This window comes from Telopea speciosissima, unplaced genomic scaffold (genome assembly GCF_018873765.1).
Source record: "Telopea speciosissima isolate NSW1024214 ecotype Mountain lineage unplaced genomic scaffold, Tspe_v1 Tspe_v1.0093, whole genome shotgun sequence".
Taxonomy (NCBI): Eukaryota; Viridiplantae; Streptophyta; class Magnoliopsida; order Proteales; family Proteaceae; genus Telopea; species Telopea speciosissima.
Genome location: NW_025317429.1, coordinates 3587 through 75675, shown reverse-complemented (window position 1 = coordinate 75675; position 72089 = coordinate 3587). Strand labels below are relative to the sequence as shown.

General features: G+C 40.0%; 2 protein-coding genes across 4 annotated transcripts; both read right to left on the bottom strand.

Moving 5' to 3' along the window:
* Positions 1-25511: 25511 nt before the first annotated feature.
* Positions 25512-25994, bottom strand: LOC122647617 (zinc finger A20 and AN1 domain-containing stress-associated protein 7-like). The gene has a single exon (XM_043840971.1). The coding sequence runs from the start codon at positions 25992-25994 to the stop codon at positions 25512-25514; it is 483 nt and encodes a 160-aa protein (XP_043696906.1).
* A 24636-nt stretch (positions 25995-50630) lies between these two features.
* Positions 50631-70763, bottom strand: LOC122647616 (protein phosphatase inhibitor 2-like). 3 transcript variants are annotated; one of them, XM_043840970.1, is made up of 6 exons: positions 61461-61479; positions 58640-58705; positions 51970-52082; positions 51694-51867; positions 50885-51120; positions 50631-50849 (listed from the first exon to the last, which is right to left on the bottom strand). In XM_043840970.1, the coding sequence occupies exons 2-5, from the start codon at positions 58642-58644 to the stop codon at positions 50888-50890; spliced, it is 525 nt and encodes a 174-aa protein (XP_043696905.1). In that variant the 5' UTR covers positions 58645-58705; positions 61461-61479; the 3' UTR covers positions 50631-50849; positions 50885-50887. The 3 variants fall into 3 exon arrangements, with proteins under 3 accessions (XP_043696905.1, XP_043696904.1, XP_043696903.1); XM_043840969.1 differs by lacking the exons at positions 50631-50849; positions 61461-61479 and adding an exon at positions 70749-70763 and having other exon boundaries at positions 50865-51120; positions 58640-58709; XM_043840968.1 differs by lacking the exon at positions 50631-50849 and having other exon boundaries at positions 50865-51120.
* Between the last annotated feature and the right edge of the window lie 1326 nt (positions 70764-72089).

Here is a 72089-nt window from a genome sequence, read left to right as displayed (position 1 = left end):
CAGGTTACCCGATGGGAAACCAACCCCATGCCTTGTCTGGGTGTCCGACTTACCTCTTCCTTAGCTCCCGAGGTAGGCCATTCGTTCTGGCCGAGTAGATGCTTGCCTGACTACACTAAAGTTTCCTTCCGATGTCCCTTAATTGGTCTACTGCACCTGGGATAAACATCCTGATGGAGCCTCGGTGCTTCGCTCGGCCTGGGTGTGGTGATCCCCCGTTCTTCCCATTCCCTTAGTTCTTCTAGGGGTTGAACTCATAGCGAGTGTTCACAATAGGTAGCTTGCCACGCCTTCTCCCTTTCAAAGTTGCGATCCTCTCTTCGGCCCGGGTAGGTGTGTTACTGGAGCAGCCCTTAACTGGTGCACTTGGCCGTTCAGGTGGGGTCATGAACCCTTGCGTCGTCCTGCCTATTATCATTTCTGGATCATTCGCCGCACGACCGCCATTGGCCTGACTCTAGAATGGAACGACCCACGGGTCCAACTAAGATCCCTGTGGTCTCCCCGAAGCATTCGGCCTGGATGATTCATTCCCCTGTCTGAAGTTCCAGGCTGGTGCCGCACTTCCCCTTGGTCCAGCCAGCTTCAAAAAGTCAGCACTAACCATGTTTACTGGAAAGGGATCTTCATCGACCATCATAACGCCCTTTTCCTTCCCTGGGAACTGGAGGCACCCACCTGTAATTGCTTTCTGCAAGGCATTCCACAAAACCACACAGTTAGTAGTAGTATGGGTATGAGTATTGTGCCATTTACAATACTTCTGACCTTTCAATTTGTGGCTAGGTGGTATTTAGTGCCCTGGTGGCAACTTAATCTGCTTGTCCTTGAGCAACTGATCAAAAATTAACTCGGCCTTCAAAATATCAAAGGAGTATGTCACTTTCAAGTTAAAAGTCGTCTAAGGCGCCGTTTTAGATTGATCGGCCTGTTTGGCCTGGTCATTTGGTCTGATGAAGGCCTTACATACGTAGGGCTTTCCTTTCATTATTTCGGCCGCGTCAATCTCGAACTCTATGTAATCAACCTATTTTTAGCCGCTACCCCCTAATAACGGGAAAGCGTGACTGGCAGTGTCCTTGTAATATGACCCAATTGAGGCCACTTTCTGCTGGCCTTCCTCCTTTAAGAGTTGTTCATAGGGTGCGGCCTATAGTACTAACTGCCCCAGGTCAGCAAAGTACTGGCCAGTGAACCTCTTCCGAAGTTCAAAGCCTAGTCCCCCTAAGGCCATTTTTGCGTACTCGGCCTTAGGAAAGGTGGTTGGGCATTTATACTTGGCCATTTTGAATCAGGTGATGAACCCTTCGACAGTTTCTCCCGATCCTCAGCTCATTTTGGCCAAGTCCCATATGGTAACCTCTGATTCAGTGCGATAGAATTGTGTGTGAAAAAGTTCCTCCATCTCCTGCCAGCTCTGTACTGAGTTGGCAGGCAAGTTGAAGTACTAGGTGAAGGCCGATCCCGTTAGGGAATTGGGGAATAGCTTGAGCTTGGCCACCTCTACCCCACCTAGGTTGCCACACTGCATGGTGAAATGGGCTATGTGCTCGATGGTAGACACCCTGTCCTCACCTGAGAACTTAGTGAATTCTAGGATTTTGTGGTTTCTTCCCAGGTCCACCGTATCAAAGTACTCTGGGTAGGGCTTCTTGTAAGTAGGACATGGGGTCGTCCTGTAAAAGGGATTCATGCTCTCCTGGATGATCCTAGTCACCTCTCCCCGATCGATTACCACTGGTGCCCCTTGCGCCGCAGGGTACCGGGCCTTGTCGGGTGGCCACGGGCTACCATGATAGGTTAGGCCGGGTTGAACGTTCGGGAACGCCTCCGGTGTTACACCCGCACCCAGATTTATTATTTAATAATGTTTTCTCTCTCGTGTGACGTGTAGTTTCTACTGTCGTGTATGTTGGCAGACTATTTTCACTCTTGGTTAAACCTAGTCACAAGATCGTTGACCATATCACGGGCCTGCCTGTAGAAGAGAGGTTCCTTAACCGGTAGTGGGGAAGACTTGTCGATGGTGATTTCGTCGATCATCCTCCCGGCACGAGTCTACAAAGTGAGGAGTACCAAAAGGCATTCCTCGTGTCCCCACACTTAGATACCTCCTTTGGTGATGAACTTAGTATCGCGATCGGGAAGTTATTTGGGATCATGAAGGACACGTCGTGACGGCCGAGGGGTATGACTTTAACCTTGAAAATGATATTATATCTTACTCTAGTTGACCTTGGGATGTGGGCTAAAGCCCGATCGAATTCCTTGTGCTTCTGCTTTTACAACAGCAGTGGACTCACCAAGACTGAATCCACCCGTTAGTCCGCCCATGCTGTCTTTAGTCCTTGTGTGTTTTCCTTGTATGGGACCCACACCCCATACCTTGGGCACTCTAGTTTAGTCTTTTGGACGAGGTTGGCCTCATCCTTGTCTTTCCTTGGTTTGTAGGTTGCCATTGGGTGGACCCATTGGCTAAATAAGCCTTTTAATGAGTTTTGACTCATTAAGCCTCAGACCAAACAGGCCTTAAGAGGGAAATTAGTCTTAAAACCCAGACTTAGCTCTCAAGCCTCATTACTTCTCTACCTACCCAATACGTTGGAGGCTTGGAGCATTGAAGGCATTTGTGGAGAGAAACTTGAAGGGGTTTTGAGAGGCTGTGGAGGTGGAGGTCACCGATTGATCCATCTTTGAGGTAGGCATCTTCACCTTCCTCTCTCTCTTCTCTTTTTAAAACCTTAGGAATCCCTTGGGATCGATTTCAATGTTGGTGTTTCCCTTGGAAGCTCAACAATACCTAGTCAATGCTCCTTTAGACTTAAATCCCTTTCACCTTAATGCATTCATGACTTTGATTGACCCCTATGCTGTTCAATCATTGGAAACCTAGTTGAGGTTGGGAAGAACATTGGGAATGGACCTAAATCCCCCAAATCCCCTTATCTTGTGTAGGACTTCATGTATTGGGCCTCCAACGAAGGTCTAAGCTCACTTCCCTAACCCCAAGACCCTAATGGATCTATGAATGAAGGGCTGGAGGTGATGCTCTTCGCAGCTGTTTAAAGGAAGGGCAGCGGACGAACGACCAGACTCACTGTTGTGTATCTGTTCGTTAGTCCGTTCAGCCTAATATGGCTTTCCTCTTGGGCGGAGTTACGAGCAGACCCACCCAAGTGAATCCGCCTGAAACTCAGAATCCTTAAGTTGCTCTCGGGCGTGTCTTAGGGTTGGAACGGATCTACAACAGACTCAAGTTCTACATCCGCCCGTGAGTCTGTTCCATATATTTTCAGGGCATGACCTGGGCGGATCCACGATCGGATTAACCTGTCTGGCTCCGTTCCTTCATCCATTCCTGCTGTCTTGGCCCAAATCGCATTTATTTGTTGGGACCTTTTGTGGGACCCACCTATATGCTCCTAACGCTACTTTCACGCATTCTCAGACCTTGGAATCCATATTGGAGTACGTGCACTTAACCAAACTTCACCAAACAACAATAAGCAAGCGGTGAGTGGGCTCTGGGTGATGTTTGGGGTTGATACATATAATTATAGAAATGCATTATCTAGATTAATATATTGATTCTATGCTTGCATTTATTCTTGCTATGTTGTATTAAACATGTGGATGTAAATTGATGAGATGTGAGTATGATGTTTTATATTGTGATATTGAGTTACGGTGTCGGATATGCTGGTGTCGGAACCCCGTGACTATTATAATTATGATATCTACTTGCTTGCCATCCTAGTTTTTATGTGCCGTGCTGTGCTGGTACCCGGGTACTAGATGGGATGGGACGTTGATGCACCCAGAATACCTCTCGAGACAATAAAACTTGCATATAGTATATCTGCGGCTAGGATGCTTGTCCCCTATGCTACGACCCTTGCCAACAGGGGTTTAGGTGTTGGATAGTCTGAGCACCTGTGGTCTGTGGAAGTGGGAGAGGCCAGGATAGGGGTAGTAATGGCTATCGGGGTCTGCCACTGGGTGGTCATGATGGCTTCTACCGGCACAGGTCCCATGTGATAATTGAGGTTTCACTGGGGTGATAGGATAAGTGACCCTTAGTGTCTCCTGAGTTATCACAACAGCATATACCATGACTTAGATTGCATGTTAGGTGGAAAATATGGATTTAACATTTCATGCATCATGGACTATGTGTGATTGTATGTATGTGCACTCCCCTTTCCCCTCACTGGCTCAATGGAGCTAACCCCCTGTCTACACAACTTTTTTGACTTTGATGCAGGTGATGGTTACATGACCGGTTTGGATGTACAATCGGCGGATTATGATGGTATTGGAACAGAGGAACCTGAGTACGTGTCGGAGGAACACGGCGATGGTTGCCCCTGTGATGATTGTGCTTATGGGCACTGACACTTTCAGGGATACTTCCCTAACTTTTGATTTCTTTAGGGTAGTGTGCCCGTTATAGACTCTTTCTGTAATAACTTATTATAGTTTTGAGTAGTTATGTCATGGTCAGCTGACGTCAGTACTACTATTATATTATCACTTAGATGGCTGAGCATACTGTAATTGCTTATGTAATTAATGCTTCCGCTCATTATGACTAACAGCTAATGGAATTGTATTCCTTTTTACTCAATGTATTTATTGGGTGGGCCCTTGGGTGATGACCATGCACTAGGACACTATGTCATTGATCCTGGTAGGTATTGGGGTGACGTGTGCATCCTAATCACCCTCTTGACAAAGGGCGTGACATCCGACCTTTGTTCGAATCTGGGAATGTTTTCCCTGATGCTTACCCCTGCGGCTCTATACCTTGGGATGCCGGCGCCTGTACTTCTTCACCCTGGAGGGGGGTATCCTCCTAAAGGGATAGCGTTTGCCCCTATGGCGACCGTGTTATTGGAACCTGGGCCAGGTCTGGTGCCCCTGGCTATGCAGTACTTGTGGCAGTTGGCCACTGCATTCTTACAAGGATAGCTGCTGCGGGGACGCCACCTGCCCCAAAGGCGGTCGCATGACTGGTACCGCCAGGGACGCTTGTGGGAAGGCTGTTGACCACATAACTCCCTATGGGGTTAACGGCGCCAGGTGAGGCAACCTGATATAGGGGGTTGACGAAGGTCATTGATGGTAGACTCATCCTAGGCCAGTCCCCGACAATAGGGTTCTGGCTCGAGCTACCGCCATATGTGGCCTGCGTGGGCAAGCTCATTCGGCCAAACTCGGGTCCTCTACCTTCGGCCACCGCAGCAGTTCCATCAGGTGGTGCAACCATTGTGTTCGGCCTTGCCCCTGATGTGGCCTACTGCCTTAGGGCAACGATGGTTTCACGAAACTCCTCAAACTGATTCTGCTGGTTGGCGACAGACTTATCGACCGCAGCCATCATGTGTCGTAAGTCATCTGAAATGGGTCTGAAGATGTCCACTAGCTGTTGTATACTACCCACGAGGGGGTCTACAGCATCATGCACCATAACTGCCAGCTGATGCGCGGAGTCGTGACTGGCATTGCTGCCATGTGAACTGCATGGTTCGTCCTCAACTTGGTCTGCAAATTTGATGGCCGTGGGGTTTTCCATTTCTTCATCCACCATGGTTTCCTTCTGAATATGAGGACGTCCAGGCCCCTTCTTTTGTTTGACCATAGCAGTCGTTGGCTTATGAGGGTCCCACCGGGCGTGCCAAAATGTGTTGGTGACAAAAATCCCAAACACTCACACACGGGGATATGCACGTGGTGCGAATAGCGCGGGCGTGCTAAAACCTTTACGCAGGTTCAAACGAGGCCGAAAATAGCCTGATTTGACTCCTAACCAGGCAAGTTGGTCTCCTTCTTGCCTGAGTAGCTCTAAGGTCTTTTGGGTTAAGCCAACAACCATGAGTCACAGTCCAAAACATTATCGATCTATGAAGAAAAGAGAGATTTGGACACAAACAATAATGAAACTGAAACAATGAATATACTAATCAGTCATACCAGATATGGACGTGAGCCTTGTGCATACACCCTCGTCACTCCAAGAATGTGACCTTACATTCCTTCAGTCCAAATAACGACAAAAACAACAAAGAACGAAGTAAAAGACAAAAACAGTAATGTAAAGAAGATAAAAATGAATGCTGGTCTTGTCAGGTATGTTTGTGTGTCCTTCTCCAGATCCATTGCCTTCCTTATATAGGATAAGAACCCCTGCTATCAGTTTGTACGGTTAATCCCATCAGAGCCACCCTTTTTGGTCCATGTCTCTCAGCCCCAATCAAGTACTGCCACGCACCCCATCAGGCCTATCCTGCCTCCAACTGCCAAGGCAGTGGTGGGGTCCACCTCTGCTACACTCCTTTACGTTCCTCGAGCGACACAGTTCCTCGTTCAACGCTTCCTGCGCCTTTGACACGTGGCCCAGCCCCTAACCGATGGATTACAGCCACGTTCTATGCACCCTCTCCCGTTCACGGCCCACAGCCTGGCCGTCCAACCTTGGCCCTTCTGGCCCGGCCTAATTTGAACCGATGGATTCTGGCTACAAACAACAATAGTTGAAGATCAAGAATGATATCGCATGTGATAACACATGCCTTAGAGAGACTGATTTTAATAAGGAATGGGAGACCTAATGGATAGCACATGCCTTAATGGGAGATCTAATGGAAATACCGAATAAGAGATTTCCATTGTGAGGAAATCTCTATATCGGTCAATACAACCCCTCAAGATGAAGGGCCTGCGGAGCGGACCTTTAGCTTGTCGCACATAAATTGGAACTGTGCCATTGGTAGGACCTTGGTCAATGTACCAGCCAGCTGATCGACAGTGCTAATAAATTGAACTGTAAGTTGTCGATTCGCGACCCATTCATGAACAAAATGGAAGTCAATTTCAATGTGCTTTGTGCGGGCGTGAAACACAGGGTTAGCAGATAAATATGTGGCCTCAATATTATCACACCAGAGTATAGGAGGACCATTGAGAGGAAATCCCAATTCACTGAAGAGAGATTCGAGCCAAATAAGTTTGGCTAAAGCATCTGCAAAGCCTTATATTTAGATTCGATGGACGATCTTGCAACAATCTTCTGATTGCGAGATTGCCATGAAAGGAGATTTGGCCCAAGAAATATGGCATAACTACCCATCGAACGACGGTTAGAATTGTTACCTGCTTAATCAGCATAAAAAAAGGCTTGCAAAGTGGCACTAGGTGAACGTTCAATGAACAGCCCATGAGTTCGTGTATGCTTGTGATAACGTAAAATACGTTTCACCAAAGAACAGTGATCATTTGTAGGAGAATGCATAAACTGACAAACTTGATTCACTTCAAAAGCCACATCCGCTCGGGTCAAGGTGACATATTGTAGAGCACTAACAATAAACCTATTTTGTTTGGGATCATCCATGAGAGAACCCCTTGAGTCAGTTGTGGAGGAAGTGGTGGACATTGGTGTCATGATGGGCATACAGTCAAGCATACCGGAGTGTTGTAGCAAATCATATATATAATGGGACTGGGAGAGCAATAACCCATTGTGCTGAGGAAGAGCTTCAATCCCAAGAAAAAAATGCAAAGGACCAAGATCTTTGATGGAGAACTCAGTGGCCGATTGCTATAGTAGGGAAGTCACCTGAGCTGGAGAGTTGCTTGTAACGATGATGTCATCAACATACACCAGTATATAAGCAATGGTGGAACCCGATCCGTAGAGAAAAAGAGACGGATCGATTCTAGAAGCAGTAAATCCCAGTTGTAGTAAATATTGGGACAGCCTATGAAACCAAGCACGAGGTGCCTATTTAAGGCCATATAAAGATCGGTGAAGCTTGCACACATGTTTGGGCTTAGTGAGATCCGCAAAGCCTTGAGCTTGTGCCATATAAACTGTTTCATTGAGAATGTTGTGAAGAAAGGCATTATATTATATGCACATCAAGTTGACGCATATGCCACCCTTGGGAAAACTGCAATAGTCAAAATAGTGCGAACAGTGGTGGGCTTCACAACCAGGCTAAATGTTTTAGAGTAGTCCAGCCCTTCCTGTGGACTTGGTTCCTGTCCAGCACTCTGCTCGGGCTACACATGCAGCGCCGGACAGAGTGAGGCATGAAAAGACAGCCTCACCCCTGCCCAAGCGCCTTGCCCGAGCAAGGGTGAGGCGGTCTTTTTATGCCTCACTCTGTCCGGCGCTGCACATGCAGCCCGGTCAGGGTGCTGGATAGGATCTTTTTGTCCTTCCTGTTGATGAAACCCCTTGGCGACCAACCTTGCTTAATAACGTTCCAATGTCCCATTAGCTTTCTTTTTAATTCTGTAAACCCACTTGCAGCCAACCAGATTCATGTCAGGAGAAGGGGGAACCAAGGACCAAGTGCCATTTTTAAGAAGAGCATTGAACTCATCGGACATAGCTTTGTGTCATTCAGGGTATTTTTGACGGGCTTGAGAGTAGTAGGTTCGCTCATCAAGTGGGGGTTCAATAGTGGATAGAGCATGGGGATGTGATCTTAGATGCATGGGATGTGATCTTGTAGGAGATGGGTTGGTTAAGGGTTGGACTATGGAAGACTGGACTGATGAGGACAGTATAGGTGGGGAAGGTATAGGAGGGTTAATAGGAGGAAGGGTATTGTACAGGTCAGATATGGGCTTGGTGTGACAAGTAGGAGAGATAGAAATAGGGGACGCTGGGTTAGGATTTTGGGGAGCTGGCATCGGTGAGGGTGGGGTGTGTAGTGGTGGGATAGCAGCAGTTGGGACTGGTAAGGGTGTCACACGAGTGGGGATGGAACCCCATGGGGTTGGGGATGGTTGCACCGAAGGAGGGGAAGCACCAAGATTTTTATTAGCAAAAGGGAAAGCGCTCTCATCGAACCGAATATGTCGTGCTATATATATTCGATTGGTGGAAAGATCCAGACAACGATAATCAACATGAGTAGGGCTATAACTCAAGAAAACATATGGAGTTGATAAAAAATCCATTTTGTGACGATTATAGGGTCGAAGATAAGGATAGCAAAGACACCTAAAATTACGTAAGAAGGAATAGTCAGGGTCCTACGAGTAAGAAGTTGAAAGGGGGTCACTCTATTTGAAACTTTGGAAGGCATTCTGTTAATTAAATAGACAGCACTGTCAAAGGCATATTTCCAATAATACATAGGGACAGAGGCATGAGAGAGGAGTGAAAGACCGGTTTCAACGATATGGCGGTGTCTCCTTTCCACAAAACCCTGTTGTTCATGAGTATGTGGACAAGAGACACGATGAGAAATACCAAGTCGATGAAAAAATTGAGTTAAGGACCGGTATTCCCCTCCCCAATCTATTTGAAGAGCTTTAATTTTTTGTGAGAATTTGCGTTCAACCAAAGATTGAAAAGTGAGAAAGGTAGAAAAAAATCAGACTTATTTAAGAGAGGATCAAACTATAGAAAATTGGTATTGTACGTCATCAACAAAAATTACAAAATATTTATGTCCTTGAACAGAAGTAACATGAGACAGACCCCAAACATCACTATGGACCAAATCCAAACTTCTTAAAATTATAACCAGGCCCTTCCATCATTTCTTGATATTTATTCCAACATCCTTATGACTTTTAAACATTTCTTTTAGGGTCTTTCGACTTTTGAAAATTACATTAAAGGGATTTTTACATGAAAAATGGTTCAAAGCATTCTATAACCGAAAACCTTAGAAAATTGACTAAGGCATGGAAATGCCTTGTGAGCCAGCCAACAACCCGACATGGCTAGTTGTGCTCGCGGGGGCCTCTTCGGGCATACCACCACATGCGCATGGGGGCCATGCCCCTTACTACTGCTATGATAGTTATGGCCCTTGGTGGCCTTATTGATGCTCGACCATGTGTGCCTTGTGACGCCCATGCGCGTGGCCTTGTGCCGCCAAAGCACGAGCCTTTGCTGCCCAAGCGGCCTTGCCACTACTTCAAAGGCCATGTGGCCTAAATATTTGGCCACATCATCCAAACCAATGCTACCGTCTAAGCCACCACATTAACCTAAATGCCCTTGGGCATCAAAACACATCAAAATCATACAAGAAACATGTGCAACCATTCCAAACACATTTTCAACATTTCAAGCACTTTCCAAACACTAACACTACTGTGCTGTTGCCAAGAATGACAACATATATCCTTCAAACATTGCCAAAACTCAACAATCTCCCCCTTTGGCATTGTTGGCAACACCAAGTGCTCTCTCCCCCTTTGGCAACAATACAAAAGGCTGACACACTCCCCCTAGCAGGGAGCTTCCCTATTGGAGCGCCCACCGCATATTTCCTAATCTCTCTCTCTCTCTCTCTCATTAACCAATAAATAACCCTAATCTCTCTATCTCTCTCTCTTTCTTTTTTTTTTTTTTGTGGTAAATATCAGCAACGTATATATTAGAATTGTAATGAAAATGTTACATAAAGAAGGAGTACAAAATTAGAATATTTGGCCCTTAACTTCCCACAATGGAAGAAGAATCAGGGCTGAAAACACCTTCCACTGCAGGCTAGAATCTATAGTAGGGCCTGCCTAACGCTTCCCATTCGACTGCCTGGGCTATGAATGAGGGGGCAGTAGTTTAGGAGAAGGACTCTTGAAGCGTTGCTGCTTTCTTGGCTAGTGCATCCGCTACTGTATTTACCTCACGGTAACAATGAGTTATGCGCCATTGAATAGAGCCAAGGTAGTGTGAGACTGACCACCAATTCTGCAGGTAGTACCATGGGAATGTCTTTGAGAGAACAGTCGAGACCACTAAAGTAGAGTCGCATTCTACCCACAAGTTGCCGATTTGTAATTCTTTCGCTACCTTGATACCTTCAAAAAAGGCCGACAATTTTGCTTTATAGTTTGTTCCCACGCCTTGGAAAGTGGCAAAGCATCTGAGGGGTGAACCAAGGTGACTTCAAAAAATACCCCCTGCACCTGCAGAACCCGGATTTCCCAGTGAAGAGCCATCTATATTCAGCTTTGTCCAGCCTGGGGGTGGATGCCGCCATTTCACCTCTAATACTGAATTTAGTTTCGGTCTAGTAATAGCTACTTGGAACTTTCTGGCCATTACTAGATCTGCAACCGATTTCACATGAATTCCACCAAGGCGTGAGCAATCAGAGACCTCTTTTAGGCACCGCCTCACCACTTGCATCGGGGTTCCTCTAAGATTGTTAAATCTTCTTTTGTTGTGCTCTAACCATATTTGTTGATAGCCAATGATCAGAAGGACCCCCCAAACTCTTCCTAAAGGGACAATCTTCGCTTTCCTTCGCCACCAGGAGAAGAGAAGCTCCATCGATGGAAACCCATTCCAACCCTCATTAAAGTAATATAGAATTTCTGTCCATACCTGGCGCATAAAATGGCAGTCTAAGAAGATGTGGGAGCACGTTTCACATTTAGCTTGGCAGAGTTCGCAGCGAGAGAAAATAGGAACTGCTCGATGCCTCACTTTCTCATCTGTTGGCAGTGCTCCATGCATCAGACGCCACCCAAACAAAGAACTATGAGGATGGAGCTCTCACTGCCATACAGCCCAGAGCCACTCCGGGGGTGTTACCTTTAATCTCAGACGTTCCCATGCTGTCTTCACTGAAAAGGCGCCTGTGGTTGAGAGGGCCCAAACCCGAACATCTACCTTGGCAGTTGCTGAGATGCCAAGACTCTGAATTGCTGACTACAGCCTGAAGCGCTGGGGATGAAATCTGAGGGAAATCCCAAAGCTCACCCTCCAAAAAATCTAAAACGGTGGCAGACAGGTTAAGTGGGATTTGACTTGGCTTCAGTAGATCTTCAACACTCTGCTCACCTACCCATCTGTCATACCAGAATCGAATTGAGGTTCCATCTCCAATGACCCATCGTTCTGCTGACTGAACAAAGTCCCATACTCTTCGAATACCTGGGAGGACAGAAGAGGTTCCAACAGATCTCTTTGGGGTACCATCTTTTTTCAAAAACCTCCCTCGCAAAAAATCAGCAAAGGTTGATTTCCTCATTTTAATTGACCACGCTAACTTAGCAATCAACGCCAAGTTTAGATCCCGCAGTTGTCGTATCCCTAGGCCCCCTTCCTTCTTGGGTTTGCAGAGATTGTCCCAACGGACCGTTATGGCCTTGGAATAATTTGCTTCTCTCATCCAAATGAAATAGTGAATCCATCGTTCCATGAGATCTAAAGAAGATGTTGGCCACAGATAAATAGAAAAATTATGAATAGGGATATTGCACATCACTGATCTGACCAGCTCCACTCAACCTGCCATGGATAGAAGACGCCCTTTCCAAGCCGACAATTTTTTCTTGAATTTATCTATCAAAGGCAGAAACACATCTCTTTTCACCCTCCCTTTCACCAGTTCCACTCCAAAATAACGGGTAGGCAGCTTGCAGACTAGAATTTGAAGGGCTGCAATCAGGCGTTGCTTTCGGGCTGCTGTAATTTTACCCAAAAACACTTTGCTTTTTGTGAGGTTGATCACCTGGCCTGAATAGGCCCCATAGTCATCTAGGAACTGTTTAACCTGCTTTACACTTTTCAAACCTGCCTTCATAAAAATAAAGAGATCATTCGCATAAAGTAGATGAGTAGGGGTATCTACCTGATGTGGGCCTGGAAGGGCTGCAATCCCTCCCCCTCTACACAGCAATGTAAGTCCTCTACAAAGAACCTATTCAGCTAGAATGAACAAGAGGGGTGAAAGTGGATCTCCTTGCCTCAATCCCCTTTCCACCCCAAAAAAACCCACAGGTCCTCCATTGATTAAGACTGAGATCTTAGTTGTGCACAAGATCTGTTGCACCCATGAAGTCCACAACTGAGAGAAGCCAAAAGCCCCTAGCACATCGAATAAGAAACCCCAATCAAGGGAATCAAAGGCCTTTTGGATATCCAGCTTCATACTCAAACCTCCACCCCTACATTTTATCGACATGACATTGGCTAACTCTGACGCCACCCTAATGCTTTCAAAGATGACTTTCCCCTTTTGGAATGCCCCTTGCTCAGGGGAGATCAATTTATGCAGAATCGTAGCCAAATGAGTTGCCATAATTTTTGGGATTAATTTAAAGAAGAAATTCCCCAAACAGATTGGGCGAAATTGCCCAACTTTATTAGCACACTCCACCTTCGGAACCAGACTTAGAAAATTGCTGTTGAAGCCCTTCGTGACTACTCCTTCCCTAAAAAAATTTTGGATTTCCCTACAAACATCCGAACCTACTATATCCCAGCATACCCTGAAGAAAGTACCTGGGTAGCCATCTGGCCCTGGAGCACTCGAGGGGTCTAAATCAAAAACTGCAGCTTTAATCTCTTCATGAGAGGGGATCCTTGCAAGCATCTCATTATCATCATCAGTCACCAACGTTGGTACTGCAGACAGCAAACTCGCATGCTTGGTAGAAATCCTACGCTTGAAAAAAGATTCAAAGTACGAAGCCATACAGTCTCCAATAGCACCTGCATCTGAAAGTACCTCTCCATCATCCCTTTTTTAGTTCCCGAATAGTATTTTTGGCCCTTCTGATCTTGGTGGACATGTGGAAATATTTGGAACATCTGTCACCCTGCTTAACCCACTTATCTCTGGCCTTTTCACCCCATAACTTCTCTTGCAGAAGAACAGCTTGGTCATAATCTCTTCTAGCCTGCAATTCATTATCAAATAATTCTTCTATGAAACCTTTAGAGTCCAATAGACTTTGAACAAACATCAGATTCGCCCTTGTGCGAGAAACTTCCCGATCTATATGTGGGAACACCTTACGTGCCCAACTTCGAAGCAGGCATTTTAGGCATTTGAGCTTGGCAGCAACCACAAACATAGGGGTACCCCAAATAGGCTCAGCCCATGAATCAAGCACAATACTTCTAAAGTTCTCATGTTTAGACCAAAAGGGTTGCATTCGGAAAGGAGCATTAGTAGGGCGTACCTCCTTCGCACATGAAATCACTAATGGGGAGTGATCTGATGACCCCTTAACGAGCACCCACTACACACAGCCATCATACCGATACCACCACTCATCATTGCAGAAGCTGCGGTCAAGCACAGCCCGCACATTACCCACTCTTCTGTTATTTGACCAAGTAAACTTGAAGCCAGTGGAGGGAATCGACAGAAGAGAAGCCGAATCTACCAATGCTATAAAATCCTCTGCCGAGCCCAAATTAAAACGACCCGGACCCCGTTTCTCAGAAGCATAAAAGTACGCATTAAAGCCGCCAATAACCAGCCAAGGACAAGAAACCCCCACAAGGGATGCCAAATCACACCAGAGCTGGCGACGGGCTGCACGGAAGCAACTGGCATGAACCATCGAGATGATGCTTTTAATTCCTTGAAACTCAACCTGCAGTGAGATGTGCTGATCTGAGTCCAAAATTACTGCCGGCCGTGACAAGCTAAGCCTCCATAGAAACCAGATATTAGGTACCCCCGCATCGCAACTGTTGCTAATAACTTCTGCATTAAGTCCAAGCCTTGAAAACAATTATAGCGGGCAGTGATCCACGCCAATTTTGGGTTCAGCTAAGCATAAAAAGTCCGGTTTATGCTCCTTCATGAGAAACCGCAGGTGGGCACGCGCCCGCTGGTTTCCAATTCCTCTGACATTCCAGAATATACACTTTATGGTAAATGATCAGAAAGGGAGTCAAGGCGCTCTTCAACCACGCCCTCGTGATGTACACCAAGCATTTCATGATCGACCAAGTTAACCTCTATGATGCCTTGTCGGCCGTGACGCAAACCCAATATGATATTAGATTTTTTGATGTGTTTATCGCGTCCCTACCGACGTCGTGTCACCTTAATAAATGGAGCTTCACCATCATGAAAACTGCCCGGTGCTATATTACCATCATGATGGACCACAACAGTTCTACCGTTGTCCTTGCTGGTCACTGAGATGGGAGAGAGAACTACTTCTAGAACACCTCCAGTCTGTGGAACTCAATTAGGCTGAAGCATGGCCGAAGAGAAAGATTGAAGTTTGCCTACCTCCCTGGTTCCATGGTCGTTGCCAGCTGTAGCAGGTGAGCCCATCCTTGTAGAGTCCTCCTGTGCTTTGGTGTCAATCCCCCCTCATGCATCGCGTCATCTTCAGTCCCAGCTAAGAAACCGTGAGGGAGTGAATCACAAACACGTGAGATAGAATTCGAGTGGGACTTATCAGAACCCATGCGTACATGAACTGCCTGAACTGTCTCCTCCAAACCAGGCTAGTTTGGAATAGTGATTGGCCCTGGGCCCACAGCATGAACAACGTCCAAATTTGAAATGCCCACGTCTCTTCCAGCCAACGTCACCCTTGTCGGAGGATCTTGCAGCCACCGCCACTCCCTTGCTTTAGGTGATTGGTTATCGACATAGTTGGCCCCTGGGATTGGATCTTCAGTGGTCTCAACCCTCTCCTTCCAGGGGCAGGCATCAATCCTATGCCCAAATCTACGGCAGCCAGCACATCGAGATGGTGGGTCTTCAAACACCACTTCTTGTTTGAACACAAAGAGTTCCTGAGAATCCTCTTGCTCTCTTTCAACATAAACTTCCTCCACCCGTGGTATCGAATCGTCAATATTGATACACACCCTCGCATAGTGGCCATATTGTGTGTCCTTGGTCTGCCTATCAATGGCAATCGGCTGCCCCACCGCCTTTGCAATTGACAATATTATTTCATCGTGCCAGTACTCTTGAGGCAAATTAGGGAAACGTATCTAGGTTAGCCTGTGGGTGATTGATTGTTCATGGACCCTAAAATCCTTTCTCCACTGCTGAAACCGCAAGGTTTGTCCATCCATGCGTAGCGGCCCACGTCTCCAAATAGAAGTCATATCCTTGGCGTTGCTGAAGCGAAAAAGCACAAAACCCTTGCCAATGGACTTTAGATGGACCTTCTCCTCCAGTGCCCAGGCCGTAGTGGCCTCACGGAGCTTAATCATCGATGTAAACCTGAAGTTTACCCTCCCCAATAAAGAAAATTTCATCTTCTCCAATTGCGCTACGTATGCCACCTGCGGATCTTGATTCTCGTTAGATTACCATCTCTTACTGGCAATGGCAGTCTAGCAACCTCCGACAACCTAGGTTTTACAACCGCCACGAAAGTCCTCCGAGGAACCACCACATGAGGCTGTTGATCCAAAGCCAGAAATCTTCCCAGATCATCCACTTCATGAGAAGCCCTAGGGAAAACCCTAGTAGCCGCTGCAGTCATTAGCAAGTTTACCCTTCAGACTCTCTCTTTCATTAACCTATAAATAACCCTAATATATCTCTCTCTCTCTCTCTCTCTCTCACACACACACACACACACACACACACACACACACACACACACACACACATTAACCTATAAATGGTATTATGTCTAAGAAACCTAAATTTGAATGTCATTGTAGCAAACAAATACGGCAGACATGTTGGATTTGGCAGTGCAACATATCAAATGCCTCCAGGGCCAAGTGTAGGTTCGTTAAAAATTAACTCATTTGTAAGGTGTGAGAAAAATGAAAACATGAAGTCATTAGGATCAGTAAAATTCACACAAAAAATCAATTTGTACTTTACTTCAATTTTCTGGACACATGACAACTAAAGTTTATTTTATTGGAAAGGTGGGTCAGGGCTGGAAATTTTTTATACTCTTCTCACATAATAAACAGTGGGGTCTACATAGGGGTGTAAATGAATAGCCGAAATCCGTTTGCGAATCCGTGTCCGTATCCGTTTAGCACTATCCGAATCCGTCCGAAAGCTAAACGGATGCGGATATGAATAGGCTATAGCTATCCAAAAAGCTATATTTACATGTAAACAGATAAAATATCCGATCCGTATCCGTGTCCGTATCCGTTTAGCACTATCCGAATCCGTCCAAAAGCTAACCAGATGCGGATGCGGATATAGCACTATCTGAGCCGAATCCAATCCGTTTACATCCCTAGGTCTACATTGACATTTACTCTATTATTTTGATTATATGAGTTCTACGTAGGCACCATATGAATGATACCATTTTCCAACCCCTCATTGTTATAGTATGCAGATTCCTTCTTACTATGCCATTGTTAGAAACCCTCCTCCTTTTTTTCTTTTTTTTTATTTACTCTACATTTTGATGAAGCTATGCCTTATTACATGCTATTAATTGAATTACACTGTAATGTAGCTTGATGGTTTCAAGCCCTAAAGATGGGTTTGGTTCTCTTGAACAGTACAATATTTCCATGTAGAAAACCAGAAAAATGAGTATTTTGATGGAATATTAAACTATTTTTGTAAAGAAATGGAAGATTAGTTTTTCGTTCATTTGTTTCTAGAAGTAGAAAATATTCATCCTCAAAATTTTCTTATATATAATCTTATATTTTTTTCTTTTTTCTTTTATATGTTTCTAGAAGTAGAAAATATTCACCCATAGATTTTTCGTATATATTCCTTTATATTATTTTCTCTTTTCTCTTTTCTTTTTTCCTCTAGATTTCATATTAAAAAGGCAAAAGGTTTTATGCATTGCCGATTTATGTACTCGATCTAGCCTTCAACTATTGGATGGGGAGAGAGGGAAATAAGTTATTATATTTTTGTCCGCCACCATGCAACGGTTGAAAGGCACAACCTTATACGTACACGGCCATGCATAAAAACTGGGTCCTATTAAAAAATATAAATTTTAGGAGCGAAGATGATGAAGGTTGTTACCTCCTACCAACCTTCCTCTTTCCAAATTTTTATCTTTTCTTTTTTATTTTTGTCATTTTCTAGAGAACCAAATACAATAATAAAGTTATTTGTTGCAACATTAGATATAGTTTCTCGAGCAACCAAACAACTATAGGAAAACTCAAGTTTCTTTTCCACCGAACGCCCCACTACTCCTTCCTTAATCTGCATATTCTAGGCACCCAAATGCAGCTAGCCTCCCAAATGGAGTTCTATACTAGCTAAAAGAGCGAAAAAAGTAAAGTTACAAATTATTTGACACCTTGTAGGGTTTCAATAAGAGAATACCTTGTAACATATTACAATACGACATAGTATATTAAGGAATGTTAAACAATGCTTTATTTCCTTGCAAAGTTAGCCGCTCAGTTTGAAGTCTCAACTTCGATTCTTTCATGGCTTGGTCATGTGGAGGAGGAGCTGAGGGTGGATGCTCAGAGAAGGCCTAGATTCAGATTGTCTTAATCTATTCTAGTTTTGTTTCTTTATTTTGTTTGGTTCATTTAGTTGTTTTCCCCTCTGATGGCTTTGTCGTAGGTGGGGTTTGCTTCTACTCGATTTTTGTTGGTTACTAGCTCGACCAGCTCCTTTTGTACTTTATTTTTTCTTCTTAATATACATGACCTTTTAGCAAAAAAAAATTTTATTTCCATACACCCACCTAATTAAAAAAAAAAAAGAAAAAGAATATTATGGTAGTTCTTCTGTCCTTCAGATAACTTAAATTTATCCATTACATTTAAAATTTACCCACCCCATTTTTTTCTATATATTTTGCCTAATTCTTTATTTTGTTGTTGTAACGTTAGAACTTTACCTATTACATGGATTATTGGATAAATCCTTAACATCTGGAGACTCAATCATTTGGTTATTATTATTGGCACCTTGAGAGTGAATTATTCAACAATATATCTTAACTTTTCTCCCTCTCTTGCAGAAGCTCAACAAAAATATTGAAAAATGCACATGTGGATGCAAGCAAGAAAAGTAACATTTTCTTAAAAAGAAAAGATGGGAAATAACTGTTCCATTGTTAAAATCAAATAGAAGAAGGAAGATGCAGAGCTGTTGAAGAAGGCATAGAACTAAAAGTAGGACTAATTCCTCAACCTTGCCAAGTGAAGAAGATGAAAACCAGCTTTGCATGTACAAGGAATTTGCAAGTTTTTTTTTTTTAGTTATTCTTCTATCTTTCCCATCTTCCTTCCTCTCCATTATTAACAAGTGTACTTTGTTTTGATTTTAAAAGAGTTATTGATGTTAGTTGAAGTTGGTTTATGATTTGGCGTTTGGCGGTCCAATTAGACATGTATTCTCCACTTTGACCAAAATGCCCCTAAACCTGAAAAATGACAAAAAAATACCTGAGTAGCACTGTTCTTGGAATAAAATGACAGTAAATATTACGTTAAAATGAGGTATAAAATATGGTCCGAGCAAGATCGTCAAGATGTCTATATGACCAAGGCCATGCCCCGAGTTGGACTCGATCCAACACCTCTGCAAAGGTAAATTAACTACAATCCCTGCGAACTCCCTTTATTCTAATCGCGGCTTTTGTTTACCCGGTTCCCCACGAGGGTGGGTACGTCCGGGGTGGGTCGTTTTGACCGACAGGCGGCACTTGGTCAACCTCTAAAAAAAAAAAAAAAAAAAAGACTAGAATCCCTGGTCTTAGTTCGGAACCTTGGTAGAACCTTTAAACACATGCACAATTTCAATTTCACTTTGATTTTACTTGCCATATTTTTCCAAGTATTGAATTCAAATGTCCCTCTATTACAATTGGCTTGAATGACATGCAGGGCTTGCACCAGACACCCAAGTTACTAAGTAGTGTTGGAATAGATTCTCAGTGCATATATCATTTGATTGCCACATTGTGGCTTTAGACATTGATGCAGTATGAGTTAAACTTTTTTTTTTTTTTTTTTTTTTTGTTTCTTTTATTCTACTCTAATCTGTGCAATGTCTTGACCTCTTAAGCTTTCTAGGTGGCTCTTGTAGCGAGCTTTAGGCCAATTACTCTCAAACCAGACGACTTTAAGGAATTAGGTGTAAAACACCCCTCGGGCTTACTTACTCAAACCAAATAGGCTACAAGCCAAGACTGGATCAAAGAGCAAAAAAATTTTTTTTTTTTTGGCAATTAACTAGATCATGCAAGTGTATCATGGTTCAACCTTAACACCTAACCAAAACTCATGTAACAGTGAATATACACACAAAATTCAATTGTAAATCAATACTATGGCCAAGATAAAGAATGCAGCTGCTCCAAAATAATTTACTTTAAGATTTTCTAGATATTCCCCCACACTTGAACTTTATTATCCCACTCTGAGTTGGAGAACTATCATACATCTAACTTAGGGAGGTTTGGGGTAGGGTGAGTCGCACTATTTTTCCTTGAGATTAGATCAAGTAAGTCATCTAGGCTACAAAAGATTTCAGCTCAGAACCTTGGTAAAACCTTTAAATACATGCACAATTTCAATTTCACTTTGATTTTACTTGCCCTATTTTTCCAAGTATTGAACTCGAATGTCCCTCCACTACAATTGGCTTGAATGACATGCAGGGCTTGCACCAGACACCCAAGTTACTAAGTAGTGTTGGAATAGATTCTCAGTGCATATATCATTTGATTGCCACATTGTGGCTTTAGACATTGATGCAGTATGAGTTAAACTTTTTTTTTTTAGTTTTTGTTTCTTTTATTCTACTCTAATTTGTGCAATGTCTTGACCTCTTAAGCTTTCTAGGTGGCTGTTGTAGCGAGCTTTAGGTCAATTACTCTCAAACCAGACGGCTTTAAGGAATTAGGTGTAAAACACCCTTCGGGCTTACTTACTCAAACCAAATAGGCTATAAGCCAAGACTGGATCAAAGAGCAAATAATTTTTTTTTTCTTGGCAATCAACTAAATCATGCAAGTGTATCATGGTTCAACCTTAGCACCTAACCAAAACTCGTGTAAACATGATGACTAACAAAATCGGCTCTCTCAGTAGACAGTGTACTTTCAAAGAATTTAAAATCCCTTTGATCGATATATTTCAATTCCCTCCTCAGATCGGAATTTTTATTACTTGAAAGTGCATGGTATTTTGGATGCTCTCAAAGTCTTTCAGATAAGTAAACTAAAGAGGCTACACACTCGATCTCGAACCAAAGTAAAGACTACAATTCGATGAAATCCCCCCCTCCCCATACTTAAATTATGCAGTGTCTTCAATGTATGCAGAAATAAAAATGAAGGTCGAGATGAGGAGGCTTACCAGATATAATCATCAAATGGAACTCATAACCTCCCAATCTTTTCAGACTTGACCAATGGATTAGCCTTAGCAATAGCTTCTTGATCCACAACCTTGTAGTTGAAGAAACAAACATGCATCTCAGGGTACCTATGCTTTGAGCAGAAAGTACTTCCACACCTACAGTTGAACCCTAGCAACCCTACTTTCTTACTGCAACTCATACACTTATTATTCTTCATCATCACCACCGGAGATGATTCATTAATGGCACCGGCAAGGACTGTGGGATTAGAAATCTCAACAGGACTTCCAGAAGACGATGAGGGGAGGAGTGATAGTTGCACAGTTTTTGACGTTTTTATTGGAGAGTAGCGTTTGGCTTCTTGGAGAGAGAAGTCCCCATAACTAGCAGAGGTTAAGGGTTGCTGGTTTGCCAAAGAAACCACATCCGTTTGCACAGCAAGAAGGGTTTTCAGGTGCTTTCCCTCCCATCTCTTCGTTTTTTCTCCCTTCAGAATCCATCTTCTTCTTTCTCACTCTTGTTGATCTCGTTGTTAGTTTTCTGTTTGGGGAGGGGGAGTGTTACGTAATACGTTTATGTAAAGTAGAGAGAGAGAGAGAGAGAGAGAGAGATTAATTCATATTCATACTCGGATTTGGAAATGGAAACCCATTAACATCGGAAATTAGTTAGTCGGTTAGTCCCATCGTTACTTTGATTTTTATTATAAATTGACAATAGGGGGCTCCATGACAATACCACCATTAAATTTGTCCTAAAAATTGACGAAACATAACAATAATAGGATATGCAAGGGTATTTTGGTCAGATTAGGTAGTTAGTTTTTTTTTACTTTAACGGTGTTGGGAATTGGAATGGATATGCCGCGTCATTTGTGAATAGGTGCAGAGTTCTTATAAATAGAAGAAAGGAGTTCTAGAAGCAGATTAGGTGGGGCTACATTCCGTGTATTCTCCCTTATTTAATGCATAATTCTGGCTAAATATCAAAATTTAATAAATAAAAATGATGATTACGATTAGGATTGCAACAGGGCCGAATTGGGCCAGGCTCTATAGAACCCTAGCCCAATCTTAAGTCCCCTTAGTTGGGCCCAGGCCCGATCCAATCCTGACTTAGGGTCAGAAAAATCCAATCCTGACCTGTTCTCAGGGTCGGATCAGGCCGAGCTAACCCTGATTAGCCCTGATCATGGGGAGGGGAAGGAAATGCATGGACTGGAATGGGTCGGGGAGAAAATTATCAATTTTACGTAAAATATCACTGTAATAAAATGTATTACTTATTGTCTTCATATATATATAATATATTATATAGTAAAATATGGGTGATGTTCAACGTTTATAATATATATATTATATCAATATATATTTTATAGTATAACTTAAAATAGGGTCGGGCTGGACCGGACCAAGCTTAGCCCAAGGCCTCAACCCTAGCCTGACCCGACCCTGACTCAGGGCCAGAAATTTCCAGCCTTGACCCACCTTCAGGACCAAATATCTGAGCCCAGGCCCTGCTCGAGCTCAGGGCGGGTTCGGACCGATAGGGCCAAACTTGCACGTACCCATAATTACGATTATAAATTTTTGACAAATCTGGGTTGTAGGATAATATAATATGGGTCATATGATTAAATCAGGCCCTAATTTTACACCTGGCCAATCCATAATGTTCTATTTTATCTCACACCCTGACAGGAGGTGAAATGATCGCTGCGTCCCAATGAAAGGTAGAAATTCTGCCCCCATTATGCCAATATGCACTCTCATTGGTTCCTATGCGCAGACAGAGTCACAGAGACCACACTTCCCTACAAATAACACTGACCCAAAAATTAATTACTAAACGAAACTTCATCGTTATCGTCTACGGTTCCCTGATCGGTGCGGTTTCCTAGTGCCTCTCACAAGAGGGGGGTGGGACCCACCCGGGGCACCTGACCGAACACTCTGCCTGGGTGGGGTCCACCTCCTCTTGTGAGAGGCACTAGGGAACCGCACCGGTCAGGGAACCGCATAGGAAAAAAAATTCTAATACATCATTAGTTTTTCCTTTCGAACTCGTACAACCAAGTGATGGATTGCCGAGACAAAACACCTATCTTTCTTAGAAATATTTCCAAAGTCAAAACAACTACTCATAGTTTTAAAGTCCAACAAAAAAGTAACGGTATCCCAAGGGGAAAATTATCTCCTCCAATTTCTTGCCCGACCCAGTTCTCTAGTTCTTCTAATAGGGGGATGGTGGATCCCACCCGGACCCCTTCGTGGAAACCCCACTCGCAACCTGCTTCTGCACCCTCGATCCCCACCTCCCCCCACACCTTCCCCGCACTCTACCCTCTTCCTTCCTCGCTAAAACCCTACCTGTTGTTATAAACCCCCTTTCTTCCTCGCTAAAACCCCTACCTGTTATAGACCCCCTTCCTTCCTTGTGAAACCCCCACCCATACACACACCCCTTCCCCATAAAAAACAGTCCCCCTCCCGTAAAACTCCCACCTACAAACCCTTCCCCTCCTTGTACCAAGAATACACACCACCATATTCATGCAGCCTTTCAATTCCATCGTTCTTTTTGTTCCCCCAAACCCCGCTTTTGCAACCTTCTTTCACCTATTGCCCCTGCAACCCTCTTAACCCCATAACCTCCATTCATTTTCCACCTCCCACAGGTCTTGTTACTATAACCTGCAATCCCACCCTTGTGAGAACCTCCCCCCTTCCTTCCCAACAACCTTCAACCCCGCACTTCTCGGACCCTTGAGGCCCTCCCCTTCCTGCAACCTTGTGGGGTGTTGGAAACAGTGGAGATATCAGCATTTGGTGCGACCCTTGGATGCCCTCCCTTTCAGACTATAAGGTGTTTTCCACTAAGCCACCTCTTTGTTCTCTTGATTGGTCTCTAACTTGCTTGTAGGGGACTCAATATGAGATGTTTCAAAGCTGCGGTCTCTTTTTCCCCCTTTAGAAGTGGAGGCCATCCTTAGAATCCCTCTGAGCTCTGAGGGAGACCAGGACTCTCTTTGTTGGGGGCCCCACACTAAAGGTACTTTTTCTGTGAAGTCAGCTTATCGGTTGGGGTCCCAGCTTATCCTAATTATCCAAGAGTTGCTTAATATCCAAGGTTGCATGGAATGCAATTTAGTCTTCAAAAGCTCCCCCAAAAGTTTTGCACTTTATTTGGAAGAAAACTATGGCTCGTTCCTCCACGAAGTCTGAATAAAAGGCCCTAATTGACGCTTCTACAAAACTCATATGGCTTGAATCCTAGTTCAAGGAACTTGTTTTCCCTTGCGTGGGCCGCCTATCCTATGGTGTGACAATATTGGCGCTACATATTTATCTACCAACCCCGTCTTTCATGCCCGTATGAAACAAGTTGAGATAAATTTTAACTTTGTTAGTGATCGGGTTGCCAAACGCCAGCTTTCTGTGTAATTTATCTCAACCACCGATCAGCAAGCCGATGTTCTAACCAAGGTGCTACCTACTGCTCGTTTTTAGTTTATGCATTACAAGTTGAAGATTCCTGCTTTGACTATTCCCCGTGATGGGGTATATTGACCAATATAGAGTCTCCTCTCACAATAAAACTCTATATTCGGCTCCTATATGGAGTTTATGTTATTATCACATGTAGACTTCTATTCCGATTCAAATTCCATTGTAATGGTTTCCTACTACAATTGTATAGCCGACTACGGCAAGCTATCTTGATGTATTAATAATCTCTACCATTGTAGGTCGAGAATGTTTAAGGCAATAGAAATATTTCTTGAATCTACACCAAGGATTTGAGAATGAAATGTTTATCAAACAAAATTTTTTAATAATCTAGAGCACACTCTTGATCCAGAGTTCCAAAGAATGCATAGAAAACACAACTTTAGAATGCTAGAGAAAAGATTGTTTTAGATCAATAAAATCAGTTTCAATTTTTAAATAAAAAAGAAAAAGGAGGAGAAAATGTTGCTTTCGATCGGGCATTGAGGGCTCATGTATTTTTTGTCACAAGTATGAAAGATAGGTAAGATATGTTCCTCTTCTTAAACAACCATGGTGTCATATTTTGTTGATACTCATTGCATGTATAAGATTATCTTGATATGTTTCTTAGGAGGTACAGATTCTTCTATATGATGTAATATGGCAAATCCAATCCACAACTCATCACACACCAAATTTGCTCGGTTAACCCAATCCTCTATGACCCATCATGGGTTGGCCAAACTTTTCTCATTAATTTATCAAAGAAATTCCTTATAGCAAGCAAATCAAGAATTCCTAAAGTTCAAATCATAGTGGCCACCATGTATTGTACTATTCTCTCTTTAATTTTTCAATAGTAGTAGATGTCCATATTACAAATTCTTTCACTGTAGATAACAAAAAAGAAAACTAGAATCTAAAAAGAGAAAATAATGAGATCAACTATGAACTATGAAAGATGTAGAAGTTGAAACTTGGGAACTCATAACCTCTCAATCTTTTCAGACTTGACCAATGGATTAGCCTTAGCAATAGCTTCTTGACCCACAACCTTGTAATTGAAAGTACAATCATGCATCTCAGGGTACCTGTGCTTTGAGCAGAAACTACTTCCACACCTACAGTTGAACCCTAGCAAACCTACTTTCTTACTGCAACTCATACACTTATTATTCTTCATCATCACCACCGGAGATGATTCATTAATGGCACTGGCAAGGACTGTGGGATTAGAAATCTCAACAGGACTTCCAGAAGACGATGAGGGGAGTAGTGATAGTTGTTGTGGGTGTTTCTGCTGCAGTTGCACAGTTTTTGAAGTTGTTATTGCAGAGGAGGAGGGTTTGCCCTGTTGGAGGCAGAAGTCCCTGTAACACTTGGAGCAGAGGTTAAGGGTTGCTGGACTGCCAAAGAAACCACATCCGTTTGCACAGCGAGAAGGGCTTTCAGGTGCTTTCCATCCCATCTGTTCGTTTATTCTCCCTTCAGAACCCATCTTCTTCTTCTTCTTCTTCTTCTTCTTCTTCTTCTCTCGTTGATTAAGCAATGGAAGAGCCAGGAAATAGCAGATTAGTTTTATGGAGGGGGAGGGGGGGTGTTACGTATATATAAAGTAGAGAGAGAGAGAGAGAGAGAGAGAGATTTAATTCATATTCTTATACGGATTTGGAAATCCATTAACATCGAAAAATTAGTAAGTCCATCGTTACTACCATTGAGTTTGTCCTTCCAAAAATAGACGAAACGTAATAGGAGTAGTATTTGCAGGGGTATTTGTGTAAAGTCCAAAGTTTCAAAAATCAATTTTGGTGGGCCCGGTTTCGGCTAATCAGCATTATTTCTTTATTTTACTTTAACGTACGGTGTTGGGATGGAGATGCCACGTCATTGTGGATAGGTGCAGAATTTATAAATAGAAGAAAGGAGTTCTAGAAGCAGCGGCAAAATTTTTTGTGTATTCTCTCTTATTTAATGCCTAATTTAGGCTAAGTATCAAAATTAAATAAATAAAAATAATTAATAAGATCTTTTAGTTTTGGATAAATCTGGACTCTTAAATAATACAAGGTGGGTCAATAATTAAATCAAGACCACAATTTAAAACCTGACTAGTTGATGATGTTCTATTTTATTTCAAAGGTTTAGATTTGTCTAATTGGCATTTCACATGGCAGAGTTGCACCTTAGTGCAATTCTATCGGACTTGCATTTATTCTGCTTAATAAATTTGAAAATAATTTAAAAATTCTTTGTAAACATAGAGAGACGTGAGGACAAGAGGCTGTAAGCCTAACAAAGCATACGTTTTTTTTTTTTTTTTTTTTGATGAAAGTGTAATCACACAAACCACACACCAATCCCAAAAGATTAACCGACTTTTAGGATCGTAGAATGGCAGATATCCTAACAAAGCATACTTGTTGAGACAGATTTTGAGATTTTATTTCATTACCAATTCACCTTTAATGAGTTTGTTAAATTGGCAATTAGAGTTGCAATCACTCAAGCAACTCTACTGGAAATACACAAAGTAAGAGTTATCTTATGGCTAGTAATTCTTCAAACAACTTATCAGAGTTGGTCTTTGAATCACGATCACAAACATCTACAGTATAAACAAACAAGACCAAAGAAATGTCAATAGATTATTCTTTTTAAGATTATATTTGTCCTCTATAGGTGCAAATCGAGTTTACCTGCTAACTAATCTCCCAAGATTCAACAATCTTTACAAACCCATCCAAGAGTCCTTGTACTTGACCTGAGGGCCACATTAGTAATCAAGATAGTGCTTATTCAATAAAAACTCACAAAAAATTAAATAAGAGAGGTTTGAACGTATTTGAAACAAAGGAGTCTAAGTGAATACTTGAGACTAAAACAAAAAATTAACCAATTCATGAAGAGATCATTCGTATAAACAAAGGAGTAACACACCCTCAAGACACCCACTCAAAAAGCCTGAAAAGACATACATACCTTTTTGAAAATATATTTAAGATCTGAAAAAAGACACTTCTTGGGAACCAAGGTTCCCATTAATTAAAAACTAGATGTTAAACACACAATTCCATTTCTACAAAATGGACAGATATGGCCAATCGAAACCATTCATCACATGTCTAACAGTTGGAATGGCTACATCACCCCTCAAATGTGCCAGAAATAGGTAGCCTGCCTAGACAGCCTCTCCAAGGATGCCCACCAAGAAAAAGTTTGAGCTGATTTCTTGTATAGGAAATCTGACAATAAGTTTCTATTTGATGAATTTTCAGGCATACAACTGTTAAGGCTGGAGCAACTCAATGGCCTAACCAGAGAGCTGAGAGAGAGAGAGAGAGAGAGAGAGATCTTATACAATTTGAAGATTTGAATTACAGCTCTGAAAAAGTACATTCTGTAAACAAATCATAGCAGCTTCCAATTATTCTCTTTCAATTTCCTCCACTGGGCTCCCACGGGACCCCCAAATGACAGAAGACAAAAGACAAAATACCAACAAGAAGAATCGAAACTGGGACCAACCTCATAAGCATCTAACCATGCACCTCATATCCATCATGTTGGGTCTGCCACTGCCTTCGAGAATATAATTCTGCTCAAAGTCTGGCCATGAACTTCATATTTTTGCTCCAGCATGCGTCGAAAATGTACACTCTAAACTTAGGGAGGGGCAGCAAATGTAGGCTAAACAACTGAATTCATGAAGTAAATTGGCACCCAGCAGACCATGAATAGTCATAAGTACTTAATCGGCCCATGTAAACTTCCAGATGCAAACTGCAAATCCAGATACATAAAGATTTGACTCTTGGCATGGTTAACATAATTTTTTTTTTATATAAATGAACAAATGGTTAATTTAATTTAATTCAACTAACTCATACGGTATTGCACATGGACATGCATGTGTAATGTGTTGATTTTTCTTTCTTTTCTTCTTTTACTTTTACTTGTTTTTTGAAGAGGTTCACAAAATCATTGAGAGCCAACCAAGAACTCAATTGACTGTGGCTTGAGATGGCAGATCTGATCTTGTTCATTTTTGAAACAAAGGGATAAAAAAAAATCAATGGAAATGGAAACTCATCATGTAATGTGTGAGGGAAGGGTGATATGCTTTTTGAATGTCAATTTTCAGCTCCAACCCTCCACCTCACTTGGCCGTGGACATCAGATTAGCAAGCTCCGATGCAATAGAAATGTTATCTTGGATTATCTTCCCATTTTGAAAGGCTCCCTGTTCCTCCGATATCAGTTTGGGGAGAACCACCTCTAGACGCCGAGCCATAACCTTAGAAAGAATTTTACAATAGAAGTTCCCCATGCGTAGAGGTCTGAATTTATCCAAGGAGGTCACACCATCAATTTTGGGGATAAGGGCCAAAAAGCAATTATTGATGCCAGCAGGGACATGGCTGTAAGAGAAGAAGAACCACACGGCTAGACACACATCTGGCCCTACCATCTCCCAACAATGTCTGAAAAACGCTCTCTCTCTCTCTCTCTCTCATTAACCAATAAATAACCCTAATCTCCATTAACCTATAAATAACCCTAATCTCTCTCTCTCTCTCTCATTAACCTATAAATTACCCTAATCTCTCTCTCTTTCATTAACCTATAAATAACCCTAATCTCTCTCTCTCTCTCTCTCTCACACACACACACATAACCCATAAATAACCCTAATCTCTCTCTCTCTCTCTCTCTCTCTCTCTCTCACACACACACACACACACACACACACACATATGTTATTATGTTTAAGAAACCTAAATTTGAATGTCATTGCAGCAAACAAATACGGCAGACATGTTGGATTTGGCAGTGCAACATATCAAATGTCTCCAGGGCCAAGTGCAGGTTCGTTAAAAATTAACTCATTTGTAAGGTGCGAGAAAAATGAAAACATGAAGTCATTATGATCAGTAAAATTCACACACAAAATCAATTTGTGCTTTACTTTAATTTTCTGGAGATATGACAAACTAAAGTTTATTTTATTGGAAAGGAAGCATGCGCCGCCTTTATATAGATATTTTTTTTATACTCTTCTCACATAATAAACAGTGGGGTCTACATTGACATTTACTCTCTTATTTTGATTATATGAGTTTCCCCTAGGCACCATATGAATGATACTATTTTCCAACCCCTCATTGTTATAGTGTGCAGATTTCTTCTTACAATGCCGTTGTTAGAAACCCTCCTTTTTTTTTTTTTTATTTACTCTATATTTTGATGAAGCTATGCCTTATTACATGCTATTAATTGAATTACACTGTAATGTAGCTTGATGGTTTCAAGCCCTAAAGATGGGTTTGGTTCTCTTGAACAATACAAAATTTTCTTATATATAATCTTATATTTTTTTCTTTTTTCTTTTATATGTTTCTAAAAGTTGAAAATATTCACCCACAGATTTTTCGTATATATTCCTTTATATTATTTTCTCTTTTCTCTTTTCTTTTTTCCTCTAGATTTCATATTAAAAGGGCAAAAGGTTTTATGCATGGCCGATTTATGTACTCGATCTAGCCTTCAACTATTGGATGGGGAGAGAGGGAAATAAGTTATTACATTTTTGTCTGCCACCATGCAACGGTTGAAAGGCACAACCTTATACATACACGGCCATGCATAAAAACTGGGTCCTATTAAAAAATATAAATTTTAGGAGCGAAGATGATGAAGGTTGTTACCTCCTACCAACCTTCCCCTTTATCTTTTTTTTTTTTTTTTTTTTTGTCATTTTCTAGAGAACCAAATACAATAATAAAGTTATTTGTTGCAACATTAGATATAGTTTCTCGAGCAACCAAACAACTATAGGAAAACTCATGTTTCTTTTCCACCAAACGCCCCACTACTCCTTCCTTAATCTGCATATTCTAGGCACCCAAATGCAGCTAGCCTCCCAAATGGAGTTTTATACTAGGTAAAAGAGCGAAAAAAAGTAAAGTTACAAATTATTTGACACCTTGTAGGGTTTCAATAAGAGAATCCCTTGTATCATATTACAATACAACATAGTATATTAAGGAATGTTAAACAATGCTTTATTTCCTTGCAAAGTCAGCCGCTCAGTTTGAAGTCTCAACTCCGATTCTTTCATGGCCTGGTCATGTGGGGGAAGAGCTGAGGGTGGATGCTCAGAGAAGGCCTAGATTCAGATTGTATTAATCTGTTCTAGTTTTGTTTCTTTATTTTGTTTGGTTCATTTAGTTGCTTTCCCCTCTGATGGCTTTGTCGTAGGTGGGGTTTGCTTCTACTCGATTTTTGTTGGTTACCAGCTCGATCAGCTCCTTTTGTACTTTATTTTTTCTTCTTAATATACATGATCTTTTAGCAAAAATATATATATATATTTCCATACACCCACCTAATTAAAAAAAAAAAAAAAAAAAAAAGAATATTATGATAGTTCTTCTGTCCTCCGGATAACTTAAATTTATCCATTACATTTAAAATTTACCCACCCCATTTTTTTCTATATATTTTGCCTAATTCTTTATTTTGTTGTTGTAACGTTAGAACTTCACCTATTACATGGATTATTGGATAAATCCTTAAACATCTGGAGACTCAATCATTTGGTTATTATTATTGGCACCTTGACAAATACTACCATTAAAGCTGTCCTAAAAATTGATGAAACATAACAATAATAGTATATGCAGGGGTATTTTGGTCAGATAAAGTAATTAATTTTTTACTTAAACGATGTTGGGAATGGAATGGATAGGTGCAGAGTTTATAAATAGAAGAAAGGAGTTCTAGAAGCAGATTAGGTAGGGTTAAAATTTTTGTGTATTCTCTCTGCTTATTTAATGCATAATTTTGTCTAAATATCAAAATTTAATAAATAAAAAAGATGATTACGATTATAAATTTTTGACAAAGCTGGGCCGTAGGATAATATAATATGGGTCATATGATTAAATCAGGCCCTAATTTTACACCTGACCAATCCATAATGTTCTATTTTATCTCACACCCTGACAGGAGGTGAAATGATCGTCGCGTCCCAATGAAAGGCAGAAATTCTGCCTCCATTATGCCAATGTGCACTCTCATTGGTTCCTATGCACACACAGAGACCACGTACACTTCCCCACAAAGAACACCGACCCAAAAATTAATTACTAAACGAAACTTCAAATAATACATCATTAACCACATGTTTTGATAGTTTTTCCTTCCGAACTCGCACAGCCAAGTGATGGGTTTCCGAGACAAAACACCTGTCTTTCTTAAGAATATTTACAAAGTCAAAAAAACTACTCATAGTTTTAAAGTCCAACCAAAAAAAGTAAAGGTATCCCAAGGCTGCTGGTCCATTTCTTGTAGAAGAAAAATCACCACCTCGCTACCATGAGTTCAAACGGCCGGTCACGTACGGTTGTGACACCTAATTGCTTGGCTTTTTGGACGCTATTGAACAGTACCCTTGCCTTTGACTCTCTCATTCTCATAACCACGGTTAAGAGTACCGCTAATGAATTAGCCATTGATTACAATATTGCTCAATGTTGGAGAATATTATTTCTTCATTGAGATTGATCTCCAATAGGAGAATATCTAAATACAAGAGAGAGTTACAGCCCTAGCCGTTAATACAATTGTTGGTGACAAAAATCCCAAACACTCACGCACAGGGATATGCACGTGGTGCGAATAGCGCGGGCATGCCAAAACCTTTGCGTAGGTTTAAACGAGGCCGAAAACGGCCTGATCTGACTCCTAACCAGGCAAGTCGGTCTCCCTCTTGCCTGAGTAGCTCTAAGGTCTTTTGGGTTAAGCCAACAACCGCAAGTCACAGTCCAAAACACTATCGATCTATGAAGAAAAGAGAGATTTGGACACAAACAATAATGAAACTGAAACAATGAATATACTAATCAGTCATACCAGATACGAACGTGAGCCTTGTGCATACACCCTCGTCTCTCCAAGCATGTGACCGTACATTCCTTTAGCCCAAATAACGACAAAAACAGTAAAGAAGGAAGTAAAAGACAAAAACAGTAATGTAAAGAAGATAAAAATGAATGCTGGTCTTGTCAGGTATGTTTGTGTGTCCTTCTCCAGATCCGTTGCCTTCCTTATATAGGATAAGCACCCCCTGCTATCAGTTTGTATGGTTAATCCCATCAGAGCCACCCTTTTCGGTCCATGTCTCTCAGCCCCAATCAGGTACTGCCACGCGCACCATCAGGCCTATCCTGTCTCCAACTGCCAAGGCAGTGGTGGGGTCCACCTCTGCTACACTCCTTTACGTTCCTCGGGTAACGTGGTTCCTCGTTCAGCGCTTCTTGCGCCTCTAACACGTGGCCCAGCCCCTAACCGATGGATTGTAGCCACGTTCTGCGCACCCTCTCCCATTCACGGCCCACAGCCTGGCCGTCCAACAACCGCAAGTCACAATCCGAAACACTATCGATCTATGAAGAAAAGAGAGATTTGGACACAAACAATAATGAAACTGAAACAATGAATATACTAATCAGTCATACCAGATATGGACGTGAGCCTTGTGCATACACCCTCGTCTCTCCAAGCATGTGACCGTACATTCCTTCAGCCCAAATAACGACAAAAATAGCAAAGAACGAAGTAAAAGACAAAAACAGTAATGTAAAGAAGATAAAAATGAATGCTGGTCTTGTCAGGTATGTTTGTGTGTCCTTCTCTAGATCTGTTGCCTTCCTTATATAGGATAAGCTCCCCCTGCTATCAGTTCTTACGGTTAATCCCATCAGAGCCACCCTTTTCGGTCCATGTCTCTCAGCCCCAATCAGGTACTGCCACGCGCACCATCAAGCCTATCCTGTCTCCAACTGCCAAGGCAGTGGTGGGGTCCACCTCTGCTACACTCCTTTACGTTCCTCGGGCGATGCGGTTCCTTGTTCAGCGCTTCTTGCGCCTCTGACACGTGGCCCAACCCCTAACCGATGGATTGTAGCCACGTTCTGCGCACCCTCTCCCGTTCATGGCCCACAACCTGCCTGTCCAACCTTGGCCCTCCTAGCTCGGCCTGATCTGAACTGACGGGTTTTGGCTGCAAATAATGCCCCTCACAACCTCCTTGAGCGGCGCCACATGGCCTAAGCTCATAAGGGGGTTGTGCTGGTTGGGAAGGTCGAAACGACAGCTGCTCCTGGCTGATTTTCTGCACCAAACTTTCCTGTCTCTTCATCTTCTCAGGTCGTTGGAAGGTTTGAAATTCAAACTTCCCGCTGGCCCATAAATGAGGGCTCAAGTTCCATCCTCCATTAAAGCCCTTGCTCCTTAACGAGGACCCCTCTTAAAGCTCTTTGTTGCCTTGCTTTCTCTCCCTGCTCTAAACCTTTCAGTTCGCCAAGCTCCTCCTTCCTGTTGCCATGGCCAGAAAACCTGTAGAACCCGTGGTGGCGCAAGAGGTAGAAACAACACTGGCGCAGAAGCGCTCACTTCTGCCTGTTGCGATCCAAACCGAGGTACAAATCCCTTGCCCTGAGCCTTCTGTCTTCAAGCTAGGCCCTGCCTTCGTCTATCGCCCCACCGGTCTTTTCATGGGTAAGTTGTTACACTAACAACCTTGTAACTACCCATGTGCACAGAGGAAGGTTGTTACAACAACCATAATATAACCACCCATGTGCCAACTTGCATCCCACTCATGATAATCATATTAACCATTAATTATTCAATATTCAAGGGTGGGAAAGGTGGCTCTGATACCACACTGTAGACAAAACTACGATCCAGGGATCAAACCATGGTTCCCTAAGGAAACCAGTATACTGAAAATTAGGGTTTTGCACCCCCTGGGTTATCCCATGGTGTCCCATGGGTGCCCCATTTTATTTTTAGGGTTTCCCATGGTCGCCCATGGGAACCCTGGTGCATCCCTATTAGGGTTTCTCCTTCCCCGTTGTGTCCCATGCAATTACAGAACACAATAGGGACAGAGAAAATAATCTCTAATCCATCACATGGCAAGAGGGATCCATCCCATACTCGAATGTGCAGCGGAAATAAATCGATTCGAGTTTCTTTTGCATCCCATAAATATTAAATAATTAAAAGTGAAGGAATCAATCAAGAATTGCTAACCTGGTGAGCCTCAAGTGTTGCTCCTCCAATAGACAATGGTTCTTCCTCTAGTGACCGCTCCAAATAAATAGATCTGAACCTCCGATGGTGTCTAGGGTTTCACAAACCCTAACTCTCAAACATAGGTGAGAGAAACTAGAAGAAGGAGAGAGATCACAAGAGGGAGAGAGAGAGACCAAAACGCAGGAGAGAGGGGGCCAAGCTGAAACGCAAAGCACTGTGTGTCCCCTCTGTGTTTTGGTCCCCTTTTGTAGATGAGGGTTTAATTAAAGCCCTGATGGATTACACTAATCCTAGTGAGAGTCATACTCTCTCTCTCTCTCTCAGTCTGGCAGTTCTGTTTAAACTCCGAGTGCTTCAAAAATGTGAAGAAGCAGAATCTAATAGAGAAAGTATTAATGAGTTTCTTTATTTAATATTTATGGATAATTATAATTAGCACCATATCCATTAAATAAATAAAGAACCAATTAAAATAGCAAATTCTAAATAACTCCCTATATGATAACAATTTATCATATACAACCCCCCCACTAATCAACGCCATCATTATGGAATCTAGGGCATGTACACATGTATTGCCAAACCCCAATCCATAGTACATGTCCATATAAGAGCGTCTGTGCATCTGATCGGGTCCCGCAAAACTCGATAAAACACTTTATTCAAAATAATCATAAATAATCTATCATTTTATGTAAAATAGATTTTTGCAAAACCATTTCCAAAACGGCACTGGATCCAAATTCCTCAATCTTGGTGTTCCCCAATCGGGCAGTGATGACCATGTTGGATAACTCCTTCACTCACAAAGTGTTCACGCATTCCCAGAACACCGGCTTTGACTCGCTTGAGTCTCAGTCATTGATGAATCAAAGAATGCGATCACACTTTGCAGTGACAAGGTTCCCTCAGGCACAAGGTGTCGGTGACACATGTCTATCCCTTCCTACATCTGGCAGTAATACATGAGGGAATCGACAAAGTAGATTCTTCGCCAATGCATACATCAAACATGTGAGCACTCGCATTCGTACCCTAACATCACATGTCTAGGCATACCCAATAAGATGACCATATGATAAGGGTGCCCAGCCCAAACCCTAGTCGTGACTACCATTTTAAATAAAACTTAAGGACACATAATGCTCAAAAAGTTTATATCGCCTGTGATAACTTCAAACTAAAATGTATAAATGTTCAATACAAAGGTGAACCGAACCGGGTTTGATGGACACACACTTGTCCAACAACATCATCCTATAAAGTGGGAGTCCTCTCAAGTTCTATACAAGTACCATGACTTGATTTTTGTTTGGATGTTTGGAGTTCCTATTTTTATTTTCGTTTTAACCTAATCATGTATTTTGATTCTTGGCTTCCTTTAATTTTTCTCTCCAGAACAATCTTGCTCAGTGTGGAAAGAATAGAAGAGAACCGATAGTAATAGGCTATTTCCAACAGTCTATGCTGATCACTGCTATCCATTCGCTATTGGTTGTGTCTTCTACCATTGTGTTTTCAAGGATCTATACGTTTTTGTGGGATTTTCATGTACTATAATCTAACCATTGTAGGGGCCGTATATTCATGGGGATAACGTTACTACTGTTGATATAAGCTTGGCACCTAAACTGTACCATCCGGAGGTTGCTCTTGGTCTTTTAAAAAGGTGGAGTATCCCTGAACATTTCACTCATGTTAGAAACTACATGAAGGTATGCAGAAATTTGCTCTCATTACAGGACAGAAAAAATTGATTATTTGCTTCTTACTTTATCATGGCTTTTGCGAAGTTGAAGCTAATATAACCATTTAGGATGCAAGTTCTGATGGCAAATCATAAGAAACTTATTTCTTGCTACTCTCTTGTATGGTTTGTTATTTGCAAATGGTAGAATATCCTTGTTAGACAGTTAGGCAAATGGAAAGTTAATGCAAAGTAAACAATTTTCGTGTAGTTTGTTAGACAGTTAGGAACCCCAACTGCCACTCGGGCCAGTTAAAAATAATTTATAGATTTCTGGACCCAAAAAAAAAGGAATAAAAATATCAAAATATCTTACCAAATTCTGGAGATTGGATTCTGGACAGTGTTTATTCTCTCTCTCTCTCTCTCTCTCTCTGTGTGTTCAGAAAAGAACTTGCAAGTTTCCTAGAAAGTCAATGTGAACCCTCCTTTGGGCTTTGGAAAGACAATGTTGGACTTTTAAGTTATTCAATTTAATGTGATTGCAACTTTTTGATTATCTGGATTGGCTGGTGGAGTTGCATCTCTACTTGAATGTATGTAATTTCTGCAACTTTTTATTTATTTATTTATGCCTTATTGCCTATATAAGGGTGAGTGGGTAGTTGCATCCATCTCGATTTGATTTCAAACAGCTTCTGAACGTCTGGCATAGCCTGAACCAGTGCTTCCCCTACAATCCTTGAATCCCTTCCTATTTGAGAGACAATACTGAACATTTAGTCATTATCCATTGAAATAGCACCAGCGGTAAAGGACTGCTTAGTGCTGGAAGCATGTGCCTTTCCTGAGACTTGATTCATCTTGTCAAGTGTTTTTTATTCTCTTCTGCTTGCTATGGGGATGAGATGATTTTAATGTACGCATTTTCCTTAGGTCATTCTCTATGCCTCATACAATATGGAGCTCTACCTACCATTAGGGCTGTAAACGGATTGGATTCGGCTCGGATAGTGTTATATCCGCATCCGCATCCAATTGGTTATCGGACGGATTCGGATAGTGCTAAACAGATACGGATCGGATATTTTATCCGTTTACATGTAAATATAGCTTTTCGGATAGCTATAGTTTATCCGTATCCGCATCCGTTTAGCTTACGAACAGATTTGGATAGTGCTAAACGGATACAGAAATGGATTTCGGCTATTCATTTACACCCCTACCTACCATACATCCAATATGGATCTGTATTTACATTTGGGATATTACCAGTGAAATGCTTGAGATGAAACTCAACGATGGTTGTGGGGAACACTGGAATAGTCTTAATACTCTAAACTTAGGGCCTTGACTCTGCCAAAAGTGGCAATTGAATCCTATTTCAACTTTTATTTCTTTATTATGATTTTTTGGTTGAAGAGTATTCTTTCAGGCTTAGATATCCCTTATTCACTGGTGGGACAATGTGATTAATTTGGCCGTATTGCATTCTATATCAATCCTGTTGGAGAGGGTTGATAATTGAGATTTGTTAGGATCCGGTTTTTCAGCTTCATGTTTCCTTCTCTAATATCTCAATCTTGGATTCTTGGTGATACTTTAAATTTATCCATGTCTTTCTGATGAATATTGAACTCAAAGATGTTTACAATTTAGAGCTCATTGAACCTTCATTTTACTTGTATGCATCAATCTCCTTTTTTTTTTTTTCTTCTTTTTTTTTTGTAAAATTAGACTAATAAGTTTCTAATATGTAATCATGATTAGATGGGTTGAGATTGATTTTAAGCAGTTTTCAGTTCATAGCTGCATTTCACAAATGATGTTTCTTATTCCACTTAAGGTCTACCTGCATTGGACATATCATTATATATGCCTACTTCTAAGTCATCTCTTCAGTGATTTGCTTCCACTTGTTTCTCTGTGTACTTAATTTTTTTTTTTTCGAATTTCGTTCCTCTGAAGATTTTGTACAGGCTTATAAAATCGTGCGTGCAAATGCACGTGCATATTTATCTTTCTCTCTCTCTCTCTGTAGGTCTCTGTAACCGTTCTTTCATCTATTCATGAAGAGTAAAATGAAACTTCTTACAAAGTGAGTTCATCTTTCATCGTATTTTTTTAATCTTTTTTCACTTATTACCTTCTTTCCTACTAAACTTTTTCTTCTACCATAAACTTCAAAAAAATTGTATTCTTTGCACATGCATTTAACTTTTAATGGATTGGATAGGTAGTCTTTGGTAGGTATCATTACTCTTGTCCTCTTGAAACCAAAAAAACAAAAAAAATTGCTCGTGTCTTCTTGCATGTGCTTTTAATTCTTGCAATTGCCACTCAAGTTCACCAGGGAACAAAGATAAAGAGGAATTCACATAAACCTCAACATATGACCTGTTTTCACTTGATTTGGAGTTATATTTGGTCAATTATGCTTGCTTCTTTGAACTTAGATAGGTGAGAAAATATTTGAACAGAGATTTGCAATTGGAAATGAAATCATAGATCTTGGAATCCAGTACCAAGCTTATCTCGGATTAAGAATTGGACATGGGAATAATTCAGGAATTTGACTACAGGATTATTAACAAATTGATTCAAGTTTGTTAAATGGGAATAAAGCTTTGCGATAATTCTTCTTGTCTCTGCTGGGATGTTTGTTGAAACTAACAGAAGTGGGGTAAATTTTTGTTATTTATATATAACTTGAAGTAGAATTGCAGACTTTTTTTTGAATATAGTGCATCATTTTAGTTGGTCTGATAAAGAGCTATTTCTTTCAAGGTTTGAACCCCGTATGAGGAGTTGGTGCATTCTATTTCTTCTAGAGAAGTGCTTGTTCATTCATCTGGAAGACTAAGTGAACCTTGAACACTGTTCAAAAATTTAATGGCCATTCTTCGGGATGTTATATGCAATGATGGGATTGTGAGAGATTGTCTGTAGCAATTATGTGGCCCAATTTGAGTATGATTGAGAGGTTGAAACTAATCCCAAGACTTTCTATCCTACGGTTGAGCCATTAGGTGTTTTAGCTGTCTAACAGTCTAAGACAGTTCTTGATTCTTCTCCAAGCAACAATTCCTCGTGGGAAATGATGAAGGTATTCATTTGTTTAGTTAATTTCCAATTTCATGTATCTTTATATTACGTACTAACTTTTTTGTTTTAATTTTTATGGATGTTTTTCTCTTATAATTTTAAGGAAATACTACTTTGTAGAGTTATTTTCAAGAATGAGCCTATTGATCAAGTCATTTTCTATGCACCCATGCTGTCCTAATATGTTTGATGGGAGTTCTTGCCGATAATTTGTAAAGACATGTCACTAAGTTTGGGTTTTCGCCAAGGTAAAATTATACCACACTTATGGGAGAAGAAATCTGATTTGTTATCGGAAGTCTATTCACGAATTACGAGATCTTGTCTATTTTTGAATGAACACGTTTGAGTTGCTATTTCATATATGGAAACCTCTTACTATGTTTACAAACTAATTTCTTAACTCCCTTTCTCCACAAGCAACCTCCCCTCTCTAATATCTCTTCTTTGCACCCACACATGGTCACACATGCATGTTTACTAGTATATATATATATAAACCAATAGAACATCTAGAAAAAGAATCTCATTATCTTAACTTATAAAATTATAAAAATAAGAAAACAAAATCCAATAAGGTAATAATCGGATAGACAGAGACAAAGATATATTTTAGATATTTTATTATTGTTGGATTGCTAAGCGAATTGGATAATAATCGGTCGGATAGAGGAATTATCATATTCATATCCGATTAGTTTCGGACGGATTCGAATTCTCCTAAATGGATATAGACACTGATTGAATAAGGATTTCGAATATCCGTTGACATCCTTAATGACATTTCTTGAGGAGGATACGATCACTCCCAAATTTGAACTAGTGGTCATCTATCAGTGATGATACTTTGTCAGTACCGACTAAATCTATCACTAAGATTTCACGTGTTATGGAACCACCTAGTGAGCCTCGACATAGTAGGAGGATTGTTAAACTTTTAGTTCGCTATACCTTACTCATTGAGGATGATGCAAAGTTAGAAGAATTCTACATGATATCTGATTCTTCAGATTCTAATTCCAATAACTATAGTGAAAAATTATGTGATATAGACACACACCATTAGATTGATGCGATGAGTTCAAAGATTGATTCTATGTATTATAATCATGTCTAGACTCTTATGGATCCACTAGAAGGCATAAAGCTCATTGGATGTAAGTGGATCTCTAAGAGGAAAAAGGGTGATGATGAAAAAATAGAATATTTCAAAGCAAGAAACGAAAGAGTGCACCCAACAAAAAAGGATGGATTATGATGAAACCTTTTCACTAGTGATGATGATAAAATGCATTTGGATTTTATTGTGTATAGTGACACATTATGGTTATGAGATATGACAGATGGATGCACAAATTGCCTTTCCAAATGGATATCTTGAAAAATATTATCTGCATGTAATAATAAAAATGGTTCGCTTCTCTAGGAGAAGAGAAAAAAAGTGTGCATGTAGTGCCCCCAAATCCGGGTAAAAATGGAAGCTATAACTCCACTTCAAATAATAATAGAGACACATGATTTTACTATAGCAGAATAACAAGAAACATCTCTATTAACATTTAAAAACCTGTTAACGACAGTCACATTATAATAACATCCATCCATGACTTGTACCTATATAATTCCATAAAAATCCAACTATCACCTGTAATTTTATATGCAGATAAGTATCCATCTATCACATGTAATTATATATCCACATAAACATCCATCTATTACTGGTAACTATGTATCCACATTCATCTGTCAATTTCCATTCTAAAAATCTATAACTATGCAATTGTACCAATATAACTGTCCAAATCAATTGTTCATCAACATCTATCTATGGAGTTCTAACAACCTATATATGTGAATTTACATCAAAACATCTATCCATCTTAAGTATATCACAAAATGTCTATAAGCAACAAAAGTAATTCCTGTAAACTCATCCGGCTTACTATGTCTGATCTTACAAAATAGTTGTCATGGATGAAACTCATAAATAATGAACACAATATCTGAAAACAATATTTATCAGTTGCTTTGTTACTGTGACTTGTAATCTTTCTGTGTCTGTTGGTCTATCAATTCCTTACTATAAATTGTTTTATTTGTTATACTTTTTTCCGCTGCTAGTCTTAGTCTCTTACTTTTGCTTACTTTGTTTGGTTATCTTCGTGAATCTCTTACTTTAGCTCTCTTTATCTGGTTTGCTCTTAATTCTCTTGCTTTGGCTTTCTTTATCTGGTTTTCTTTGGAATTCTCTTGCTATGACTTTTCTTAAATTCATATATTTTGCTTATCTTTACAGAGTCTTCCATCTCAATGGAGTTGCCTAGTCTTGGTATCTTTTTTTCTTTTCTTTTTTTTTTTTCTATCCAATTCACTTTCTGTGAACTACCACTGAGCTCTGTACTGGTAAGAATACACACTCTATAACTCTAGGGATCCGTGGATCCAATTGTATCTGGAGGAACATGGAACAACACCTTGGCTGGTCATTAAAACAAGGGAGCCTTAGCTAGAGCAAAGGAACCAAGAGCACACCCGAGAAATAAGCATGTGGAGCGCGAGTATAATCCCATCAAGGAGACCATGTTGTGTGGTGATATCAGTATTACTAAGGTTGACATTACAAACAATTTATTAGATCCTTGACGAAGGGAGTTACGCCAATTATATTTAATAAACATGTTGAGAATAGGAGTGTAAGATTGATAGGGTATTGGCTTTTTGTACAATTGGGAGATTGTTGGATATATAAGTGTGTGTGTGAGTGTGTGTGTGTGTGTGTGTATGTGTGTGTGTGTGTGTGTGTGTGTGTGTGTGTGTGTGTGTGTGTGTGTGTGTGTGTGTGCATCAAATCCATTTCAATAGTTAGGGAATTTATTACTTTGCATTGATATTTAATGTATGATGGTTGCCCTACGTGACCTTAAAAGTGTTCACAAATAGGTATCAAATTGAGCTATTCATACGGTTGTCACACTATATATTCTCATAATGTGATTGCAAAATATAAGTGTGAGCATTCATATCATATGTGTGTTGAACGTGATCACCATTCGAGATTCTTGTAAGAAATATCGCCAGTTTTTTGTGCAACAAGAATCTCTAATAATTATTTTGTTCCTATACCTGAGAGGTCCTTACCATTGGTGTACCAAAGGTCGACGCCTACACTAGATACATATCGGTATGCTCGGCTTACAGTGTTTTGCTTTAGATGAAAGAAATGCTCAACAAGATATTTACTTACCGAAAGGTAAACAACTCGAGAGAGTTGTCTGACTATGGTTGGAGGAAAATTTCGGTACCGGTGGTAGTATTGTAAATTATTTACAAGGCAAATTCAATCATCTCCCTAGCTTAAATCTCGTTCAATCCATAAACATGTGCAATCCCATCTCCAACTGAGACCACTCACCCGATCTCATCCACTTTCAAATTCGTGTAAAAGTTGGTAATTCTACTTTCTAATAAATCGTAAGTTCCGTAGCTTTGGGAGAGAATTCCATAATTCACAAATTAGATATTTTCAAAGGAGAAATCCGTTTTACTAATTGACTAAGAAAGCGAATCCATAAAAAAGTATTTTTAAAATATTATTATAAATATATAATTATATTTTTTAAGTGTTCTAAGAATGATTTTATGTCTGATCACCGATTAAGACTCTAATATTACTCGTTCGACAGATTAGGGTTTTTGGTTATGTTCGTTTCTGTACCCGTATGTCCATTATGTGATGTTGATAAATGAAGAGACGAATACATTATGAAAGTTTCTATTATTTGGAGATGAAATCGTTACATCTCACATGGATTGTCCTTATCTACGACAAACGATAAGTTCTGACATCATGCTTTTGGATCACACCACTTGGCTCGATCACAACCATTGGTTTTAATGAGGCTTGGTTCTAAATATGATGGCTATGAAAAACCCTAATCATTCTATTGAATTGTGAATTTATAATCGAGCGAGAGTTGTAGGGAGTGGAAGAGAAAGTCTCTTCTTCTTTAGGGTTTCACTATTGAAGGAGTTTCTTCCATCGGGTGGTGATGAGTATAAGTGTTGCATTCTATTAGAGGATTTACCTTTGTGAATCTCAAGGTAACCCTAACCCCTCTTTGTTGTATGATTGACAAATACCCTAATGCATCTAAGGAGGCGTTCTCGAGGGCCAAATTTTGATTTGGTATTCCACATCTTCCAACACCTACATTGATTTCCCAGCGAGCCCCTTGATGCCACCATCATTGCTGAGGCCATCTCTGTCATCTTTGGGGTTGAATTCTCTTCAATCAGTGCATACAAGCCCCAAAAGGTAAGTCATAAGCCTTCTGCCACATTTGCTACAGTGGCAAACATTAAGACTGGAATAAAGCAGAGGAAGTGCCAGAAGACAAAGCCATGGTGGGTTGTATCCCATAAGCCCCTATGCAACTCTCTCTCCCCCTACCCTTCCATTCCTCTCTCTGTCTTTCTCAATTCTCTCAAAAAGTTTCATTCTTTTTTCCTGATGCCCATGAAGTTGCCACGTGACCATCATAATTTCGATGGAATCGGGTTGGATTGGAATCAGCTGATACAACCCGATTCTCCATCTGTTCCAATATTTGAATCATGAAGTGATTGTTGAGGGTTTTGATGTCTTGTATTTCATCGCTCACGTAAGTGCGCTAATCAATTTGAGAAACGTGTGAGGATGAACGACTATAACTATATTCTCCATTGACAGTGAAACAGGTCTCATCTCACCGTGGACGTAGGCCATCTTGTTGAACCACGTAAATCCTTGTGTTCGATTGTGACTTTTTTTTTTGTGATTTCTATTTTTTTGTTTCCTGCATCGTTTTAGGTTCACATTTATCTACAAACCAAGAATCGAGAACTAGATACACCCAATTTTAATTTTATTGATCGAAATCAACGATCCAATCCCAATTTTTGGAATCATGATGGAAAAGAATTCTACAAAACCCTATTCTACAAAATTTTTGGGGGGTTGGCTATTTTACTATTGAAATAAATAGTCTAAAGGCCTCTTTGGTATCATTTGTATTTTAACCCCAATATATTTTTGTTTGCGTTTGGTATCGTTTATGGAGCCTATTTCTGTTTAAAAAAGGTTGAAAAAACACAAAAACTAAAAATAGATCCAAAGTTGTTTATGGGTTTTCGCTGAATTAATATGCACGTTGCAATGGATATATTTTGAGGACAAATTTGTAAATGCTCACAGGTGTGTGTGTGTTTAGAGCAATGGCCACCTTTGGTGATTCATACTCGGCCAAGTACCTGCACAGAACTGAGTCGCCTTACATTCCTATGGAGCAATCTTTAGAGAAAGCAGGTTGTGCAACACAATAGCTGACAAAGTAGATGGTTTTATTGGGAGAGCAAACTGGGGGGCTTTGTGGTTCTCTGATTCGTGATTGTTGAATTAAGTTATAAAAATCATTATGGACATAGGTACACCAAAACTATTTCTTAGTATACAATCTATTATGCCTATTGGTTACCAAATGATTTTTATGTTTTGACAAAAAATGATTTTCATTAATGATGTTTGTTAAATAGACAAATATCAAAAATAAAAATGATACCAATGAGAGCCTCAGTGATCTTACGCGACGACCTTTTTAGTATTGAGAGATAAGGGATTTCACAATATTTCAAGCAAAAATTTATAAGGGTAGCAAAAAGTTCCAAAAAATTCTATACAAAATTACATTATAACCATACTAGGCTGGCACAATAATCCACTCAACGTATCATCCAAATGAACTGATGTTGAAGATAAACTAAAATAATCTCTAATAATGAGATCCCAATCCCACATTTCTTGATTTGCCTACTAAATTTCCACAGAGATTAGGGAATTCCACAGAGCATAGGAATTTTGCAAACTTGTTTGCGAGAATACCACAGAAGTTTGAGAACTTCTCCAACAACAACAACAAACACAAGCTTATCCCAACTTAATAGGGTTGGCTACATGGATCCAAACAAACAAAATAGAAAAAACATAGATATACGCAAAAAAAAAAAGAAGAAAAGATTGGAGCAGAGGGATGGGGAAAGAGATGAGAAAAGACAAAGAAATGACAAATGGAAGATTGCAAATAAATAGAAAGATGAAAGCTGTAGAAGGCACAACCCAACACGTTCAGGATAAACTCAACTAAATGGGGTCTGCGACATGGTTCCTTGCCCTCCGATAGGCTCTGTCCGAGCTCATACTTGGGACCAAGCGTAGACTATGCATGTCCTTTCTTACCACTTCTCCTATAGTCATTCTAGGTCTTCCTATAGCTCTTTTAGCTCCTTCAATCTGAATCATAGCACTCCTTACTGGGGCTTCCCTAGGTCTCCTTTGAATGTGACCATACCACCTTAGGCGACTCTCTCGGAGCTTGTCATTGATTGATGCAACTCCCAAGTCCGCTCTCATATGTTCATTCCATACTTTATCTTTCCTTATTTTTCCACACATCCACCGTAACATCCTCATCTCTGCTACACAAAGCTTATCAATATGACACTTCTTAACTGCCTAACATTCTAATATAGTCCTAGAATAGGAGATAATCCTACTAGGAGCCAGGTAAAAATAGGTTCTGGTCAAGCCTGCTATTTGGGGCTGATTAGGGGCTGTTTAGGCCAAATTTTAGGGTTTAGGATGGGAATTTGGGAATGGGTTTTATATGGCTTTAATAGGCAGGTCTAGGGGGTCATTATGGGATAAAAATAATTGGATTTGGATTAGTTTAAATTTTCTACAGAATTAGGGTTAGGGTTTCGGGTTTTAGAATTAGGAAAATTTACTAAACTAGGGTTTTGAGTTGGAGTTATGGGTTGGGGCTGCGGTCGAGTATTAGAGGGGCTAGGGGGAAGGTTCGGCTGCAGCAGGGAGGTTTTCTGGTGGCTGAATATGTCTAAACAGAAATTTAGGGTTTTTTTTGGGTTTAATAGAGAAGAGGAATTTTAGGGTTGGACAGATCTGATCAAGCCCAAAGCTGGATCGAATGAAAGGGTTGGGATAAGGATGCTATGTCTGAATTTTGAAGGGGTTTTGATGATAGGATATGGCTGGACAGAATTTAGAGTACTAGGGTTTATGAGATTAAAACAGAAAATTAAAGGGGATCGAGTGGGAAGGGAAGGAAAGCTAAAACAGAAATTTAAAATCCAAACTCACACTGGAATCCACCAGCAGTAGCTTGAATCGTTGAAGGATGAAACCACCTTCGAAGAGAGATCCTCCCAGCCGTCATGGCATAAAGAGTCGCAGGAATCCACCCACCCTTCTACCTTAATAAACCCACAAGGATGCATACACTCACAAGGGAGCAAGGAGCAGCAGCAAGCAGCCACGAATTCTGTCTTTTTTAAATTCAAAACTCAATGTGGGGGAGCCTCCCACGATCCACTTTATTTATAATAAAGGCCTAAGGCCTAATCCTAATACATTCTAACTACCTCCTCACTTAAAATCGTGGAAGGGTCTTAATTGAAATAAAATTACTAATTTAAAATAAAAGAATCTACTTAAAACAACTAATTTAAAAAAGATTCTATGTTAGTCAATAGGATATAAGGACCTATTGACTAATAGGAACACTTCACTTAAATTAGACCCATTGAACCAATTGGATGCAACCAACTCTAAATCGGTTTAATAAAAATAACTAAGTATTGGGCTAATCCCGTATGCAACCTATATACCCCTAGTTTAGGCTCATTAAAGTGGCTTATTACATAAAAAAAACCCTTGGAAACAAAGGCCCAACATGTATATAACCCAACCCTAGGCCTATTTCTAAAGAAATAAGCCCTATTTGGTGATGATCCTGCATCAACTCTCCCCAGCTAGAAATTCGTCTTTGAATTTTGTAGTGATGAGGGGGAATCAACATGTGACCAGCAGCTTTGACCATCCCCAAACAGAATTCCAGTGAGGCAGGAACATTAGAGATAAAATCTCCAAGGTGTGGAGCTTTCTCTTCGAAGAACCATGGTGGCATAACAAACTCCATGTGTTCGCTTTCTGAATCAGCAGCAACTGTGTATGTTTTGTCCATAGAGTCTTCAGTGTTAGCAACCTTCCTATTGAACACTTGAGCCACAAACTTCACCTTTTCAAAAACAGCATCTTGAAGGTCATTGCCTTCCTGTGGAGTGTTCTCAACCACCTCTTCATCTTCTGCTGTTCCCGCTTTGTCTTCTTTGATTTCTTCGACATTGACCACTTCAGTAGGGTCTTCTACATGTTGACTGTTCATCTTTGAAGCTATAGGGGCTGTCTCTTTCTTTTCATCACAATTCATTGCCACTTCAGCTTTATCTTCAACTTGTGCCCTCTCAATTTCCTTTGGCAATGTAAATTTGTATTCTCTATACATGTCTTCTTTGTAATCCTTGTGCATATCTCTGTCTTCCCTATGCCTTCTAAGAGGTTGGCAAACTTGGGACTGGACCTGATATCTGTCCTCATTTAGGGGAATGTTGATGTCCCTATGAGGAGTAACCTGTCGTTGCTCAATCAGGTGCAACACTTTCAGCGATAGTCCTCTGTTTAGTGTTGATCTCTTCAAATATAGCCTTTTGCTCAGCAATGAACTTCTGAAACATCTCTAACATTGCTGCCATGAGGTTGGCTGGTTGTGGTAGCACCGGATGGCCATGTTCATCCATGGCTCTGATACCAAGTTAATATAGTCCTAGAATAGGAGATAATCCTACTAGGAGCCAGGTAAAAATAGGTTCTGGTCAAGCCTGCTGTTTGGGGTTGATTAGGGGCTGTTTAGGCCAAATTTTAGGGTTTAGGATGGGAATTTGGGAATGGGTTTTATATGGCTTTAATAGGCAGGTCTAGGGGGTCATTGTGGGATAAAAATAATTGGATTTGGATCAGTTTAAATTTTTTGCAGAATTAGGGTTAGGGTTTCGGGTTTTAGAATTAGGAAAAATTACTAAACTAGGGTTTTGAGTTGGAGTTATGGGCTAGGGCTGAGGTCGAGTATTAGAGGGGCTAGGGGGAAGGTTCGACTGCAGCAGGGAGGTTTTCTGATGGCTGAATATGTCTAAATAAAAATTTAGGATTTTTTTAGGGTTTAATGGAGAAGAGGAATTTTAGGGTTGGACAGATCTAATCAAGCCCAAAGCTGGATTGAATGAAAGGGTTGGGATAAGGGTGTCAATTTGGGACCGGAACTGGGAACCGTCCCAATACCGTCCCGGTAAAACCCGGTACCGGACCATCCCATTAGTAAATGGGACGGTACTGGTTTCTGATTTTGGTACCGAATGATAAATGGGGCGGGACAGTTCTGGGACCGGATTCCCAATGGTACCAAATACCTATTAGGTACCGGATGGTACCGACTAGTACCGTTTAAAAACAAAGAGTATACAAGAATTTTAAGGGTATAAGAATTACGATTCATTAGGGTTCCACTAATTGTCCAATACGAAGAGAAACAACAGGTCAATAGCCGTAGCTTGAAGTCTCTCATCACAGAACCTGCTACAGTGTTACTCCCTCCTCCCTCCTCCCTCGACCAACTACATCTACCAGGTTCTTCCTTTTTGCACTTCGTACTTCGTACTATACTACCATGTGACATGTGTGATAAATAGAGTTTTGTTTGGAAAAATCAAAGAGGAAACACAACGGGATTCTTCCATTTTATAGGACTTCTCTAAATTTAAAAAAAATGAGAAGCTTATTACATGTGATCTTAGGGAGTTTGAAGAAGTAAAACTATGATTTCATAATTTAAGTTGCTTTATAAAAAGCAATAGACCACTTAGATTTCATGATAGTGAAAAAATTCCACAACACTAATAAACCCGCCTTGTTAGAAACAATTAAATTTCTTCTCCCTTTTTTTACAGTGCCTAGAACCGTTTAAGAACCGGTACCGTCCCAACCCGCTAGTAATCGGGACTGGGATCTAGGTTTGGTCCCGTAAATTAAATGGGACGGTACTGGGATTGGCACTTTTGGTACCGATACCGGTACCGTCCCATCCCAAATATCGGGAACCGTCCTAATTGACACTCTTAGGTTGTGATAAGGATGCTATGTCTGAATTTTGAAGGGGTTTTGATGTTAGGATATGGCTGGACAGAATTTAGAGTACTAGGGTTTATGAGATTAAAACAGAAAATTAAAGGGGATCGAATGGGAAGGGAAGGAAAGGTAAAACAGAAATTTAAAATCCAAACTCACACTGGAATCCACCGGCAGTAGCTTGAATCGTTGAAGGATGAAACCACCTTCGAAGAGAGATCCTCCCAGCCGTCATGGCGTAAAGAGTCGCAGGAATCCACCCACCCTTCCACCTTGATAAACCCATAAGGATGCATACACTCACAAGGGAGCAAGAAGCAAGGAGCAGCAGCAAGCAGCCACGAATTCTGTCTTTTTTAAATTCAAATCTCAATGTGGGGTAGCCTCCCACGATCCACTTTATTTATAATAAAGGCCTAAGGCCAAATCCTAATACATTCTAACTACCTCCTCACTTAAAATCGTGGAAGGGTCCTAATTGAAATAAAATTACTAATTTAAAATAAAAGAATCTACTTAAAACAACTAATTTAAAGAAGATTCTATGTTGGTCAATAGAATATAAGGACCTATTGACCAATAGAAACACTTCACTTAAATTAGACCCATTGAACCAATTGGATGCAACTAATTCCAAACCGGTTCAATAAAAATAACTTAGTATTGAACTAATCCCATATGCAACCTTTATACCCCTAATTTAGGCTAATTAAAATGACCTATTACATAAAAAAAAACCCTTGGGAACAAAGACCCAACATGTATATAACCCAACCCTAAGCCTATTTCTAAAGAAATAAACTCTATTTGGTGATGATCATGCATCACATTCTGCCCCGTACATCATGGCCAGGCAAACAAAATTCCTATAGTTTGAGAACTTCTCCAATTGGTACTTTTTCCACTAATGTTTCTATTCTATATCTCTGCCAACACCATAAATTCCACACAGCTTTACGACACATCTCAAGCTTTACCAGTTGATGTTCAGCATAAGAGCTCCAGAATCTGGGCAGTTTCTTAAAGACCCAGTTTTTATGCTCACCCAACCAATCAGGACCACAACACCAGGTTTAATTGAACTTATAGTCTATGCCTCTGGAGAATTTCATTACCTCAAAAGTAAAATGAATAAATAGAGAACAGTTCAGAAGATAAAAGAAGCATAAGTGACAAAATATCTATTTACACGTGCATAAAAATACAGATGATTGATACTTGATAACACACGGTCAAGAAAGTAATATGAGAACAGCCCCCTCTCCCTCCCGAGGGGAAGAGAGAATGGAAAACACAGGACAAAGCATCCTGTGTCAAAATGTTTGGGTGGCGGGGTGAGGAATCTGTAAAATTAAGAGCAATTCCTCAAGAGTCAGCTTTGATGGCTAGCATCTCAAGCCCCATTGACCTGCCGAGGAGATTGTTGTGGCAAAGTTTTATCATGACCATCAATTTTTATTTCCTTCGCACCATTTCTAGCAGCTTTATCCACCTTATCATCACCATCCTCATCATCATCATTTAGAAAAGATCCCTTCCGAAGCAGTTCTTTCACCTTATGGTATTCATCATAATGTGCTCTTCTGTGCTCCCGAAAATTCATACCACTCCTGTCTGTCTCAGAGTCTGGAAGAAAGTCCAAATGCAATGAGAAAAGAAGATAAAAATAGAAAAAATATATAAATAACCAACCTACATCATGGTCAGATATATTTTGAAACAAGTAATTAAGTGGACTTCAGGGGATAAAGAAGAAGTCTTATTATTTCGTTTTGGAACAGGAAAATCTTTTGATCTGTGATGCAGTCCAAGGAAAAAGTTGGTTTGGTGGTACTGTTCATGTGATACTGTTCACAAGTTGTGTGGGCCCCTCAATGTACAACTTTGACGGCTATGATTCAAACTGCACAAAGATGGAATTTGTCCAGAAACAAGTCCATAAATGCAGCTTGATTAATGAATCACAGCGGCATGGCCAATCAAGAGGCAAGAAGAGTTTCAAATCTAATCTGAACAACGATAGTAGACAATGTGGAAACACTGAAATGGTTGAACAAGGTGAGAACCATAGAACAATCTGCCCAAATGAAATTCACATTTATAGGTTCAAGCAAAACAACTAAAGTACAAGAGAACAAGTAACCCAAATGAAAGGTGAGGGCAGCAGAGAATTATAATGTTATGGGAGAAGTTGGGGACCTTCATCATCTTGTTCCATGGCATCTGCCTCATCCTCAGAAGATGTCCAGCCCCCAGACTGCATAGAGTGATTTCTACTTGCTGAAGCTACATCATTCAAGGCAGTCCTTATGGCATTGGCATGCTCAGCATTACCCATGCATTCATCAAAACCCCGTATAGGAGATAGGGAACCTGCAGAAAAGGGAACTATTCAGTGAAACTTGGTCAAAATCATTCCATATAATCTTCACAAAGTAATCAGATAATGTATAGACAGGAAATGAGGTAACACACCATCATCTTCAATCATGGGGTGGTATGGTGTCTTAGGTTCTGTGATCTTCTGCCTTACAGGTTTATTTTTCTCAATTTCTCCCAAGTTAGCTTCATCCCATCTTACGCGTCCCCTGATTTCAGAAAAGAAATGAGCAAGTTTGTATCTATTCTTCCTCAAAATTTGAAGAAACACATAAGTGAATGAAAAAAAAAAAACCCAGAACTAAACACAATCAGCAAGTACAATATCGTATCTGGAAAGTTTTAAGCAAATATACGATATAAGGCGACACCTGTTTTATACAATTTAAAACTAAATTATAAACCACTTCATTAGCATGGCTACTGAGAAACAACACCCTCCCCCACCTCCCCCTCCCTTTAAAAATCAACCTGAATAATTTTATTTACAAACAGCAATAACTCCTCATCAAAAACCAAAAAGAGAAAACCATACCTTCTTTTCTACAAATCTAAATTCAGTGGTGTCATGGCTGCTTGGGACCAAAAAAGGGAACCGTAATATTGGCCATGTCACCCAATCTGCGTATGGTAAGTATTTTGCCACTGTTGCCTGGCCACTTTAAAATAAGAGCCAGGTTAGTGTCTAACACTTAACTCCCATGTACACAATGGAAAATGCCGTACAAGAGTGGTACCATATCCTTGCAGTACCTAATTTCTATGAAGATCCTACCTTGCCAAATTATCATGGATAAACCTCATCAGAGAGCCTAGGTCAGGGGCACCATTGGACCCAATGTTGCTTGCATAGGGCCCATGTAGAAATCATACTCTTTTGCAAGGTATGCCCAAATTGGAGATTTTCCTCACTATTTAATGTAAGACTAGAACCTGAATAGGTCTAATCCCAGGCAGGATCAAATAGAAAACCAAAAAAAAAAAAAAAACAAAGAGAATAATGGGATCTAAAAAAAGAAATCTTGACTTCTCTATTGAAAACTGAAGAAATTATATAAGGAAACCAAGAGAACAATGGGATCTCAAAATTGGTTGGAGAAGAATGATGAGATCTCAAAAGATAACCAAAAGAAAGAATCCCACAAAATTAATAACCTGTTGAAGCCATCATTGGAGCTGCAATTGAATCATATTGTAGATGTAAAAAAACTCCCAGAAGCTTATAGCACTCTTGAACTCAATTTAATAGAAATTAGGGTTTGGAATCAAGAACCGATGGAAGGGGATGGGGGAAGGGAATGGCTATCTCAGCCTGGGCATCTCACCCAACCACCTCAGGATTTTCACAAAGGCTAAAGCCGATATTTCATTAATCAAATTCGTCTACAATGCTGGCCTCCCTTACTAACTAATATAGAAGATTTAAAAATAGACTTAGACACTAAAAAGGAAAAGCCTAACCCTATCCTTAACTAATAACGTAACCTAAATTGACTAAGAAAGTGAAATAATAAAGAAACCAGACTCAAAATAGGACTCTAAGTAAACTAAGGAAGTAAATCCCGTTTTCCTTCTTTCCACCCATATTTTAGGCCCATTAAATTGGCCAATTACGAAGTAAACCCATGGGATCAAAGTCCCAATATATATATGACCCAACGCAATGCTTATTTCCACTAAAATAAGCCCTAAGTAACTTATCTACATCAATTCTCCCATGCTTGAAAAAAAATTCGTCTAATTTCGCAATATGGAGGAATCAACTTTGTATGGTGAACATCTGTCTTAAAACCATAATAGTACTCAGCCAGCTCGTGGATTGTAGGAATGCATTCTTCAAGACATGGAACTTTCTCTTCAAAGAACTCTGGTGGCATGACAAATTCTATGTGCTCAACTTCGAAATCAGAAGTCATCTATGGGGTCTTCTACAGTTGTGTTTGCAACCTTCTCTGCTTCAAACTCTTTAATGTACACCTCGACATTCGAAACATCAAGGACTGACTCTTCCACGACGACAGAAATTACTGGAATTTCAACATTAATCTCATAGATGTCAATTTTATCAATCACGGTGTCTTCACACTCTTCTCCTTCAAGAGCAGCATTAAATGCCCATTCACCTCCAAGTTGTGTTCACACACCAACAATCTCCGGAATGGATTCAATGGCTGTGATCACTGAGTCTGCCTTCCCTCTTTGCAGGCAGAATTTTGCATAATGACCATCATCTAACGGTGGAGTGAATCTTTTTGCATTAACCTGCTGAGATATTGTATTTAATTGTTGCTTAATCGACTTCATCGCATCAGTTAAACCTTTAAACATATAAGCCAGTTGTTGAAGAGTACTTTGGTCAACTATAGGGTTAGTACTTGGTATACCCATAGCTCTAATACCAAAATAATGTAAGACTAGAACCTAAATACGTCTAATCGCAGGCAGGATCAAATAGAAAACCCAAAAAAAATAAAAACAAAGAGAATAATGGGATCTAAAAAAAGAAATCTTAACTTCTCTCTTGAAAACCGAAAAAATTATATGAGGAAACCAAGAGAACAATGGGATCTCAAAATTGGTTGGAGAAGAATGGAGAGATCTCAAAAGATAACCAAAAGAAAGAATCCCACAAAATTAATAACCTGTTGAAGCCGTTGGAGCTGCAATTGAATGATATGTAGATGTGGAAGTGGGACCGAAAGAGGTAGGTGGAGTTGAAGAAGAAGAGGGGCCTGAAATGGAATTTCTCTGTTTCATGTAGAGGTTGTTGCCAGAGGATTGTAGTTCAAAGGTGGGATTTTGTTCCAACCTAAAACGCTGGGGGGTGACAAGGATATCGGTAATTAACCATTCTTTTGGTAATTTAATCTCCCAGAAGCTTGTAGCACTCTTGAACTCAATTTAAAAGAAATTAGGGTTTGGAATCAAGAACCGATGGAATGGGATGGGGGAAGGGAACGGCTATCTCAGCCTGAGCATCTCACCTAACCTATCTCAGGATTTTCACAAAGGCTAAAGCTGATATTTCATTAATCAAATTCGTCTACAATGTTGGTCTCCCTTACAAACTTCTATAGAAGACTCAAAAATAGACTTAGACACTAAAAAGGAAATGCCTAACCCTATCCTTAACTAATAAGGTAACCTAAATTGACTAAGAAAGTGAAATAATATAGAAAACAGACTCAAAATAAGACTCTAACTAAACTAAGGAAGTAAATCCCGTTTTTCTACTTTCTACTGATGCAGCTCCAAGTAGGAAGAAGAAGAAGAAGAAGAAGTCCTGAACTTAGGGCTTAAGTAGGGAGCCATAGGTTAGGTTTATTTTGCTTGCATTTTCCATACTTAGTTTATTATCTGTTTTTTAAATTGAACCAGTTTAAATTGGTTGCATTCAATTGGTTCAGTTAGTCTGATTTAAGTGAAGTGCTCCTATTGGCTAATAGGTTCTTAAATCCTATTGGCTAGTAAGGAATCTTCTTTTAAATCAGTAGTTTTTAGTTAGATTATTTAATTTTAAGTTAGTAGGGGTAGTTAGGTCATTACACTGTTTTAATTAATTAATTGGACTTAAACCTCTCCCTTCCACGATTTTGTGAAGGAGAGGTATTTAATTTGAAGTAGGAATTGGCCTATGGCCTTATTATAAATAAACAAAATCGTGGAGGGCTCCCCACAATTGAAATTTAGAAAAAAAAGACTGTTTGGTGGCTACCATTTCTGCTACTGCTGCTGCTGCTCCAGCTCCTTGGAGTGTTGCCTTGTGGATCTATCAAGGAAGAAGGACAGGTGGACTTCCTGTGACTCCTCACGCCGTGACAGCTGGGAGGTTCTCTCTTTGTGAAGGTGGTTTCATCCTTCATTGACCTGTGGTAAGTTTGAATTTAAATTCTGTTTTCCATTCCTTCTCCTTCCCCATTCGATCTCCCTTTAATTTCTGTTTTAATTTCATAAACCCTAGTTCAATCTAAGTTCTGTCCAGCCCTATCCCCTCACCAATTCCTCTCAGATTTCAGGCATATCATCCCTATCCCAGCCCCTATACTCGATCCTAGTTTGAACCAAATCTGATCATCCAAAACCCTAAGTTTCACCCTAGAACCTGAAACCTAACACCCAAACCCTAACCCTAATTCTGTAGGAATTTTAAACTCATCCAAATCCCAATATTTTTAGGGTAATTTACACATACCACCCCTGAGGTTTGACGAAAGGATAATTTTACCCCCCAGTTTTGGAAAATTTTGCGTACCCCCCTAAGGTTTGCAAATGGCAACAAATAAGTCCATTCCATTAGTTCATGACTAACGGTGTTAAAAACATGGTGTGAAATGACAAAATTGCCCTTGCAAAGAAAAACAAAAAAGGAAAAAAAAAAACCCTGCGACTCATCTTCCCCAAATCGATTGGGGAAGATGAGTTGCAGGTATCATCTCAATCTCTCTTTGAATAGAAAAAAAAACCTGCAACTCTCTTTCAACCTACACCAACACAGCCATGGCTGATGCACTGAGAGCTCTCAATCATGCTTTTTCATGTTCACCAATCTCAACGTCTCTATTTCTTAAACACTGCTTGAGTTTTTTTTTTTCGAGATATGGGTGTTGAAAGTATCGATCCACTGTGAATGCTGCAAGAGAAAGGTGAAGAAGGTGCTTCAGGGTATCGACGGTACGAACGATGAAACCCTTTTTTCAATCTACAGTTTGTTTCATATTGCAGTCCAATTTCAACTCAAAATTTCGCTTTTTTAACTTCCATCTGGGTTTTCTATATTCTCACCTAAATTAAGCATAACTCGGATTTTTTTGCTGTTACACTGTGGTTATACTACTTTTTTAGGGGTTTATACAACGGCGATCGATTCCCCTCAACAGAAAGTTACAGTGACCGAAAACGTCGACGCTGAGACCCTTATTACCCTTGCTAGACAAGCCTCTGCACAGTGACATTTCAAAATTTAGATTCCACTCATGCTCTTTCATCTTTCCTTTTTTTGTTCCTAAAGAAATTGAAATCGTTATAAGAAGGAAAAGTAGGAAGAAGAAAGCCTCAATTCTCAACCACCCACCAAAAGAAAAAAGAGGAATCTCTGTTTTCTGGGCAGGCTACAGATGTAATTGGATTCGGTAAGATAGTAAGACTTCTTTTAGATTTATGATAAAGAGTTGATAAGAATCCTAGAAAACCCACAAATATGAAATATATATATACATATTTTGCTCTCATCAAGTCACCATTCACCGAATGAACCCATCTTTGTTGTCTTCAGACATAAATGCAGAGACCACATAAACCAGCCGCTTCTTTTGGAAACTTCCCACTATGATTCATGACGATGACGGTGACGGTGATATCTTCTTTTCTCTTCTCTTCTTTCATTGTTTGGATTGTTGCTTTTGATACAAGACCACAGAAATTCCCTTCCCTTCCCTTGATCGAAAACAATTGCATCTCATTAGGTTTAAAACCCAGGAATCAGATCCGGATTGGAATCTGCCTTGAATCATTGGAAATATGCTAAAAACCAAGAAAACCCTAGTTTCGTTAATCCAAATTAACACCGGAAGCTCACCGGAGATGTTCCATTAGAAGCCATGGATGGAGCAATCGATGGGGATACCTGTAACTCATCTTCCGCAATCGATTTGGGGAAGATAAGTTGCAGTTTTTTTTTTTTTTTTTTTTTTTTTTTCTTGAAGGGGCATTTTTGTCACTTTACCTTTTGATTTAACAGTGTTAGTCATAAACTAATGGAATGGGTTTATTTATTGCTGTTTGTAAACCTCAGGGGGGTACGCAGAATTTTCCAAAACTGGGGGGTAAAATCATCCCTTCGTCAAACCTCAAGGGTGGTATGTGTAAATTACCCATACTTTTATAACAAAATAATCCCCTAGACCTGCTGATCATTACCATATATCACATTCACCCCTAACCCTAGCCTAAACCCTAAATTTGCCCTAAACAGCCCCAAATCTGCCCCAAACAGCAGACTCGATCAGAACTTGATTTTTAATTGGCTTCTAGTAGGGCTTTACCCTATCTAGAACTACATTATCTACCCATATTTTAGGCCCATTAAATTGGCCAATTACGAAGTAAACCCATGGGATCAAAGTCCCAATACATATATGACCCAACCCAAAGCTTATTTCCACTAAAATAAGCCCCAAGTGACTTATCTACATCATTATTTAAGAAATTTGCTATGAACCCTTACATTTGAAGGATCCAGGCAATCAAAATGATGAGGTAATGGCAGTGGAATATTACAATAGTTTCGATAATACAATAGTTCAATAATTCCAGCGAACACCAAGTTCAATATGGAACATGCATCACAGGATGCAGAACAGCGTTCAGATTTAGCAAATTATTTTCTAGATGATATTCAATAAGAAAAACGTAAGCCATTAAACAGCAGTAACCATAGTAATTGTTCATTTCCTATCCATGACCATGGTTCTCAATCATAAACCTAAGCTATTAAACAGCAGTAATCATAGTAACTTTTCATTTCCTATTCATGACCATAAATCATAATCATAAGTACAATGTAACAGAAGGTACTGCTGATAGAAGACCTTTCGGCTCCACTGAAGGGAATAACAAGGTATAGAGTCATATTGTTCATTTTATCCAGCTATCATCAGCAATGCTTAATCCATATCAACAACAGAATTTCAAGAATGAGTTGAACTCTAATAATAACTGAGAAAGATGTGACAAGACCCAACATCTTGGGGTGGATTAAATGAATTACCTCATTTCTTTTAGTGTCTAATCTCCTTAAATAACCCAATCACTTGAGAGAAATTGCCAGAGCAACCTAATTTCACAGGGAAATAGTTAAGAAAGTGTCATACATTCTTAATATCTAACAGAAGAAGAGAATGTTGAATAACTCATTAGGCAGAAAAAGAAAGAGAATGTTGAATGGTATCTAAAAGCACCTTGATATATTATGCTACAAAAACAAATATTCGTTAATATTAAGCTCAAATTATGGGTGAAAATTGAGCCGGCCTGCGAAATTCGGGCCTGCATTTATCTACATTGGACTGCACTTACAGTTGCAGCCTTAGCTCAAACGCATCCTGACATGTGTTTTGACTTTAGTAAAAGGGACAATAACATCTAAAGAATCTGTTGGAATATTGTACACCCCATCACATAGACATATACTTTAATTCTCACAAAACATTCCCAAAGAAAATTATACAGCTAATTGCTTGCCAATAATATCTCTAAGTTGTCATTAAATAAAAATTATCTGCACACAAATGCTTTTCGTTCTGTTTCCATTGAACAAAAAAAGTTTGGGTGTAAAATGCTTTCAAAGAAAAAGTTTACTAGATTTGATGCAGTTGCATAGAAATTGAAAGATGATCTAGGGGTAACATGTTGCTACACTTGGATGATCTACTTTACTGAAGCTTATTTTCCCAAAAGAGATATAAATCTTATCAAGTCTTGATAGAATCATGTTCCCAGATATTCATGCTAGCAACAAATAGAAATGCATTGGACAGCCTATCTTACGTCAGTAACCATTATATTGAGACCTTAAGGAATTTTTTTGGACAAAACGGGGAAGAAACCAAATTAGAAACAAGAATTGGTTAGTTACAGTTGACAGTGTCAAAGTAAATCAATAAAGATCTTACAACTATGTAATTTCAAAGTAAATCTAGCTCTCCCCATCTCTATCTTTGTTGACAGTTTTTTGACCTGCAGACTCCTTGCTATTTCTAAATGGTTGTGGTTTCTACCATTCTATTTGTGCAGAGATGGGATCAGGAAAAATGTCACTGTTTACAGTTATCATTATAACCACTAGTTCCCTTCCCATCTCACCATTGAAGTTGTTTTCTTGGAAGTTCTCTTTCCCCAATAAATGTAAGGTTGAAATACAATAATACAGAGGTGTTTTTTTCCCCCCTTTTTTCTGATAAGCAAATAATGCACTAGTGTTCTTCACCAATTTCTGTAGACTATTTGAAAGACAACTGATTATCTTACTAATTATTTTTAGCTTTGATGCCATTCATATTGAGAAGCACATAAGCGAAAGAGATTCAATTTATTAAATGAGTAACCTGATAAAAATTAGTAAAAAAATATAATATGTAAAATCAGAAGGGAATACACACACATTCAAATATTAGCTAGCATGGAACATTCAGGTTTAAAAAATCCAATAACTGAGTCATGAAGTGCCATGTATTCTAAGTTTTTCAATGAAAACAGCAACCCAGGGTTTGATTAGAATTAGCGGTAGCAGTAGGATGATAATAAGCAAAACAATACGCGTATAGCTACATAAGAGCAGCAATGAAGGCATAAAATGCACTTGTCATGGCCTCCTCCCTGAGAAACAACAATCTCCATTAAAATATGCAAAACCAATCCATTAGAATTGATCCTGATCTATGCGAATAGCAGTTGATTTTATGCTACCCCTCAAAGGGAAAAGGAATACAGAAGTAAATTCTGAAAACGAGGTATTGGTAGTCCATTGCAATAGACTCCATTATGATTTGACTAAATTGAGCCACTAATTAAGGTCCACGGTCCACCTATTCAGCAACCATAGTTCTTTAAAGCTAAGAAGTAGCTCCGCTTATATCACCAACCATTTCACAAGCATTTCATTTTGTTATTCAATTATTCTAATTTTATGATCCTGACAAAGATATAGTCCTCATTCAACTAATTCAGGTTTTCAATACATAATTTAAACACAATGATGTGCTCATTTTGAACCATATTGCTTCTTCATGGAAAAATCATATTTGATAGTGGGAGTTTCTGACTTAACTGAAGACTAACCTTGAGCTTTCTCTGTTTTTTAGCAAAACAAAGGGGACATCATCATCAAAACCATGTGTACCATATCAAAAGTGAAAGAAAATCCTATAAGATCATAAATGTTTCCTTACATATGTATCTCACTCAAGGGCTCTTTTCCAAAGCACTCACATGATCTGAATGGAAGTATTTGAAAGGCTACAAGCATTTCTTTTCAATTTTGTGCACATTCTACAATGTGTAACAACCATCACTGCACTCTTGTAAAGCTATAATCAGATATGCTCTCAGCATATCAGGTCAAAGTTTCCCATGTTGTATTCCACCCTCCCCCACACACAAAAACCCTACATAAGCTTACCATATGGAACTAAGTTAACATAATCAGAAATTGGTAATGAAGAAATTTTGTTGTATACAACTACAAATATAGCATTATTTCAGTAGTAATTACTCAAACCCCAAACAACCTCAGAAAGGAAAATCCTAGCCCTTGCATGTCTAAATACTTATTTTTTTTGGATTGTTGGGTTTTGGCTTCTCTAGACTTTTTGTCGCTGCTCAACATCCAAATAACAAATACCAGAGAACAACACTCTTCACTCCGGGTTCGACCCTCCTGGTCCTCACCTCTCCTCCCCCCCCCCCCCCCCTCCTCCCAACAATCCAAATTTGCTGACGAGGAGCAATCCAAAAGGTGTAAAACATGAAAGAGCATACTTTCAGCCCCATAATTGATTTCTGAGATTCTAACCACCCGCACACAACCCCACCTCAGAGAGAGAGAGGCTCACCTCTTCCCATTGGCTGCCGGAGGAGAGCGGTCTGCAAACACAGCAATCCCCTAGGCTACAACAGATCCAGAAGACGAATGTTAAGAATAAGCAATCGAGATGAGAAAGGGGGAGGTCATAAACAATTCGCCAGAGAACCTAATAACATTTCAGCCACTATAGAACGAACCACGGAAAGGAGGTGTATGTGGAAAAATAAACCACCGATTGTTACCTGAAAAATAGCTCGTGGGTCGTGTACTCGTGTCGAAGAGATTTCTCCAGTGGTTGATGATGCCGTGGTGCGAGAGAGAGAGAGAAAAATCCCTGCCCTACGTGCAAATGGGCTTCGGCACTCGGATATTACCCCCTGATTTGGCGCCGCCAAGAGTGCCGAACCGACCCGATCCTGACAAGGTACAACGTGTTATTGACTGCTAATAATCCCGAGACTTTCAAATTGGTAAATGTATCACCTGCACGTACGGACGTACCTACAGGTGACTCCAAAAAAGAGAGACGTCCCAACAGTTGAATGTACGAAATTTTTTTCAGTTCGATTCTGCTCGGTACGGTTGTCCAATTGCTCTCAGAGGAAGGCAAAAATGACGATTTATCCTCGTTCGGGCAGGGGGTAGGTTATCATTTCTGGCCCCCTATGAGAGGAACCGGAGAGGATAATAATCCATGAATGCACATGTGAGAGCCAACCACCTGTCCTATTTTTACTATTTACTAGGGGAGGAGGGATTTTTATGGAAACAAAATTAAAATGTGATTAGCTCTGAGATATACATTCACCTATTGGTACGTGCAGATGATCCATTCTCGAATTGTTTTGATACAAACAAATAAGGGACGTGACAAAGGGATACTGGTCTAGGGATGTCAACCGGTCGGGCTCGGTTTGATTCAATCGAGCCTAGAAGGGCCTCACGATGCTAAAAGCCTGCACCGTGACCGCTAATTAAGTATTTGGGTCGGGCCTGGTCTGGCTAGGTCGGGCTTCAGACTATAATCGGGTGACATAATTGGGCCTTAAACGATGCAAAACCGGGCTATGGGCCAGTTTAAGTATAACTGGCTTTAAACGGTGCAGCCCATTAAAACAGAATATTTTAATTTTACAAAGAGGTGTACCATCTTGCCACCTCTTTTTTGTCTTTTCCCATTAAAATTGAATATTCCAACCGTTCGAACATGGCCGATTCATTAGAAATAGGCTAAAATAGTGCAACTCGTGTTGACCCATGTCTCATGATATAAATTTAAGCTAAAAAAATATCATAAAAATATACCCAAAACATCAGCCCAACCCAACAAAAAATTAATGTCATAAATAGATTTGGGTCAATAAATCAAACAGGACCCAAGACCATAGCAAAGTCTACAAGTTAAAGAGTCAGGCTAGTTCGGGTTGTAACCGATCGGACTAGGTCGGACATAAAATCAGTCGATCTGGTCGGGCGCCCAACAGGCTAGGACCCTACACCGGGACCGCCTAGTTAGTAAACATGCCGGGCTCAAGCTCCACACGTTTAGTAAATAGGCCGAGCTTTAGTCAAGCGGGCTTGGTTGGTTCTGTCGGGCCGGACCTGGATTGACACCCCTAATACTGGATATGTAAGGGAATTAGAAATTTTATGGAGAAAAGTTCTCTGTAGAGCAGTGTACACTCTACGCCTAGACACAGTGGCAAAATGACCACTCCACCCCCATGAATGGTGGTAATAACCGCCCTCTTGATGTCTCTGCATGCTCTTCCATTAGCCCCCATGCACGTAGAGGTCACACTCCTCCACAAGAACTCTTACCTAAATTTTAAAGAGTATTTAAGTATTAAAAGAATAGGAAAAAGATCTCTATTTGGTGGTATTTCGTATGCCCTCTCACAGGCACCGTGAGATGACGCCTCCGCCCCCTGGGTAGATATTCAGACGTGCTCACCCATTGGCCTAGACGCTTGTGTAGAGACCATGCGACCAAATAGAGATCTTTTGCCTAGAAAGAATATAGGGTATCAACAATTATAGGGAAACAAAAAAAGAGGATAGGAAAGATAATAAGAGATGAATGATATGGAGAAAGTTCTCTATGGGGAAGCGTACCACCAATGTCTAGACACAGTGGTGGGCAAAATGACCACCCACCCCCTATGAAAGGTGGAAATCCTGCCCCCTCAAATGCTTTTGTGCACACTCTCATTGGCCCTTGTACGCATGCAGGGCCAAATGATATTTAAATAAAGGGTAAATATCCTCCCCCACCCCTCTAGGTTTCCATAATATCAAACCCCTCCCCCAAGTTTTGAATAATTATAATGCCCTCCCCTACTATTGAAAGATTCTGTCAATCGTACCCTAAGTGGCTAATGATGTTAAAATAGCAGTTCAAAAGATGATATTACCCTTTAATTGGAGTTAAAAAAGGTAGAAGCCTTTCTCCCTTGCAATAGGGGAATCGAGAGAAAGAAGAAGGTGCATTGATGACCTGCAATCATCCATCGCCATTGACGACCTGCAAGCATCGGACGCCTACAACGTATGTGGACTTGTGCAAAATCTTCAGTGGTTTTATGGGTATCGATGGCTATTATTAACTGAGTGGGATCCTAATGCATAGATTGCAGAATTGGTTGTTGAAAAACAACAAAGCCAGTCTGGGTTCAAATCCATAGCATTCCACTGAAATTTTCTCCTCAGAGTGTGGTGTCAAAAGTTGCAAAACATGCAAACTTCTCAGGTGAGTTTCTCAAGCTTGATTCCGTAAAGGACTACCACCACCCCATCTCACCTCGTCTTCCACTAAAGGGCTCTCTCACTATCTCTATGACGACCCTACAATCTCACCCTATCTTCTCAGTAAAATGGACCCTGCAATATTGCACTGTCCTCGGTAAAATGGATAGAATTGAGATGCAGTCCCCTTTCTCCCCTATACCTTTTTCTCTGGCGGCTTGTGTATACGCGGAATTTTGTCACCCCCCCAGCGATGACGACAATCAGATGCAAATGACTAGAAATGTCCTTCAAAACCAACCCTTCAACACCGCATACCCCAAAAGCATCCTCATTCACCCTATAAGGCATACATTGTACGTACGGCAACTCCACGGACAAGACACAGCCCCACTAGGCAACACCAAAGTCTGTGAGGCCCCGCATGCCCTGTGCAGTCCCGTAAGGCAGCATCGTCGCCGCAGCCCCGCAAGGTAGCCTCGCACGCTTTGCGTGGCCCCATAAGGCAACGCCGCACACTACGCAGCCCCACAGGGCATCGCTGTATGAAGCCTCGCGGCCCTGCCAAATAGCCCTACTGCGTGGTGCCGCGGCCTGTGTGGCCCTGCTAAGCAGCCCTGTAAGCATCAAGATTCCATATTTTCCCTGTTTCCCACTTTCCGCGGCCCCGCCGTGCGGCCCCGCACATCTACCTCGGCGCCGCTAAACCTAATTTTGCCTATAAATAGCCCCCTCACCTCCTCATTTGCATATTCCAAGTTTGTGGGAGAGGGCACACCTCCAAATCTCCAATTTTCCAGTTTTTCCTAGTTTCCTTATTCCGGGTCCCTTCCTCAACCCGATTTCGAGCCTTCGGGCCTTGTTTCCTTGTCCGAACCCTGGGTTATCTGAACTCGGCTTCTTTGACCACTTTTCGTCCTAGTCCCGGGAATCTCCCATGGCCTAGCTACTCTGCCCAGTATTCGAGCATATGGTTTTCGAAACCTTGCAACACTGTTGCCCGAGATCCTAGGATCCAACACCAATAAGCCGTTATTCTGTTTGACAAAGGATAAAACCGGTCTTTTGCCTCCAACTGAGCTGGGGGGACGTCGTCCGTCTTGCATAATTGCATTTGTTTAAAGCATACAGATATACATTTCTTTCGTTAACTTTTAATTCCAGCACAGTGTAGTGCTTTTAAGCATTCCCGTGTAGTGTACAGTAGTTAGTGTAAATTAGTTTAATTTTATTTAAGCAGTTTGACCATCATTATTTAGCCATACAAGTGAGTACAGGACATTCATAAAGGGAGAATATTCTAAAACAAGCATCTAGTAGAAAAACCAGTTTACCAGGGCGAGGTGGGTGCCTAACACCTTCCCACTCTTGTAACATGACCACTTACCCGTAATCTTAGACTAGACCAACCGAAGTCTTGTAGCCCTTCCAGGGCTACACCAATGGGTCCTAAGTCCTAATCCTAGGTGGCGACTCCATTTCATAATTATTGTATGACTCCCACCCCTCGATAAATCTTGATAATCATTTACCCCTAAGAAGATGCATTCCTTCTCTCTCCAACCGAGAAGCAGCTTACCCCACCGCATCACCCAGAGCGCCGCTGGAACAAATCCTCATAGCTTACAACTCAATCCCTTCTTTCTCTGCAATTCGAAAAAATTCCAGAAATAATGGAATCCATTCCTTGCCTCTCTATCTTATAAACCCACTTCATCGCTCTCGTCAATGTAGCTCTTCCTACATCCCCTTCTTCTTTTTATCTCTTTCTCTTTCCCTTTCCAACAACAACCTCCTCTCCTAATCTCTCTAATTCTATATATATGTCTTATGATTTCATTTGAGTTGTCTATGAGAATTGGTAGATTGATCTACAATGATGATGGGTTCCCATTTCTGCAGGATTTGGATCAAAATAGCATGGCTGCCACACTCTAATATGCTCAAGTAATTGGAGGAAGGAGATCTCGTGAGGACGGAGATCGGGCCATGTGTCTTCCGGTCCAATGTCTTCAATGAGGTCCTCGGTATTGTGCACTTGAGATGACCGTCGGAAGAGAAGAAGAAGAAGAAATGCAGAGGAGTTTTTGGGGAAGAAGACGCAAAAAGGGTTTTGGGATTAAAGAGGGCAAAATTGGAATAAAATTGCATTATGGGTATTATGGGGTTTTAGAAAATTTGTAAATGCCCACGTCATCACTTAATGGCATTTTTTTAACGATTAGGGTATGGTTGATAGAATCTTTCAAAAGTAGGGGAGGACATTACCATTATTCAAACCTTGGGGGAGAGGTTTGATATTATGGATAATTAGAGGGGAGGGGGATGATATTTACCCTTAAATAAAAAAGGGTAAAAAGGTCAAGTGAAAAAGTAGTCATCAAGCATGAGTAATTTTGTTGTAACTAAGGGCCTCTTTGGTATCACTTTTCATTTTCATTATGGACTATTTAAAAAAAGTCATTAATAAAAATCATTTTTGATAAAAATGAAAAACTGTTTGGTTGCTACTAGACATAAAATAATATAGAATGAGATACCATTTGGAAACTACCTATGTGTAAATAATTTTCATAACATTTTTTAATTGGTGGATGAAGAGATCTTCTTCCCCAAATCAACTCTACAGAGAGGGGTCAACCACTCACCGACAGAACCCATTTTCTGTCTCTTCAACTCACTTCACACTCTCTCTGTCTTGGTCTCACTTTCGATAACTTGTCCATCAATAACTCCACCACACCATCCAGTACTCTACCCAATTTACTAAACAATCTGGCCACCACCACCTCCACCATGACAGTAGACATGTCCGTCGAAAACCCAAACATCGCTTCTTTTAAGTTCAATCCGGGCACCATTATCCTCTACTATTATGGTTCAGAGATCGGTTAGGCTAAAAACCTAGCGGGTAACGCTCAAGCTAAAAAGACTATGCGGATGTACCTTACGATTGGTCTTTATATTGAACATGACTTGTCAACAGTGGGTAAACTTTAGCACCTGAAGAGCGATCTGAGTTCAGGGGAAATGAGTTTGTGCAGCTATAGTGTATTGGATGGGCGTCGGAATGTGCGAATGAGTTCAGTTGCAAGAACTCTCTTGGTTCATCATCTCCCACCAAGATGAGATTTCAAACATATGCTCCCAGCATCTGGACCTCTTGAATTGACCAACAGCAAGTCGAAAATTTTAATTTCATGAGCATAATAACCTCTTCAACCAGCTCCTGGCGGAACAAAGGAAATCAGTTCTACACTTTGATTTACTCTTCACCTAGGTTCTAAAACTCGGGTTTCGACTAGGTTTTGACCAACTAGAAACCGAGTTCATCTTGGTTTCGACCATAACTCGAACCTTAGTTTTGAGGCCCAAAAGTTTTTTTTTTTTTTTTTTTTTGCCCTGATTCTTGTTGTGCTGCCTATTTTTGACATTTTAAACCCAATCCATGCATTAGTTTCATATAGAGAACACTAAAAATATTACTTGTAGTTTTGATCCAAGTCTGATCCTGTATATTGTTCTTGGACATGGTATCGAATAAGGTTTGACCGGAACATAACTCCTTCAACATAAATGAAATTAAAGCAATATTGGATCTGTTAAAAAGTTTTATTTTGATAGCTTTCCAACAAGTTCAAGATTGCTTAAATTTGATTTATATAAAGGAATTATGTACCGGTCAAACTTAATTTGGTATGTGCAAATACTGTCAAAATTGCTCTGAATGAAAATATTTTTTTGGACATCAAAACAAATGAATAGTTTACCGCACTTTTGGGTTTTAGCAATGTTTCACCATATTAAGATTTATGAAATTTTTAGATTTGAGAAAAACGCTAGCATTAGAAAGTTAAAAATTGCACCTACCGTTGAAAATCTGATTTTTGCTCTTGAACTAGGGGGTTGACTTTTTTTCCTTTTGGAATTTAATTTCTTAACTATTTTTATTGGATTCAAATAGGGGGTATTTTCTTATTTATGAATGGTATCTTAAGTAAATGAATCATTTACTTAAATGACATTAGGCATATCTAACTATCTGTCCTGGTTTCTGGCACAAATATCTGTCTGTCCTAATTTCGAGTCAAGTTTCCCCTAGTTTCGATGGGCATATGTGTCGAAACCACCGAAATATGATCGAAACCAGTCGAAAACATCGAAAGTTGAAACCCGTTCGAATCTAGGGATTTTATAAAATTCCCCTTCAACTTGTATCGGAAACCTAAGAAACCGAGTTAGCTCGGTGGTTTTGACAGGTTTCGGTCGAGTTTTTCTTCCATGCTCTTCACAATCCATGTTGACTTTTGAAGTCAGATTGCACAGGTTGGGTGCAGGAAGAAGAAGAAGAGGAGGAGGGACTTGCCTTTCTATTTTAACGACCAAATGTCTATTTTACCCCTCATATTTGGGTCATATGAGCACATGCTTATTAAAGAGCAAAAAAAATGAAGGAAAAACAGATTTTGGCCATAATCCATAATAGACTCTTGAGTCAATTATCATTTTGGGAATGTTTTCAAAAGTGATACCAAACACAGGAAAAAAAGAAAAACTGTCAGAAAATGAAAATGAAAAGTGATACCAAAGAGGCCCTAAGGTTAGTGAAAAAATTAACTTTAATTTTTTTGCCCAATTAATGTAACACATCTTTTTTCTTAGAAAAAGGGACTCACGTATGTACATCTGGTTGAATGGGGATGGGGACAAAACCTTTTGCCAAAAAACAGAAAAAAAATATTAGATGGAGTCAATCTTGTTACATACAGTTTGTGGGTAACGATGTTGGTATTATGTAATATGACCAAGTTTCCCCCCATCCACAGTGAATGGGGTAGTGGGATAGGGGGCAAGAGGGCAGGAATGGGAGGGTATTTTGGAACATACTAAATTTCTAGGAGGGGTTAGTGAACCCTAGGATGGTATGTGAACCATCCTCTATGGGTGGAGGAAAACTTCATCCTTATGTAATAAGTGAAGATGTAATGCTAAAACTTTTTGTGAACATTTAGAAATCATTATTAGGTCGGGTGTATCGGTTGATCCGTGTTGATATCGATCATACCCGATACCGAACCTTGACCAATACGATAATAGCGTTTCGATTGAACCTTAGATTTTTTGTGAAAAAAAAAAACTTTTTGATATAGTATTGGACCAATACAGACAATACATGGACTAAAACCCCGTTATCAAATGAGTCCTATACTCCTACTAGCAAATTATAGACAAATATTTTTCTAAACTGTTAATTTATTCTCAATTATTTTAATTAGATCTTCAAAGTTCTTTGGTAGCAGATCTTGATTGGAAGAGCTTGTTCCATGCTATTTACCATTTTTTCTTAATTAACTTTAGGGAAGAAGAACGTTGCCCGATCGCATTGCCCTTGCAACAACGTGGGGGCCAATGAGGGGATGCACAGGAGCATCGATCAGGAGGATTTTCATTTTGTAAGAGGTAGGGCAGTCATTTCAGGAGGGTTGTGTTCCGGCTCAGGCGGCATGTGATCATGCAATATTTTTTCCCTTAACTTTTGTTTTCACAAATTTCATCGGTCTCAAGACCGTTGTCAACTAAGGAAACTACTCTGATTTACTCCACACGATGCTGGATTCTATCAGTGTCTTGGTAATCCAAGGACTTTTAAAAATGCAAAGATTGCAAGGCCAAGAAGAAGAAAAATAAATCAAATTGCTTACTTAGCAAAACGTATGTGTTGAAGTCTTTACAACTCGTCAAATCCAAACTGATGAGGCCTATAACTTGATATTTACACTACCACTACTCTACAGCCAAATTGCTTACTTCCCAAAAACAAATTTGTTGAAGTCTTCATAATTCTACCAGCCTCGAACTGTTGAAGCGTGTAGCTTGATGATAATGGATGTCTTTTGAAGCAAGCCAAAAGACATGTTGCTAAATGAAAATCTACATTACACTACTCCTAAGATAAAAGATAAAAGATAAAAAACCACTTGTTGTTTTGATTTGTTGGGTGCCTTACTTTGTTTTGAATTTCTCTTTTTATAGGCATCCTTTGCAGTTTTAGTGGTTTCTGTAGTTATCAGGTAGTTTCACAACTATCTAGTTTTTTGAGAATTGGTTATAACTACCATGCTGATCGTTCATCGATCACTGGCCTTCTATCAGTCACTGCCAATCCGTCAGTCTCTGGTCATTCGTCGATCATCGACCATTTTCTAACCGTTTTCAATCGTTGACTAATTTCTGATCATTTTCGGTCATTGACTGTTTTCTGACTGTTTTCTAGTTACTGACTAACAGGTCTTGACCGAAATAGATTTCAGTCTATTTCTCTATTGATCGAAATAGACCGAAAATAAGGTGTAAACAATTTTATATTTATTTTTTTTTTTCTAATCTGGACTCCTGCATTTGTGTTCTTGCCGTACTTTTACTAAAATTTATTTCTTATACTAAAGCCTTCGTGAAGTTGTTTCCTACAAGTTCAGATTATCTATATTCACATCATTAGCTCTAAAAAAATCAGGACACACAAATATTAAGAGAGAGAGAGAGAGAGAGAGAGAGAGAGAGAGAGAGCAACCCTATGCCAAGTTTAACAACATTTCTTTCATAGTCAAATCAAAATTCCAAATCATCTCATGAATCGCATGATCTATTCATGCAACTTACTACCGTTTTAAAGTAAATAATTTTTTTTTCACAATTTTATCATGCTCCTACCAGTTGCAAGTACACAGAATGAAGGAAAGAGAAATTTAATCAAAACATAAAAATAAAACTTATCTAATTATTACCAACAACGATTGTATAACTAACTATAAACTTACTACAACAATAATTAAACTTTACTTCACATTTTAACAATCGTTTTCGGATAGAAAAACATGATAAACCTAAAAATTTATTTGAAAATTCTAATTATGAATCTTGGTAATACTTTAAGTTACAGAATGATGAATACAACATTTCCATCTTCTTTACAAATTAATCTCATTTTTCTTCATTTCACTTATAATATGACAGAACGTAATTTCACCTTCTTCATCTTACTTGTAATAAACTTCTTAATTTATGCACTTCTTTTCTCATGGACTCTTAATATGCACTCAATTTTCATGCATTGTTCTTTAATTCTTAGAAAAATATTGGTACAAAAATAAAAAAAGGCACTTAATTTATGCACAACCTTTAGTGTATATTGTGTACAAAGTCAAGTGCACTAGCTCCTTTTAATCATGGAAGTGCTAAGGATTTTATATTTTTTTTGTCTCTAAGATGTGTCCCTTAAATTGTATTTGTTTCATTGTAAAATATATTACAATAAATTATTACTAATAATATATTTATTTATTATTTTTGCATTTGACAAATATTTTTTGTGTTTTTTTTTTTTTGGGTTGCATGACCAATAAGCAACCAATAAACACATTTGAACATAATTGAGAGAAGAAATTGATAGGGATGGGGTCCTCCATAGGTGTAAAACATACTAACAATCAAGGTATTATTGCTATTTTGGAAAAACAACTTTCTGAAATTTGAAATGAATGTTGTTTCATAACTTTTTGTATTGCATTTCAATAAAACATTCATCCCCTTTCTAGTCCTCATACAATTTTGTATCAAGTTCAGTAATTTTATAAAATATTTTACGATGATACAAATGTAACTATAAGAAAGAAATGTTTTTTAGAATATAAACCCAGAAATGATTATATAAACCCTACAAAGGTAAAAATAAATAGGGCACGATATCATTGCCTGATCATGTAGCCCCTGCATTAACGCAGGGGACTACAGGGGACAATGAGAGCATGCGCTGAGGCATCAACATGGATGGTAATTTCGTATGCTCATGTATCTAGGCGCAGGATCCATGCGACTATGCTTTTCCCCTAAA

Bases quoted from the DNA above. Each gene is read 5' to 3' on its own strand.
- LOC122647617 (XM_043840971.1), bottom strand. From the start codon at position 25,994: ATGGGATGGAAAGCACCTGAAAGCCCTTCTCGCTGTGCAAACGGATGT.
- LOC122647616 (XM_043840969.1), bottom strand. The intron at 51,868-51,969 runs GTGTGTTACCTC...CCTTTTCTGCAG, and splicing joins CCCCATGATTGAAGATGATG to GTTCCCTATCTCCTATACGG. The intron at 51,121-51,693 runs GTCCCCAACTTC...ACTTTCTTCCAG, and splicing joins CATGGAACAAGATGATGAAG to ACTCTGAGACAGACAGGAGT.